Below are 62,404 nucleotides of genomic sequence, written 5' to 3'. Positions count from 1 at the left end.
TCAACATTGACAACAGTACATGCAACGTGTACATTCATGTAGCAATAATATCAATCCAAAAGCATCATGTATAAAAGTACAACACGGACATGGAGCATTTTACTGCACAATCAGTACTTTTACTCTGATACTGGCAGTAATGTTTTGAATGCAGGACGTTTACAGTAGTGGAGTATGCTCACAGTGTGGTGTTAATACTTTTACTGAAGTAAAATATCTGAATACTCCTTCCACCACTGGTTCAGATCAACTAAGAGAAAGGTGGTGTCAGAACCTGAGAGTCTCTTCTTGAAAGAGAAAGACTTTATACTTCTCAAATCATTTGATGTTTATAATTAAAGCCTTGGGTCACAGTTATTAATAGCTCAGTCTAATCAGCACTGCTGTGTTAGACAGCACTGTCCAGGTTGGACACCAAGAAAGAAGTGATAACGGTGCAACAAAGGAAGTAGTCCATGTCCCATTTACACCCCCCCCTTCCAGAAAAAATCCAACATTCCTGATGGAGAAGTCATACAATGGACAAACAAACAAATAAACATCAGGTGAGAAAGTGAGCTGGTATCCAAGACCTGAAATTGGAATTGCAAGAGGGCGTTTCTAAGTTATCTGCTGGAACTAACTGCTGTAGATCTTTCAGTGAATTCTTCCTGATGACACTTTAATTCTATAAACTTTACTCACTTTGCATTTACATTTATGCCATTTGGTAGACGCCCTTATCCAGAGTGATTCACTGACATGTTTAAGCCTCTATCAGTAAATACACCCTGAGGTGTGGAGCCAATTTCAGAACAAGAAAACTGTTTAAAAACCTTAAATGAAGAAACTACTGTACCTAGAATCAGTTCTTCTAAATCCATGTGAATCTGGGGAATGTGAGCCCATCCAAATCTCAGTAAGTCAAAAAGAAGTCAACTATCTCTTCTTCTTCTTCTTCTTCTTCCAGCTGTTCCCGTTAGGGGTCACCACAGTGGAATAATGTCCCTCCATCTCCTCCTGTCCTCCGTATCTTCTTCTGTCACACCAACCATCCTCGTCTCCTCCTCCATCACATCTCATCTCATCTCATTATATGTAGCCGCTTTATCCTGTTCTACAGGGTCGCAGGCGAGCTGGAGCCTATTCCAGCTGACTATGGGCGAAAGGCAGGGTACACCCTGGACAAGTCGCCAGGTCATCACAGGGCTGACTCCATCACATCCATAAATCTCATTTTTGCTCTTCCTCTTTTCCTTCTACCTGGCAGCTCCATCTCCAGCGTTCTTTCCCAATATACCCTGGATCTCTTCTTCGTATGTGTCCAAACTGTCTCAATCTCACCTATCTCACTTTGTCTCCAAGCCATCCTGCATGTCCTGTCCCTCTAATATTCTCATTTCTAATCCTGTCCAACTTTGTCACTCCCAATGAGAATCTCAACAGCTTCAGCTCTGCTCTCTCCAGTTCAGCCTCCTGTCTTTTTGTCAGTGCCGCTGTCTCCAAACTGTACAACATATGGTTTGTTGAGCCAATCCCAGTTGACCCTGGGTGAAAGGTGGGGCACACCCTGGACAGGTTCACAGGTTCACTCATCTATCCATCCATCAGAGTCATGGGGGAAGTCAGAGCCACTCCCAGCTGACCCCAGGTGAGAGGTGGGGCAAACCCCAGACAGGTTCACTAGGCCATAGACTAAAAATATCCTCTTGTCTAAAACTCTGTTGGGAGGTAATATAGGAAGAACAGCACAGAGACAACATAATTTTCATTGAAGTACTAATTTAAGTACTTCAGGAAGAGGTAGGTCTTTAGTCATTATTTGAAAACTAATTTGGACTAATACTTAGGTGTTCGGACATCTGGGGGAGGTTCATTCCACCACCGAGGAGCGAGAACAGAGAAGAGTTTTGATGCAGGTCTTCCTTGTTTCCAGGTCTTCCTTGCTTCCTTGGGCGGCACAGTGGTGTAGTAGTTAGCACGGTCGCCTCACAGCAAGAAGGTTCTGGGTTCGAGCTCAGCAGCTGGCGAGGGCCTTTCTGTGTGGAGTTTGCATGTTCTCCCCGTGTTTGCGTGGGTTTCCTCCAGGTGCTCCGGTTTCCCCCACAATCCAAAGACATGCAGTTAGGTTAACGTGGGGCGGCCTTGGGCTGAGGTGCCCTTGAGCGAGGTACCGAACCCCCGACTGCTCCCCGGGCACTCTGGTGTGCCTGCCCACTGCTCTGAGTGTGTGTGCTGTGTTCACTGCTTCAGATGGGTTAAATGCAGAGAATTTCACTGTGCTTGAAGTGTGCATGTGACAAATAAAGGCTTCTTCTTCTTGTTCCCTGAGAGATGGTGGGACCAGTCAAGTGGTACTGGAGGATTAGAGGGAGCATGGTGCAGTGTGGGGTGTGATAAGTGCTTTGAGGTAGGTGTGTGCTGGTCCAGTTTTGACTTTGTAGGCAAGCAGAAACCAATGTTTTAAGTCTGATGCAGCAGCTACAGGAAACCAGTGGTGAACACTTTCTCAAAATATATGAAATTCACATATAATAGAGACACCACTCTACTGACTCTTCAGTAATGTTCTCCTGTCTTGCCTGAATCCAGCCCATTCTTTCCTAAGTTTCGAATCCACTCCCCTGAGGACTCTGTCAGTCACAGATCTTCCTTGCTTATTCCAGATAGAAGTATAATTCCATGCAAATTCTGCATTCTTTCAGATTTCCCCTTCTTCCCACACTACACTGAGGATCTCATGGAATTTTGTCATAGCCCAATCAATGTCAGGTTTCAGCAATTCTACAGGTGTTCTCTCGACACCTGCTGTTTTCTGTTCTTTCATTTTGTTCACTTCCTTTACTTCCTTTACTTGGCGGGGCATATCTATTCCCCCTATTTCTTCTGGTAGTTTGATGTCTGCTGTTTGAACTGAATCTCTGGAGGTGTCTCTATTCAAGTCAAAGTCCCTTCCACACCAGGATCTGGTCTTCCCAGGCAGTCTCCTGTCCCAGTACTAACCAGCTCTTTGAGGTGTATAGGTGTGGTGCCAATCTCCACTTCTATAGCCCTCGGCCCCTCACCTATAGAGCTAGGGTTAGGGTGGGGGGCTGGTCCTCTGGTAACCGTAAGAGTTTGACTTCCCTACTCACATCTGTATTGCAGCGTGCCTTGCCAGATGGCAGTAGGTACCATTTTTATGATGGTCTTTGGTATGACCCAACTGAGTAGAACTTGTGATCTCCCAGTCAAGAGGCAGACACGCTAACCACGAGGCCAACTTGCAGTTGTCTCTATTCAGGATGCTGTCAAAGTACTCTTGCTGGCACCTGTTTTGTCTTTCTATCATTCAGAATCTTTTCATTCTTGTTATTTACTGTGAGCTTTGCCTCGGTCTCTCAATGTCAATACATTATACATTGCTGCATTTTGTTTTTCCTTTTCTGTGTCTCCTGCTTGTCATGTTTTCTTTTGGTTGATTGTTTCTCTTTCTGTCATGACATTACTCTGTAGAGTGTCCTTGGATTGGTGAAAGGTGTGATATAAATTAAACTTCTTGTTGTTGGCTTGCTGCTTTCTCAACCTCTTCTTCTATGTTTTCAGTCCATTTCCTTTCATCATTCTGAATCTACATCTTAAACTGCATGTCCTTCTCTTTGTATTCATTCTGCCATCTACTTTCCAGTCTCTCTGATTTCATATCAACTCCTACTGCTTATTCTTTTCCTTTGATCTATCAAGGTCCAAGCTTCCTGACCTACCCATGGTTTGTTTCTCTTTCTCTTGTGTCCAAGTACTGTTGTTTTAACATACACTACTTCTACGGTTGTTTCGTAAACCTTTTACATGTCTACATCCTGAAGCTTTTGCAGGTTGAACTTTTTCATCTGGTCTTTTTCATTTTTAATCTGATGATTGAGGACACTAGGTAATGGTCGCTAGTGACATCTACTGACCTCATGACTCTTGTATCTGTTACAGAGGTTCAGTATTTGCTGTTAATGAGTTTGTGGTTGATCTGGGATTTTATTTTGCCATCCAGTGACACCCTAGTTTGTTTGTGTTTATCTTTGTGCGGAAAAATTGTACTAGCAATCACCATCTTGTTGAAATCACAGAATTCTTACTCCATTATCATGATCAACTCCTAATCCATGTCTTTCCATGACATTTTCAAGGACATCTTTATTCTTTTTTACTTTTGCATCCATATCTCCAGTTATCCCTGTAATGTCGTGTCAGCGCTCCTTTTCCGCTGTTTCCCACAGCAGCTTGTAGAATTCTTGCTTGATTTCATCACCAACATCATTTTTGAGTGCATACACATGCATCACTGTTAGATTTATAAATTTTGAGTAAAATTTGACACAATATGAGGAAGAAACCTTGAGAGGAACCAGACTTAAATGGAACCCATCTTCGTCTGGGTAACACTGGATAGTGCGATTGTAAATAATTTCCCTTCGATAACTGTGTAATGTATTGTCAAAAAGTTCAATTGTGTAACCAGGAATGTATGAGCTGATGAATATAAAAGTCCCTCCTGTGTCAGGGCCTGGTCTTCCCTGGCAGTCTCCCATCCCAGTATTAACCAGGCCCTTACATTTCTATAGCCCTCAGCTATTACCTTACCTATTACAACCCCAATTCCAAAAAAGTTGGGACGCTGTGTAAACTGTAAATAAAAACAGAATGTGATGATTTGCAAATCATGGAAACCTGATATTTCATTGAAAATAGTACAAAGACAACATATCAAATGTTGAAATTTCTCAGTGGACACCATGTCCTTGAGTTCTAAAAAGAATTTCTACTTTTGATTCGCCAGACCTCAGACAGTTTTTCACTTTGCCTCAGTCCATCATAAAAGAGCTCAGGCCCAGAGAAGGGGGCGGGGTTTCTGGATATTGTTTATATCTGGTTTTAACTTGCGTTTGTGGATGCAGTAATGAAGTGTTTTCACAGACGATGGTTTTCTGAAGTGTTGCTGAGCCCATACAGTGATTTCCACTACAGACACTTGCCTGCTTTTAATGCAGTGTCTCCTGAGGGCCTGAAGATCACAGGCATCCAGTGTCAGTTTTCAGCCTTGTCTCTCGCATACAGAGATTTCTCCAGATTCTCTGAATCTTTTAATGATATTATGGACCATAGATGATGTGATCCACAAATTCTTTGCAGTTTTACATTGAGGAACATTATTCTTAAATTGTTGCACTGTTTATTCACGCAGTCTTTCACAGAGCAGTGAGCCCCGCCCCATCTTTACTTCTGAGAGACTCCACCTCTCTGGGAGGCTTTTTATATATCCAATCATCTTACTGACCTGTTGCCAATTAACCTAATTTTTTTTAGCATTATACAACTTTTTCAGTCTTTTGTTGCCCCTGTCCCAACTTTTCTGAAACATGTTACTGACATCAAATTCAAAATGAGCAAATATTTTTCAAAAAACAATAAAACTTCTCAGTTTTAACATTTGATATGTTGTCTTTGTACTATTTTCAATGAAATATAAGGTTTACATGATTTGCAAATCTTCATGTTCTGTTTTTATTTATGTTTTACACAGTGTCACGACTTTTTTGGAATTGGAGTTGTACATAGTTAGGGTTACAGTGGTGGGCGAGTGCTCTGGTAACCGCAAGAGTTTGACTCCCTACTCACATCTGTATTGCGGTGCCTCACCAGATGGCAGTAGGTACTATTTTTATGATCATCATTGGTATTGACCCGTTTAATTTTAACATTACATCTATTTTGTTGAAGTCATCAACTATTCAATGATGGAGACTTGATTGTAAAACCATTCATACTAATTGCAGTCTTAAAACCATCTTCATGGTTTCCAAGTGGTACTATCCACAGTAATCTCATGTCCATGTGGGACCATCTTCAGCAGCAGCGTGTATTTTTCAGGTGATGAGAACTCCAACCAGAAGTAGGGCAACAGCATGGATCAGGCAGCTGTGGAGAGCAGAAGGGGTCAGGATCACTCGTATCTCAGGAGTAACACGTGTTGCTCAACAGAGAGAGAGGAAAGGAGGGAGGAGTAGAACACAGTTTCTTAGGTATGCTCATTGTCATTGTAATGGTTAAAGACAATGTACATTGTGTGCCGAGTGCAAGCAAGGACTCTCTAAGACTAATGATGACATGAGACCATTCAGTGCTAACTGGAGCTTGTTTATGTTCCTACTGGAACATCCAGACAGTAAGGCATTACAATAATCCAACCAGGAGGGAACAAAAGCATGAACTAGTTTTTCCGCGTCATGTAGTGACATTAAATTTCTTATCTTAGCAATATTTCTGAGATGAAAGAAAGCTATCCGGGTGATGTTATCAATGTGAGTTTCGAATGAAAGACTGGGGTTAATAATCACTCCGAGGTCTTTTACTGCTGCACGTGAAGAAACAGAAAGGCCATCCAGAGTTACTGTGGAATCAGAAAACTTACTTCTAGCTGCATGTGGTACGAGTACAAGTACTTCAGTCTTGTCAGAGTTAAGCAGAAGGAAGTTAATAAGCATCCAGTGTCTAATGTCCTTCACACATTCCTCAATTCTATTAAGCTGGTGTCTCTCATCAGGTTTTGCAGAGACATACAACTGTGTGTCATCAGCATAACAGTGGAAACTAATACCATGCTTATGAAAAATATCACTCAAAGATAACATATATAAAGAAAAAAGCAGTGGACCCAAGACAGAACCTTGTGGAACACCAAACTTTACCTCAGTACGTCTAGAAAAGTCACCATTTATATCAACATACTGATAGCGATCAGTTAAATAAGAGCTGAACCAGAAGCAGAGGGCCGTTCCCTTAACTCCCACAACATTTTCTAGTCTATCCAGGAGAATAGAACGACACCAGGTACTGAGAGAAAGAGAGAGAGAGATATAGAGAGAGTATCATCCATGAACCTGTTGATGCCCTATGCGAATTGACAACACAGTCTAATGAGTTATATGGTAACAGTACAGTAACCTCAGCCTTTTCATAACAGTCTCAGCAGCTTCTACAATCTAAAGAATCTAAACACTTTCTGCTTTTTGAAAATACCCATTTTACTATGCCATGTTACCCCATTAAAATATCGTTCTTTATTTTTACGAGTGACTGTGAGGATGGGAGTGAGTGTATTATGAAGTAAAATAAACTAAAAAATGGCAGATTTTCCCAGAAATCTGAAGCTCAGAGTGTGTTCTGCTTGTGTATCGGAACATCAGGGAAGTGTATAAATAATGTGTAAAGTTAAAGACAAAGCTGTTATTTGGAACATAGAGCTGGAGGTCAGATGAGTGCAGCATCTGTGTGTGACTTTATGAACACTGCTGTCTCGTAGTATGCTAATTAGCCTATTAGTGAGTTTCTGGAGGTGGCACGTTATCTGCGTGTTTCACGTCACACTGCATATCGTTTTATAATTAGTGAAAATCCTAATGAGCACTGTCCTAATGAACAGGAGCATTTATGTCACGCAGTGTTGAAAAAATAACCTTTATATCAGTTCAGTTGTGAGAATTATGACTGGAAAACATTTTCTGTAGGTGTGTGTGTGTGTGTGTGTGTGTGTGTGTGTGTGTGTGTGTGTGTGTGTGTGTGTGTGCATGGCTTTGAGAACAAAGTTGTACTCATGTTAATTATGTGTTACCTAGTAACAATAAACACACACACACACACACACACACACACTGAGAGGATTAGTGCAGATCTCAAGGAACAACAAACCCACAGTAGAGAGAGCGACAGATGAGGTGAGCTATCTGTTAAAACAATTTCATATTTAATGAAGGAATGAACACAAGACAATGCTAACTTAATTCATTATAACGTGTGTGTTAGAGAAACTCTCAGTGATGTGAATGGGTTGTTTTGGATTAAAGAATTCCTGCACATGAATTACAGCCAAGTCAGTTTATTTGTATCGCGCTTCTAACGACAGACACTGTCGCAAAGCAGCTTTACAGAAAATTAAAGGCTTTAAACATCTCATTATCTGTAGCCGCTTTATCCTGTTCTACAGGGTCGCAGGCGAGCTGGAGCCTATCCCAGCTGACTACGGGCGAAAGGCGGGGTACACCCTGGACAAGTCGCCAGGTCATCACAGGGCTGACACATAGACACAGACAACCATTCACACTCACATTCACACCTACGCTCAATTTAGAGTCACCAGTTAACCTAACCTGCATGTCTTTGGACTGTGGGGGAAACCGGAGCACCCGGAGGAAACCCACGCGGACACGGGGAGAACATGGCTTTAAACATATGAACAAATAAATTTATCCCTGATGATGAAGCCTGAGGTGACAGTGTTGAGGAAAAACACCCTCACATGACACAAGGAAGAAACCTTGTCTCAAAATGGAACCCATCCCCATCTGGGTGATAACAGGTAACGTGGTTATAAATAACTCACTTCTATAACTGTGTCCTATAGAGTCACAAAGTACAACTGCGTAACCAGGAAATTCATTATAGTTTAACAGGAAGTCTGTTTTGTTGAAGTTATAAACTGTTCACTGATGGAGACTTGAGTGTAAAACTGTTTATGACACCTGCAGTCCTAAAGTTATCATGGGGATTGGAGTCCCAAACCATCGGAGTAAAACTGTAGGAGTTCAGAACGTCTTCTTAGTGTGTCTTTAGACTGTCCATATGATCACTCATAAACGATGGAAGAATTGCATCAAGGAAAACCTGAAGGCATTTGGGTTCGACTTGACCTCATGGCACAATCATATGATCACCCATCAGTGATCTAGCTGGCAACCGCATCACAGAGAAGGATGATGTCATGGAATGCTGGAAAGTACATTTCAGTACTCTTTTCAACCAGCCAAGTAACATCGATCCATCAGATCTGGATGACATCCCTCAAGAGGAGACTGCATCCCAGCAGAGGTCTTGAAAGCTGGTGGCCCAAGTCTACACGCTGAACTACTCAGATTATTAACAGCTATCTGGGAACAGGAGCAGGTGCCCCAAGACTTTAAGAACGGCACCATCATTACCCTCTTCAAGAAGAACTGTAGATTCACTTGTGGTAACTACAGATGTATCACCCTTATGGCAATTACTGGGAAACTGTTTGCTCGGGTCATACTGAACAAAATTTGGCCAGGTGTGGAAAAGTTCTTGCCAGAAGCGCAATGTGCATTTAGAGGAGGTAGATCAATGAATGACATGATGTTTGCCCTTCATCAGCTTATTGAGAAGTGTCATGAACAGCATCAAGAGCTGCACATCATATTTGTGCCAAGAAGTTTACATACCTTGGTGGGGTTATGCCAGAAGATGCTTCGTTAGACTCAGAGGTCAAACACAGAATCCCCCGTGGTGCAGCTGCATTCAAGTCCCTAAGCTCAAGTGTATGGAATCGGGAAGGACTTACCCTGTCTACTTAGCTCATTGTCTATAAAACTATTGTCCTACCATCCTTGCTGTATGGCACTGAGACTTGGCCAACTCTCTCACACCATCTCAAAAGTCTGGAAGCATTCCATCAGCGTTCTCTACACCAGATAATTAAAATCAGATGGTGGCACAAGAAGACAAACATAGAAGTGCTCAATAGAGCAAAGACCTCCACCATTGAGACCATGATTCACAGCAATCGACTCCAGTGGCTGGGACATGTATGTTGTATGGAGTACAATTGCATCCCCAAACAATTCCTATTTGGCAAGATGGCAGAAGGCAAGAGAAGCAGAAGTTGCCCAAGGAAACGATGGAAGGATTGCATCAAGAAAGACCTGAAGGCATTTGGGTTCAACTTGACCTCATGGCACAACCTCACCACAGACAGGGATGCCTGGTGCAATCAGACAAAAAGAGGCTGTGTCCACGCTGAGGAACAGCTTGAACTTAGATCTCAAAGGTGCCATCAAAGACATCAACTGAGAGACTCCGCTCATCATTTGTGACACGGACCAGAGAGAGAGAGAGAGAGAGAGAGAGAGAGAGATGGGGCCATCCTCCACAGGAGCGATGGGATGAGACTCCAGCTAGAAGTAGGGCATCAGGATGGATCAGGCAGGTCCGAGGAGCAGGAGAGGTTCAGCATCTTGCTGGTGTCTCAGGATTGACAAGTCTCTCGACAGAGAGAGAGAGAGAGAGAGAGAGAGAGAGAAACACAGGTTGCTAGATTTGTCCAGTGTCAATTAATGAGTAAGAACAGTATACATTTTGTGCTGAGTGCAGGGTCTCTGGCAAAACTAACTATGACAGCATAGCTAAAAGGGGAGAGCCAGAAGGTAACACAGTCATGAGGGAGCCCCGGGACATAAAGCAGCAGCCACTACACCGTCAACACACTCGAGTGAATGAGTGAGAGTGGGAGGGTGATATTATCCAAGGCAAGGCAAGTTTATTTCTATAGCGCATTTCATACACAGTGGCAGTTCAATGTGCTTTACAGAGGTAAAGGCAAAACAGTAAACAATAGAAAATAAAATTACATAAAATAAAGGGGGAAGAAGAGAGAAAAAAATAATAAGAATTAAACAATAGTAGAAATAAAATAATAAAATGAAGTAAAAGTTCAGTAAAAACAGCAGAATAAAATACAATAAAAGTTAAATAAAGTTTAAAACATGCAGAGACTGTAAAAGTTAAGTAAAGTTTAAAACGTAAAGATGATTATATTTATCAGTTAGCAGAAAGCATCTGAGAACAGCTTGGTCTTTAGTCTAGATTTGAAGCTGCCAACAGCAGGAGCATTTTTAATGTCCTCTGGCAGTTGGTTCCATAGCTGCACTGCATAGGAGCTAAAAGCTGCTTCACCACACTTTGTTTTAACAACAGGTTTTAATAGTAAATTTTGCTGCTGCGATCTGGTAGATCTGATTGGGTTAGGCCGCTGCAACATATCAGAGAGGTAATTGGGCCCTGTACCATTTAGAGATTTGTACACCAGCAACAATGCTTTAAAGTCAATTCTGTAGCTTACTGGAAGCCAGTGAAGGGACCTTAGAATTGGAGTAATGTGCTCTGTCCTTTTTGTTCGTGTGAGAACCCTCGCCGCTGCATTTTGAATCACCTGAAGTCGTTTGATGGTCTTTTTTGGCAGGCCTGTGAAAAGGCCATTGCAGTAATCAACCCTACTAGAGATGAAGGCATGTATTAGTTTTTCCAGATCATTTTTTGACATAAGTCCTTTTAGTTTGGAAATGTTTTTTAGGTGATAAAATGCCGATTTAGTGATTGCTTTCATGTGACTGTCAAAGTTTAGCTCGCTGTCAATGAAAACACCAAGATTTTTAACCATTTCTTTTGTTTTAATCCCCTTTGTGTCAAGAATAGTGGTAATCCTGAGTCTTTCATCTTTTTTCCCAAATAGAATTACTTCTGTTTTATCTGTGTTCAGCTGGAGAAAATTTTGTGACATCCAGTTGTTGATTTGGTCGATACACTGGTAGAGACATTCAAGGGGGGCATAATCATTAGGTGATAGAGCAAAATAAATTTGGGTGTCATCTGCATAGCAGTGATACAAAATTGAGTTGTTCTTGATAATTTGTCCAAGTGGGAGCATATAAAGGTTGAATAGTAATGGTCCAAGGATCGACCCCTGGGGGACACCATAGGTCAAGGACATTGATGTTGAGGTACAATTTCCCATGGTAACAAAGAAGCTTCTATCTTTTAAGTATGATTTTAACCAATTGATAACTTTACCAGTCAACCCAACCCAGTGTTCAAGTCGATATAGCAGTATGTTGTGATCAACAGTATCAAAAGCTGCACTGAGGTCCAGTAACACCAGGACCGATGTTTTGCCTGCATCAGTATTAAAACGTATGTCATTTATAACTTTAATCAGCGCTGTTTCAGTGCTGTGATTGGCATGAAATCCTGACTGAAAGTTATCAAAACAGCTGTTTGATATCAAGAAGGCAGTTAATTGATTGAAGACAATTTTTTCAAGGATTTTCCCGATGAATGGTAGATTTGATATTGGCCTGTAGTTGTTCAGTACTGAAGCATCCAGATTATTCTTTTTAAGTAGGGGCTTTACAACAGCTTTTTTTCAGGGACACAGGAACAGTCCCAGTCTCTAGGGATGTATTTATGAACTGAAGCACATCTGTAATTATGAGGTGAAGAACAGACTTAAAGTTGGTGGGCAGAATGTCCAATTCAGATGTTGAGGAACTGAGATTTTGTACAGTTTTTTCAAGAGTCTCGTAATCAATCAAACAAAATTCTGACATTGTGTTGAAATTGTCTGTCTGTGTCATTGGTGATTGCAGCTTTTCAGTTATTTGCAACTGAGATATATTATGAGCAATATTCTGCTGTATTTTATCAATTTTACCTTTGAAGAAGGATGCAAACTCATTGCATTTATTAACTGAGAGAAGTTCAGGTGCTAATTGTGGTGGGGGATTAGTTAGCTTCTCTACTGTTGAAAATAGCACACGGGCATTGTTCATATTCCTGTTGATGATGTTGGAGAAGAAAGACTGTCTTGCTTTACCAATTTCATAATTATATTTACAAAGCATCTCTTTATGGATTTGATAATGGATGTGAAGTTTAGATTTGCGCCATTTTCTTTCAGTCTTCCTACATTCTCTCTTTAGCAGTTTAACAGCTGGGTGTTGCTTCCATGGTGCTTTCTGCTTGTCATTGACTCTTTTGATTTTGAATGGAGCAATATCATCCATAATTTGGGTCATATTTAAATTAAAAATTTCCAGTAAGTCGTCTACATTTTGGTTGAGATCCGAGAGAGAGCTTGCTCAAAGAGAACACGTGTTGTCGTTTATGACTCTCCTACCCATAGTCGTTGAGCTGTTCTGAATGTGAGGGGACATAGAAACATCAGAGAAAACACAGAAATGATCAGATAAGGCCAGATCAACAACAGTATTAGAATCCATACATCCCAGTTTACCAGAACACTCTGTCTGAGGATCCTCCAGATCTACACCTTTATCTCATAAACACTATTAACAATAGGCTTGACTAAACAGATCTGTTTTCAGCCGAGACTTAAACACTGAGACTGTGTCTGATTCCCGAACACTACTTGGAAGGCTGTTCCATAACTGTGGGGCTTTGTAAAAGAAGGCTCCGCCCCCTGATGTAGCCTTCACTATATGAGGTACCAACAAATAGCCTGCACCATTTGATCAAAGTAGGTGTGGCGGGTCATAGAGGACCAGAAATTCGCTCAGGTACTGTGGTGCAAGACCATAGGGTGTACTTATTTTTTCCCACCTGGTTTGTGAATGTTGCTTTACTTCTTGAGAAAAATAAATGACTACATATTGAAATCTGTTGTTTTGTTGTTGTTACCTGAGGTTATTCATTTGTTTATAGAAGTTGGTGATGACTGCACACTCGTTATTTAGGCCCTGATAAATAAAAACACAGAATTGAAGGAGGGTGTACTTTCTTTCATGCAGGTATCTAATCAGCCAATTAAGTGACAGCAGCACAATGCATAAAATCATGGTCAAGAGCTTCAGTTAATGTTCACATCAGACTGGAGATAAAATCTCAGCTCTGTGACTTTCACTGTGGTATGGGTGTTGGTTTGAGCCAGATGAGTATGAGGTTTGAGTATTTCAGAAGCTGCTGATCTCCTCCTGGGGTTTTCACACACAACAGTCTCTAGAGTTTATACAGAATGGTGCAGAAAACAAAAAACACTGAGTGACTGAGCGACAGTTCTGTGGGTGGAAACAAACGCCTTGTTGATAAGAGAGGGTCAGAGGGAAATGGACAGATTGGTTTAAGCTTTTTTGCCAGGAAGGATATAGTAACTCATATAATCACTCTTTACAACCGCGGTGAGCAGAGAAGCATCTCAGCATGCAACAGCAGAAGAACACATTGGGTTCCACTCCTGCAGCCAAGAACAGCGATCTGAAGCGATCATGGGCACTGACTCACTCACACTGACCCAGATGAAGATGAGATGAAGATGAGATGAGATGCTTTTCTGCTTACCACAGTTGTAAAGAGTGATTATATGTATCACTATGTAACACTTCATTATAATGTAAAATAAAAAAATTGATGAAAATGCAGTAATATCATAAAAGTTTAAAAGAAACAACTAAAACATTACAAAAAAAAGCATGAATTAGTTGTACAATTAAAAAGCTTTTATGTTCTAAAAATGTATTTTGTGTTCAAAATTTTCAGTTTGTTATCTAATGGACATTTTGCTGTTGTTATTGTTGTTGTTGCTTATTTTACCTTATTTTCCGTTGTATATCTATAGTTCAGCATTAATGCAGTGTTACTCAAACCCCAATGGCTTTTCAGTTCCTCAGCTGTAGCTGTTCTGTAAATAACTAAAACCCAGAGCCTTCAGATTTCACACATTTACATGCTTCCTGTTTTTTTCCCCCTGGGGATTCCAGAAATAAGATTTCTTTTCAAAGACCGTGTCCCAGGTGGTGATGAGATCGAAAAGTTTAATTATAGTGAAAAACCTTTACAGGATGTGTTGTCCTGGACATGAAGACACTGCATCAGAGTGAAGAGTTTAAAGAAGAGTGTTTTCATGTCTTACATGTTTGTTTGTCCAGATGAATGTATTAATAAATCAACACACCAAAATCTTTAAGTGCAGCTTTTTGTTTGAAATCAGGAAACATCTTTATTTCATGAAGATTTGGTGCCAAACTTCTACTTCTGTTTGTCAGAATTTTGGATTCAGTTTTTTATCTCCATAGCTGTCTCCATTTTCCATAACTGTGCTGCTGAAATTATAATCATAGTTGTGTGTCATTAGCATGGAAATAAGCCAATCATAATCATGGGTGTGATTTACACTCGAAGAGAACATTAAGGAACACTTTCCTTTTTTTTTCCTCTCTGAAAAAGCTCCACTTATGGTAATAACCTATTTTCAATAGTGTCAAATTTTGTAGTCAAGTCCAACAGAACCGAACCAGAAAATCCACAATCTGAGCAGCCGTTACATTAATGATTCATTGTTGTTGTTGTTGTTGTTGTTTGTCTCCTCAGGGAGGTCATGGAGTTGAGTGAGGGACAAGAGAGAGATGACCAGGAAGCCTTGAAGAGTAAAAGCCCTGCATCCTTCATGTCCGATCTGAAGAAATTAAGCCCGAGAGTGAGCACCAGCAGCAGCGCTCGCTTCGGCGCTCTCAGCCATCACTCGTTTTTCTCCAGACACAACCCTCACCCTAACAGAGTCAGACACATCTCTGGTAAGCTTCAGTTTACTCATCAACTGCCCCTTCAAGTCCCCTTAATCCTGTTTACTCCAGACTCGGTTAAAATGGACGCCTAAAGGCAACTGTTAAAGGCTAAAGGGTAGAAGTTGAAGAACAGATGTTAAAAGTGAAGAGTTGGTGTCCAGATCTCACCTCAGGAAGATGAATTTTAGTAAGTTGACAAAATGACAAACAAAAACAACCCATTAATGGCTGCGCTTTGACCTCCAGAGGAGCAGAGACCCGTACGGGGGATACTGTACATGGAGGAGCAGCGAGTGCAGGTGGAGCAGTGGTGATGTAGAACTCGAGTCTGGTCTCAGGACCACTTTTTGAAGGTCTCTGTCTCGTCTCGGAATCGCACGCATTTTTTCTCAGTCTCGTCTCGGTCTCAGATGTAGAGGACTCTGTATTTTATTTCAAGACCAGTCGAGACCACAGCTGTGTGGATTTCACTAAACTGCCTGTGCATTGTCTGATTTATTTGTGAACATCGTTACTGTGATTGGATGTGAACTTTCCTGCTTCAAATGAAACCAATAACATGACTCGGTGCTAATTTGAAATTTTACTTCCTGTTAACAGCAGTCACCCCTCCCCCACCCCCTTCACACGCACTGGTCTGGTCCTGGTCTTGACCCGATCTCACCCTGCCTTGGCCTCAGTCTTGGTCTCGATACACTCTGGTCTCGGTCTTGACTTGGGCTCAGTTTAGGTGGTCTTGACTCCAACACTATGGAGCAGGTTGTATAGTCAGGAGAAAGATGTGTTCCTCTCACGTTACAGAGATGAAGTGCTGAGGATCTTCTGCTTGGCGTGAAGTGAAGTTCAGCATGGAAACAAAAGTCACACCAGGTTTCTACCCGGGTGTTGGGATTCTGTAGCAGAGATGAGTTCCACTTATGTTTCCTCTCCACTGTTGGGGATTAAAGTGTGTGTGTGTGTGTGTGTGTGTGTGTGTGTGTGTGTGTGTGTGTGTGTGTGTGTGTGTGTGTTCGTATCCTAAGTGCCCAAGTGTCCCAGAATGTGTTAGCATGCCTTACATTGGGCTAGTCTGTGTGTTTCTTTGTGTTAAATATCACACACACACACACACTGTTGTAGAAACCGGTCTGTTTTGGTTTAACAGGTGCTGACACAATGGATTTGTTGTTCTATGAATACACATACTCTGTGTGTGTGTGTGTGTGTGTGTGTGTGTGTGTGTGTGTGTGTGTGAGAGATACCAGCTGACCTTATTACACAAGTTTAAAAAGTGTGTTCATGTTACAGCAGTTGTCAGCTTCAGTTCAGTGTGTGACCTTTAAAAACATTATTCTCACAGCTAACACACACACACACACACACACACACAGAAGAAAGGAAGAAAGAAAAGTTTAAAAATTCAAGAAAAAGAAATATAAACTAAAAATACATAGAATATATAAAATCAATAATAAAGAAAAGTGTGTGTGTGTGTGTGTGTGTGTGTGTGTGTGAGAGAGAGCGAGAGAGAGAGCGAGAGATCTCAGTGTAATGTCACCTGATGTGTTTATAATCCCGGCTGCAGGTCTGAATGGAAGTCCGGTGTGTATTGTGAATGATGATTGGTACAGTAACACTCCCCTCTTCCCACATCCACTGATCAGGGGTCCAGTGTCCTCCGGAGCGAAACACACACCCACCTCGCTACCATATAACATCACCTACACCCGAGCTGACGGGGCCAAGCAGGGAGAAGGTGAGAGATGAACACCTCCATTAAAGCACTGATGCAGTGTTTATTTACTCTAACAGCAGGTCTGTACTGTATTAACACACTTGTCTAATACACTATTGTTTCTATAGTAACAGCTCGTTCACATGGACGTGTACGGATGGCGGACGCTCCACTACAGTCAACAGATTAAACACATGTTCTGTACTGTAATGAGATGCTTATTTAACATTTATGGAAGGAGTCTCCAGCGTCAGCAATCAATTAAACTGTGGTGTAAGAGGAATAAAACATTCAGGGATGTGCTGTTTTAGGAAAATAATCAACTTATTAACGGGAACTCTATTTCATCACACCACAGACCACACCAGTATTTATTATTTACACACTGAATTCTACTCATTTGTACACAACGATAAATAAAAACACTTCTCCGCACTGATCTTTCCAGACTTCACTGTTTATCCTCTATTTTATTCACCTTCTCTAAATCTGTGGATGATGCCATCAACACGGCCCTCCATTTTATTCTCCAGCACCTGGATTCCCCAGGAACCTATGCCAGGATCCTGTGTGTGGACTTCAGCTCTGCGTTCAATACCATCATTCCAGCTCTGCTACAGGACAAGCTGTCCCAGCTAAATGTGCCTGACCCCACCTGCAGGTGGATCACTGATTTCCTGACGGACAGGAAGCAGCAAGTGAGGTTGGGGAAGCATGTCTCCAACACTCAGACAATCAGCACCGGATTCCCCCAAGGCTGCGTTCTTTCTCTTCTGCTTTTCTCCCTGTATACAAACAGGGAAGTCGAAGGGAACTCCCGCACTAGTCGAAGGGAACTCATCCCAAAGTGCATAGAAACATATGTTTCTACGCACTTTGGGATGAGTTCCCTTCGACTAGTGCGGGAGTATGAGAGGACTTCCAGAAAACTGGCAGACATCTTAGCCAGAGAGGATCGTTCATTTTTGTCAACCTGGAATGACCATCACTGAACAGAGATAGACAGAACTGAGGATGCCTTTCGGACGAGAGGCGAAACGTCTTCAAGACTTTTCAAGCAAGTCCAGTTGCTCTCTTCTACCAACCACAGATTGCACTGAATACAAGCAGGGACTCCGGCAACTAACTATGACAGCATAAGTAAAAGGGGAGAGCCAGAAGGTAACACAGGCATGAGGGGCCCCGGGACATAAAGCAGCAGCCACTACACCGTCAACAAACTCGAGTGAGCGAGCGAGTGGGGACTGACAGCATCCATACATCCCAGTTTACCAAAACACTCTGTCTGAGGATCCTCCAGATCTACACCTTTACCTCATAAACACCATTAACACAAGGCTTGACTAAACAGATATGTTTTCAGCCGAGACTTAAACGCTGGGACTGTGTCTGATTCCCGAACATTACTTGGAAGGCTGTTCCATAACTGTGGGGCTTTGTAAGAAAAGGCTCCGCCCCCTGATGTAGCCTTCACTATACGAGGTACCAGCAGATAGCCTGCACCTTTTGATCTAAGTAGGCGTGGCGGGTCATAGAGGACCAGAAGTTCACTCAGGTACTGTGGTGTGAGACCATTCAGTGCTTTAAAGGTCAATAGTAGTACTTTATAAATCAATATGAAATTTGATTGGGAGCCAATGTAGTGTGGATAAGACAGGCGTGATGTGGTCATATTTTCTAGTTCTAGTAAGGACTCTTGCTGCGGCATTTTGAACTAACTGGAGCTTGTTTATGCACTTATTGGAACATCCAGACAGTAAGGCATTACAATAATCCAACCTGGAGGTAACGAAAGCATGGACTAGTTTTTCTGCATCATGCAATGACATTAAATTTCTTATCTTAGCAATATTTCTGAGATGAAAGAAAGCTATCCGGGTGATGTTATCAATGTGAGTTTCGAATGAAAGACTGGGGTCAATAATCACTCCGAGGTCTTTTACTGCTGCACGTGAAGAAACAGAAAGGCCATCCAGAGTTACTGTGTAATCAGAAAACTTACTTCTAGCTGCATGTGGTCCAAGTACAAGTACTTCAGTCTTGTCAGAGTTAAGCAGAAGGAAGTTAATAAGCATCCAGTGTCTAATGTCCTTAACACATTCCTCAATTCTATAAAGCTGGTGTCTCTCATCAGGTTTTGCAGAAACATACAACTGTGTGTCATCAGCATAACAGTGGAAACTAATACAATGTTTACTAATAATATCACCCAGAGGGAACATATATAGAGAAAAAAACAGTGGACCCAAGACAGAACCTTGTGGAACACCAAACTTTACCTCAGTACGTCTAGAAACATCACCATTTACATCAACATACTGATAACGATCAGTTAGATAAGACCTGAGCCAGGAGAGGGCCATTCCCTTAACTCCCACAACATTTTCTAGTCTATCCAGAAGAATGGAATGATCAATGGTATCAAATGCTGCACTAAGGTCAAGCAACACAAGTAGCGAGACACAGCCCTGATCAGACGCCAACAGTAGGTCATTTATTACTTTAACCAGAGCTGTCTCTGTGCTATGATGAGGTCTAAATCCTGACTGATACATTTGAGCATAACTGCTGTGCTACAGCTTTTTCAAGGATCTTGGAGATAAAGGGGAGGTTTGATATTGGCCGATAATTGGACAGCTGACAGGGATCAAGGTCAGGTTTTTTAATCAGGGGTTTGATAACTGCTAGTTTAAAGGATTTGGGTACATAGCCAATCGTAAGAGAAGAATTTATTATTTTTAGAAGCGGTTCAATTACTTCAGGTATTATCTATTTGAATAGACGTGTAGGTAAGGGATCTAGTACGCAAGTTGAGGCTTTTGATGCCGAGATTAATGAAAGTAATTCAGTTTCTCTAAGGGGAGTAAAACATTCTAATTGCCGATCTGATACAGTTATATTGTTAACGACAGGGTCACTTACATTGTCTGACCTTAAATTAGTAGTTTGAATTTTTTGTCGGATATTCTCAATTTTGTCATTAAAAAATTCATGAAGTCGTTGCTACTACATACTGCAGGTGTGCATGTGTCTATAGTGGACTTATTCCTGGTTAATTTTGCTACAGTATTAAATAGGAATCTAGGATTATTTTTGTTATCTTCTATTAGGGAGGAGAGATATGTTGATCTCGCAGCACTAAGAGCTTTTCTATACTTCGGGAAGCTCTCTTTCCACGCTAATCTGAACGCTACCAATTTTGTTTGATGCCATTTAAGTTCCAGTTTTCGAGTGGCCTGTTTTAATGTGCGAGTGTCATCATTATACCAGGGTGCTAATTTTTTTGTCTCTGACCATTTTCCTTTTAAGAGGAGCTACATTATTTAAAGTCTGGTGGAATGTTGACTCTAAGCATTCAGTTGCCTGATCAAGTTCTGCAGGGGCTGACAGTGACCCAATCAAAGTTGATAACTCTGGGAGATCATTGATAAAACTCCTATGACATTCTGATTAATCCCGACTGAATCTAAAATGGACACAAACACTGTTTTCAAAGGGTCTTCTGGGTTATCGAAGTGAATATTAAAATCTCCGACAACTAAAGCTTTGTCTAAGGAAATAACCAGAGGAGGATCAAAACGAAGCTGTAAAACAGAGTAGCTTGTGACATTTAAATTTAACATAAACAACAGCATAATAATAAAACATTTACTCATTAACAGATTGATGAGGTCATTCTAGGGGGTGTGGTTAAATGAATTGCTTGTCTTCTTCTCGTCCACAGCTCTGATTTCTGAAGCATGGCGAGAGGAACTGAAGGACCTGGCAACCAAAGTCAATCTTTCAGCTGCAGCTCCCAGCAAACACAAGGTAGAGGAACAGACATGACTTTAACGAGTGCATGAATTCAGTCTGTATTATCTCATTCTCATCTCATTATCTGTAGCCGCTTTATCCTGTCCTACAGGGTCGCAGGCGAGCTGGAGCCTATCCCAGCTGACTACGGGTGAAAGGTGGGGTACACCCTGGACAAGTCGCCAGGTCATCACAGGGCTGACACATAGACACAGACAACCATTCACACTCACATTCACACCTACGCTCAATTTAGAGTCACCAGTTAACCTAACCTGCATGTCTTTGGACTGTGGGGGAAACCGGAGCACCCGGAGGAAACCCACGCGGACACGGGGAGAACATGCAAACTCTGCACAGAAAGGCCCTCGCCGGCCACGGGGCTCGAACCCGGACCTTCTTGCTGTGAGGCGACAGCGCTAACCACTACACCACCGTGCCGCCCCAGTCTGTATTAATTGTCTGAAAAATAAATGAAGTAAAGCGGAGTACATTCACCAGAGTACACTTTATTAGGAACAGCCCGACATCCACCTGCTGTTTGATGCAGTTCTCGAATCAGTCAATCCCTCGACAGCATTGCATCAGTTAATGTTCAGTTAATGTTCACAATGTTCAAACATCAGAATGGGAAACACTGTGATCTCACAGTGTGACTTTCTTTCACTGTGGTATGGGTGTTGGTTTGAGCCAGATGAGTGTGAGGTTTGAGTATTTCAGAAACTGCTGATCTCCTCCTGGGGTTTTCACACACAACAGTCTCTAGAGTTTACACAGAATGGTGCAGAAAACAAAAAACACTGAGTGAGTGAGCGACAGTTCTGTGGGTGGAAACAAACGCCTTGTTGATAAGAGAGGGTCAGAGGGAAATGGACAGATTGGGTCGAGCTTTTTTTGCCAGGAAGGATATAGTAACTCATATAATCACTCTTTACAACCGTGGTGAGCAGAAAAGCATCTCAGCATGCAACAGCAGAACAGAAGAACACACTGGGTTCCACTCCTACAGCCAAGAACAGGGATCTTAGAACCAACAACAAGTTCCTATTAAAGTGGTCAGAGAGTAAGTATTTGTAAGTCCCAGACAATGACATGGAGGCAACAAAACAGGAAAATAAAAACAGCTCCAAATTCTTATAATTTTAATGTCATTTTGTGGGAAGATATGAAGGAAAAAAATAACTGCCAGAATGGAATAAATGGATTCAGTCAAAATTCCTTCTGGAGCAGATGGGATTGGGATTAAAAAAAAAAAAAATCCATCACACACCTCAGTATTAATGTTTATCCAGTCAGGTACATGGAGAGAGATGAAAGAATCTGAAGAAGGCACGTTACCATGCAGGAGAACTGATTCTCTGAAAATACTGATGGTAATGAAGTGGAATATTTTGCTCCACTGCTGTAACCTGTCATGATTTCAAGATTAATATTCCAGAGTCTCTAAGGTGCCTTGTTGTTATTATTGTTGTTGTTTTTTTTCCTTTTTATTTTGGATGGCTGGTCCACTTAGCCAAAATCATGAACTTCTCAAACATCAATCTCTGTTCTGCATGGCCTCCTCAGAAACAGAAGAGACAGGAAATGATGTTGAGGTCAATAATAACATGGTGATGTCAAACTGGTAATGGGGTTTTGGGCGTACATCATCACTCAAGGGTCTCAACAGGAGCTTAAATGCTATACATTTATTTCTACTGAAGAATCCATGGACATCCTGGGATGACCAACTTGTGGAGGTTGGAGGTTGATTTGTTCCTTCACGCTTCCCAAGCTGTTCTACTTCCACCATCTAGAGTACTATAAAGGCACAGGAATGGCAGTCGAATAGCTTCTGAAATGGAATCTTGCGATGGTGGTACCTTCTGGTCTACCTGGAGCTCATCCTTCCTGAGGACACCTCAAGAACCCGGTTGTTTTTTGGAGACTCCCATTGGGTCCAGTTGGAAATAACAAACCCAAGCAAGGTACTCAGCCATATTCCCATTGATGGAGTGTGGTATCCATGGCTATGGCTTGTCTGAACATCATGAAGCATCATTACATGTCTGTATAGCTTTATTCAACCTGCAGCAGAAGATTAATTAGGGTGAAATTGAGTCACCTTTGGTAGATGGGCTACAAAAACTGGCTGATCAAATGAGGTCTGATTGCTGTTATCTTTTGCAAGGTGAAGGACAACCATGAGCTGGTTCAACCCACCCCCCACTCTATCCACTAAAACGCTTCCTGAATCATGAGCGAGATCTTCAGACGAGAGCAGACAGTCAGTGACTCTTTCTTCTTTGTGGCTATCTCTGTCTAGCTGTCTTGCTTCTTATTTTTCGAGATTCAATCACAGTTTGACACACTTCCTTCCAGCCGACCTTAATGGGAAAAATCTTCTTCTGGTCCAGAGACTTGGGCCGCTGCCCTAATCGGTCCAACTAGAAAACGTGACTTTTTTTGAGTGCTTCATGATCACAAAAGTAATCATACAACTTACATAATAATGATTTCAGAGGTGACTCCCTCTGCAGGGGGCACTGGCCCCCCCTGCCCCCCCGGCCCCTTCCCAGAACTTCGAGAGTCACATCAGTACAGAAACATTACAGTATTGCACAGCTGAGTGCTCTGACTCCTGGGGGTCTGTTTCCCTGTGATTCCTCAGTTTCAGATGAATGTGTGTTTGTGTAGATCATCAAAGAGGAGGAGCCGATACGCAGGAAGACCCAGTACTCATCTGAAACGGGTCGAATCATTCCTCCAACATCCTGGAGAACCAAATGCCGTGACTTCCACACTGCAAACGCACGTCCAGGAACTTACAGACCTCAGGCTTCACATATACAACCAGGAACCATCAGCCTGGAGGGGCAGGAACTCAGGGTAACATCCCAGACCTACACACACCTCAACACACACGAACACGCCCGGACAGACCTGAACACACTCGAACACACCTGCACACACCTGCACATACCTAAACACACTCCCACACACCTGAGCACAATTGCACATACCTGAACACACCTGAACATACCTGAGAACACACTCAAACACACCTGAACATACCTGAACATACCTGAGAACACACTCAAACGCACCTGAACATACCTGAACATACCTGAGAACACACTCAAACACACCTGAACATACCTGAACATACCTGAGAACACACTCAAACACACCTGAACACACCTGAGAATACACTCACACACCTGAACATACCTGAACATACCTGAGAACACACTCAAACGCACCTGAACATACCTGAACATACCTGAGAACACACTCAAACGCACCTGAACACACCTGAACATACCTGAGAACACACTCAAACACACCTGAACATACCTGAGAACACACTCAAACACACCTGAACATACCTGAGAACACACTCAAACACACCTGAACATACCTGAGAACACACTCAAACACACCTGAACATACCTGAGAACACACTCAAACACACCTGAACATACCTGAGAACACACTCAAACGCACCTGAACATACCTGAACATACCTGAGAACACACTCAAACGCACCTGAACACACCTGAACATACCTGAGAACACACTCAAACACACCTGAACATACCTGAGAACACACTCAAACACACCTGAACATACCTGAGAACACACTCAAACACACCTGAACATACCTGAGAACACACTCAAACACACCTGAACACACCTGAGAACACACTCAAACACACCTGAACATACCTGAGAACACACTCAAACGCACCTGAACATACCTGAACATACCTGAGAACACACTCAAACGCACCTGAACACACCTGAACATACCTGAGAACACACTCAAACACACCTGAACATACCTGAGAACACACTCAAACACACCTGAACATACCTGAGAACACACTCAAACACACCTGAACATACCTGAGAACACACTCAAACACACCTGAACATACCTGAGAACACACTCAAACACACCTGAACATGCCTGAACATACCTGAGAACACACTCAAACACACCTGAGAACACACTCAAACACACCTGAACACACCTGAACATACCTGAGAACACACTCAAACATACCTGAACACACCTGAGAACACACTCAAACACACCTGAACATACCTGAGAACACACTCAAACACACCTGAACACACCTGAGAACACACTCAAACACACCTGAACATACCTGAGAACACACTCAAACACACCTGAACACACCTGAACATACCTGAGAACACACTCAAACACACCTGAACACACCTGAACATACCTGAGAACACACTCAAACACACCTGAACACACCTGAACATACCTGAGAACACACTCAAACGCACCTGAACATACCTGAGAACACACTCAAACACACCTGAACACACCTGAACATACCTGAGAACACACTCAAACACACCTGAACACACCTGAACATACCTGAGAACACACTCAAACACACCTGAACACACTCAAACACACCTGAACACACCTGAACATACCTGAGAACACACTCAAACGCACCTAAACATACCTGAACATACCTGAGAACACACTCAAGCACACCTGAACACACCTGAACATACCTGAGAACACACTCAAACGTACCTGAACACACCTGAACATACCTGAGAACACACTCAAACAGACCTAAACACACCTGAACATACCTGAGAACACACTCAAACAGACCTAAACATACCTGAACATACCTGAGAACACACTCAAACACACCTGAACACACCTGAGAACACACTCAAGCACACCTGAACACACCTGAATATACCTGAGAACACACTCAAACACACCTGAACACACCTGAACATACCTGAGAACACACTCAAACACACCTGAACACACCTGAGAACACACTCAAACACACCTGAACATACCTGAGAACACACTCAAACACACCTGAACACACCTGAGAACACACTCAAACACACCTGAACATACCTGAGAACACACTCAAACACACCTGAACACACCTGAACATACCTGAGAACACACTCAAACACACCTGAACACACCTGAACATACCTGAGAACACACTCAAACACACCTGAACACACCTGAACATACCTGAGAACACACTCAAACGCACCTGAACATACCTGAGAACACACTCAAACACACCTGAACACACCTGAACATACCTGAGAACACACTCAAACACACCTGAACACACTCAAACACACCTGAACACACTCAAACACACCTGAACACACCTGAACATACCTGAGAACACACTCAAACGCACCTAAACATACCTGAACATACCTGAGAACACACTCAAGCACACCTGAACACACCTGAACATACCTGAGAACACACTCAAACGTACCTGAACACACCTGAACATACCTGAGAACACACTCAAACAGACCTAAACACACCTGAACATACCTGAGAACACACTCAAACAGACCTAAACATACCTGAACATACCTGAGAACACACTCAAACACACCTGAACACACCTGAGAACACACTCAAGCACACCTGAACACACCTGAATATACCTGAGAACACACTCAAACACACTTGAACACAACTGTGAACACCTCCACACACCAGCACACACCTGAACACACCCAAAACACACACTGGAACACACCCGAATACACCAAAATACATCTGAACAATCCTGAACCTGATGATTTCTGCACACACCTGGTAAACATTTGTTCAGTTTTTCTTTTCATCACTGTATTTCTGACCAGTGAATGAAAGAGTTTTAGAACATTTTCATCCCTACACACACCTCCGGCAGGTTTTTTTTTCTTTTTGTTTTTTTAAGTAATGTGCAATATGAAACCACATCTGATTTTCAATCAAAGAATGAACTATTAGTCATGAAACAGTCTTAATTAAGTACCTGAACTGATGACCCTGAACAATTTTGATGGCTTCACATTAATATAATTAAATCTGGAAAATAATTTTGAGGTAATGTCAAAACTTTAAGCACAAAATATTAACTGACTGTGACTTTAAAACATATTCTCATCTCATCTCATTATCTGTAGCTGCTTTATCCTGTTCTACAGGGTCGCAGGCAAGCTGGATCCTATCCCAGCTGACTACGGGTGAAAGGCGGGGTTCACCCTGGACAAGTCGCCAGGTCATCACAGGGCTGACACATAGACACAGACAACCATTCACACTCACATTCACACCTACGCTCAATTTAGAGTCACCAGTTAACCTAACCTGCATGTCTTTGGACTGTGGGGGAAACCGGAGCACCCGGAGGAAACCCACGCGGACACGGGGAGAACATGCAAACTCCGCACAGAAAGGCCCTCGCCGGCCACGGGGCTCGAACCCAGGACCTTCTTGCTGTGAGGCGACAGCGCTAACCACTACACCACCGTGCCGCCCCTAAAACATATTCTAAACAAAATAAATAAAAATATCTAAAACAGATGAAAATGCAATCCTCCTACGACTTACAGCACTACAACCTCCACAAACTGAAATCCACAAAGTCCAAGATTGGCATAAATCTGAAAGAAAGAATGTCCAGGGATATAATACTGTCTAATTCTTTACTGATAATTACACATTTTATCTGCTTTTCTTCTTTTGATCACATCTAACAGCATTTGTGTGTCACTGAGCTTTTATTTCCACGTCACATCTAATCACAATTCAATTACGCTCGTCTAAAAAAAGAAATAACAAGCACTCCACAATGTTAAAATGTTACAGCTGACATTGTTTTTATTGATTTGTTGCAGCCATGTTATCTTAAAGTAAGTCCTTCAATTCCTGGAAAAACCTTCTGTCAGAATTATTGACTGCTTTCTGAAAAGTAAACAGCAATTTTCTAAGAAACATGATTTCAGTGTGAGTGCTGAAAATGTATTATTTCGTAGGTGTTGGAGCTGTTGTGTCAGATCCTGCAGACGGACTCACTGTCTCTGGTCCAGCAGTGGCTTCTTCTGGCTGGAGACCAAGGTGAGAATTCATAAAAATATATATATATATTCGATTTGATTGAGCTGCTGCGGTGTGGCAGGATAAAGAGAGAGATGAGAGTGTGTTATATGCGTGATATAACTTTGATCCTGATATCCAACATGAATGTGAACATATTAGGGGATTAGGGTTTAATCACTAATCACAGCCTGACACACGAACATGAGATAAAAACACCGGACATGCTGTAGGTCAGTCAGATTGAAAGTTAATCAGACTAAAGCCTTATTCAGATGAGCTTTTGTTTGATGTAGGAAATGTGTCCAGTCACTAGAGCACAGTAGGACTACAGTTTTAACCACTTGCTAGCATAATCACAGCTAAATCACCAGAAAGCCCTCACGGCACAACTAGTAATTCAAATAGTAAATGTGATGATGTACGAATTCCCAAATACCAGAAAAAGCCTGTGTGTTTGATTTCTTCATACTAATGGCCAGTTTTCAGCTCCATGATTTATGTAATTTGAATGTAAATGTTTTCTCATTTGATGGTAGCATAAAATTCATGCTAATTATAAACATAATTAATGTTATTCAAATGCATTTAAATACCTAAATATTTAAATTAACTTAAATTCCAATGCAATTACTGAACTTATTTGGCAACTTTAACAAACAGTATATTCATAACCTATGCTGATTAGTCATGATTTGATGTGTGTGTGTTTCAGAAAAAGAGCTGGTTCTCGGGATGCTCCAACAGGCCACGTGTGATTCTTCAGCTCGCCATCAGCAGCCACAGTTTCCCATCACGGCTCAAAGCGAACCTCAGCTTCAGACACGCCGAAAACGCCGGATGATGAGGTGAAGCTTCCCAAATCACATGATAAAGCCCATGATAAAATACCGAGACTGGGTTTATTCTACCATTTTAAATGTAATCATTATGCATATCCCAATCCCATTGTGTCACTATGGTGTTTTATTCAGACTGCACCATGGACACACTGAACAAACAGTATTAATTGTTGTGGTCTCTTTATGCTATCCAAAAGTTATTTACAGTATTTGAGGAAAGTTCCTGGTCTTCAGAGTCAGTTATGCAGCTGCTTCAGTGGATTTTCAGATTATTAAGATCACCCGAGTCCAGTTTACACTTCAGAAATTCAGAAAATTCAGAGTTATATGTTTTTTTGAGCAGAAGGTGAAGTTTGTCAATAAACTCAAACACTCACCTTTAAATGAATGCAAAAAAAATAGGGATAGAAAATAAGGACTAAAGAAGGAAATAGTTTTGGACTGTACCATAAAGGCAAGAGAGGATTTTAAAAAAATGAACGTAAAAAGACAATTATGATGATATGTGCATGAGACGATGGCAATATATTGCTGCATGAATAGAGCGAGTTGTAATTATTACATTGATCACTGGTTTAATTTGTGTGGGGCGTGTGACTCTATGTGGGTGTGAGACTCTGTGTGGGGTGTGAGTGACTCTATGTGGGTGTGAGACTCTGTGTGGGGCGTGTGAGTCTGTGTGGGGCGTGAGTGACTCTGTGTGGGGCATGTGTGACTCTGTGTGGGGTGTGTGTGACTCTGTGTGGGGCGTGAGTGACTCTGTGTGGGGCGTGTGTGACTCTGTGTGGGGCGTGTGAGACTCTGTGTGGGGCGTGTGAGTCTGTGTGGGGTGTGTGACTCTGTGTGGGGTGTGTGAGTCTGTGTGGGGTGTGTGAGTCTGTGTGGGGTGTGTGACTCTGTGTGGGGTGTGTGAGTCTGTGTGGGGTGTGTGACTCTGTGTGGGGTGTGTGAGTCTGTGTGGGGTGTGTGTGACTCTGTGTGGGGTGTGTGACTCTGTGTGGGGCGTGTGTGACTCTGTGTGGGGTGTGTGACTCTGTGTGGGGCATGTGTGACTCTGTGTGGGGTGTGTGACTCTGTGTGGGGCGTGTGACTCTGTGTGGGGTGTGTGACTCTGTGTGGGGTGTGTGAGTCTGTGTGGCGTGTGTGACTCTGTGTGGGGCGTGTGTGACTCTGTGTGGGGCGTGTGTGACTCTGTGTGGGGCGTGTGACTCTGTGTGGGGTGTGTGACTCTGTGTGGGGTGTGTGTGACTCTGTGTGGGGTGTGTGACTCTGTGTGGGGTGTGAGTGACTCTGTGTGGGGTGTGTGACTCTGTGTGGGGTGTGTGACTCTGTGTGGGGCGTGAGTGACTCTGTGTGGGGCGTGTGTGACTCTGTGTGGGGCGTGTGAGACTCTGTGTGGGGCGTGTGTGACTCTGTGTGGGGTGTGTGACTCTGTGTGGGGCGTGAGTGACTCTGTGTGGGGCGTGTGAGACTCTGTGTGGGGTGTGTGACTCTGTGTGGGGTGTGTGACTCTGTGTGGGGCGTGTGAGACTGTGTGGGGCGTGTGTGACTCTGTGTGGGGTATGTGACTCTGTGTGGGGCGTGAGTGACTCTGTGTGGGGCGTGTGAGACTCTGTGTGGGGCGTGTGAGACTCTGTGTGGGGCGTGTGAGACTCTGTGTGGGGTGTGTGACTCTGTGTGGGGTGTGTGACTCTGTGTGGGGCATGTGAGACTCTGTGTGGGGCGTGTGTGACTCTGTGTGGGGTGTGTGACTCTGTGTGGGGCGTGAGTGACTCTGTGTGGGGCGTGTGTGACTCTGTGTGGGGCGTGTGTGACTCTGTGTGGGGCGTGTGTGACTGTGTGGGGTGTGTGACTCTGTGTGGGGTGTGTGTGAGTCTGTGTGGGGTGTGAGTGACTCTGTGTGGGGTGTGAGTGACTCTGTGTGGGGTGTGAGTGACTCTGTGTGGGGCGTGAGTGACTCTGTGTGGGGCGTGAGTGACTCTGTGTGGGGCGTGTGAGACTCTGTGTGGGGCGTGTGAGTCTGTGTGGGGTGTGTGAGTCTGTGTGGGGTGTGTGAGTCTGTGTGGGGTGTGTGACTCTGTGTGGGGTGTGTGAGTCTGTGTGGGGTGTGTGACTCTGTGTGGGGTGTGTGAGTCTGTGTGGGGTGTGTGACTCTGTGTGGGGTGTGTGAGTCTGTGTGGGGTGTGTGTGACTCTGTGTGGGGTGTGTGACTCTGTGTGGGGCGTGTGTGACTCTGTGTGGGGTGTGTGACTCTGTGTGGGGCATGTGTGATTCTGTGTGGGGTGTGTGACTCTGTGTGGGGCGTGTGTGACTCTGTGTGGGGTGTGTGACTCTGTGTGGGGTGTGTGAGTCTGTGTGGGGTGTGTGACTCTGTGTGGGGCGTGTGTGACTCTGTGTGGGGCGTGTGAGACTCTGTGTGGGGCGTGTGACTCTGTGTGGGGTGTGTGACTCTGTGTGGGGCGTGAGTGACTCTGTGTGGGGCGTGTGAGACTCTGTGTGGGGCGTGTGAGACTCTGTGTGGGGTGTGTGACTCTGTGTGGGGTGTGTGACTCTGTGTGGGGCGTGTGAGACTGTGTGGGGCGTGTGTGACTCTGTGTGGGGTGTGTGACTCTGTGTGGGGCGTGAGTGACTCTGTGTGGGGCGTGTGAGACTCTGTGTGGGGCGTGTGAGACTCTGTGTGGGGCGTGTGAGACTCTGTGTGGGGTGTGTGACTCTGTGTGGGGTGTGTGACTCTGTGTGGGGTGTGTGACTCTGTGTGGGGCGTGAGTGACTCTGTGTGGGGCGTGTGTGACTCTGTGTGGGGCGTGTGTGACTCTGTGTGGGGCGTGTGTGACTGTGTGGGGTGTGTGACTCTGTGTGGGGTGTGTGTGAGTCTGTGTGGGGTGTGAGTGACTCTGTGTGGGGTGTGAGTGACTCTGTGTGGGGTGTGAGTGACTCTGTGTGGGGTGTGTGACTCTGTGTGGGGCGTGAGTGACTCTGTGTGGGGCGTGTGAGACTCTGTGTGGGGTGTGTGACACTCTGTGTGGGGCGTGTGAGACTCTGTGTGGGGCGTGTGAGACTCTGTGTGGGGCGTGTGAGACTCTGTGTGGGGTGTGTGACTCTGTGTGGGGCGTGTGTGACTGTGTGGGGTGTGTGACTCTGTGTGGGGTGTGGGTGAGTCTGTGTGGGGTGTGAGTGACTCTGTGTGGGGTGTGAGTGACTCTGTGTGGGGTGTGAGTGACTCTGTGTGGGGTGTGTGACTCTGTGTGGGGCGTGAGTGACTCTGTGTGGGGCGTGTGAGACTCTGTGTGGGGTGTGTGACACTCTGTGTGGGGCGTGTGAGACTCTGTGTGGGGCGTGTGAGACTCTGTGTGGGGTGTGTGACTCTGTGTGGGGCGTGTGTGACTGTGTGGGGTGTGTGTGACTCTGTGTGGGGTGTGTGACTCTGTGTGGGGCGTGAGTGACTCTGTGTGGGGCGTGTGTGACTCTGTGTGGGGCATGTGAGACTCTGTGTGGGGCGTGTGAGACTCTGTGTGGGGCGTGTGTGACTGTGTGGGGTGTGTGACTCTGTGTGGGGTGTGTGTGAGTCTGTGTGGGGTGTGAGTGACTCTGTGTGGGGTGTGAGTGACTCTGTGTGGGGTGTGTGACTCTGTGTGGGGTGTGTGAGACTCTGTGTGGGGCATGTGAGACTCTGTGTGGGGTGTGTGAGACTCTGTGTGGGGCGTGTGAGACTCTGTGTGGGGCGTGTGAGACTCTGTGTGGGGTGTGTGACTCTGTGTGGGGCATGTGTGACTGTGTGGGGTGTGTGTGACTCTGTGTGGGGTGTGTGACTCTGTGTGGGGCGTGAGTGACTCTGTGTGGGGCGTGTGAGACTGTGTGGGGCATGTGAGACTGTGTGGGGCGTGTGAGACTCTGTGTGGGGTGTGTGACTCTGTGTGGGGCGTGTGTGACTGTGTGGGGTGTGTGTGACTCTGTGTGGGGTGTGTGACTCTGTGTGGGGCGTGAGTGACTCTGTGTGGGGCATGTGTGACTCTGTGTGGGGCGTGTGTGACTCTGTGTGGGGCGTGTGAGACTCTGTGTGGGGCGTGTGTTACTGTGTGGGGTGTGTGACTCTGTGTGGGACATGTGTGACTCTGTGTGGGGTGTGTGTGAGTCTGTGTGGGGTGTGAGTGACTCTGTGTGGGGTGTGAGTGACTCTGTGTGGGGTGTGTGACTCTGTGTGGGGCGTGTGAGACTCTGTGTGGGGTGTGAGTGACTCTGTATGGGGTGTGAGTGACTCTGTGTGGGGTGTGAGTGACTCTGTATGGGGTGTGAGTGACTATGTGTGGGGTGTGAGTGACTCTGTGTGGGGTGTGTGACTCTGTGTGGGGTGTGTGACTCTGTGTGGGGTGTGTGAGACTTTGTGTGGGGTGTGAGTGACTCTGTATGGGGTGTGAGTGACTCTGTGTGGGGTGTGTGACTCTGTGTGGGGCGTGTGAGACTCTGTGTGGGGTGTGTGACTCTGTGTGGGGTGTGTGAGACTTTGTGTGGGGTGTGAGTGACTCTGTATGGGGTGTGAGTGACTCTGTGTGGGGTGTGTGACTCTGTGTGGGGCGTGTGAGACTCTGTGTGGGGTGTGAGTGACTCTGTATGGGGTGTGTGACTCTGTGTGGGGTGTGTGACTCTGTGTGGGGCGTGTGAGACTCTGTATGGGGTGTGAGTGACTCTGTGTGGGGTGTGTGACTCTGTGTGGGGTGTGTGTGAGTCTGTGTGGGGTGTGAGTGACTCTGTGTGGGGTGTGAGTGACTCTGTGTGGGGTGTGTGACTCTGTGTGGGGTGTGAGTGACTCTGTGTGGGGTGTGTGAGTCTGTGTGGGGTGTGTGACTCTGTGTGGGGTGTGTGAGACTTTGTGTGGGGCGTGTGTGACTTTGTGTGGGGTGTGTGACTCTGTGTGGGGCGTGTGTGACTGTGTGGGGTGTGTGACTCTGTGTGGGGTGTGAGTGACTCTGTGTGGGGTGTGTGACTCTGTGTGGGGTGTGAGTGACTCTGTGTGGGGTGTGTGACACTCTGTGTGGGGCGTGTGAGACTCTGTGTGGGGCGTGTGAGACTCTGTGTGGGGCGTGTGAGACTCTGTGTGGGGTGTGTGACTCTGTGTGGGGCGTGTGTGACTGTGTGGGGTGTGTGACTCTGTGTGGGGTGTGGGTGAGTCTGTGTGGGGTGTGAGTGACTCTGTGTGGGGTGTGAGTGACTCTGTGTGGGGTGTGTGACTCTGTGTGGGGCGTGAGTGACTCTGTGTGGGGCGTGTGAGACTCTGTGTGGGGTGTGTGACACTCTGTGTGGGGCGTGTGAGACTCTGTGTGGGGCATGTGAGACTCTGTGTGGGGCGTGTGAGACTCTGTGTGGGGTGTGTGACTCTGTGTGGGGCGTGTGTGACTGTGTGGGGTGTGTGTGACTCTGTGTGGGGTGTGTGACTCTGTGTGGGGCGTGAGTGACTCTGTGTGGGGCGTGAGTGACTCTGTGTGGGGCGTGTGTGACTCTGTGTGGGGCGTGTGAGACTCTGTGTGGGGCGTGTGAGACTCTGTGTGGGGCATGTGTGACTGTGTGGGGTGTGTGACTCTGTGTGGGGTGTGTGTGAGTCTGTGTGGGGTGTGAGTGACTCTGTGTGGGGTGTGAGTGACTCTGTGTGGGGTGTGTGACTCTGTGTGGGGTGTGTGAGACTCTGTGTGGGGCATGTGAGACTCTGTGTGGGGTGTGTGAGACTCTGTGTGGGGCGTGTGAGACTCTGTGTGGGGCGTGTGAGACTCTGTGTGGGGTGTGTGACTCTGTGTGGGGCATGTGTGACTGTGTGGGGTGTGTGTGACTCTGTGTGGGGTGTGTGACTCTGTGTGGGGCGTGAGTGACTCTGTGTGGGGCGTGTGAGACTGTGTGGGGCATGTGAGACTGTGTGGGGCGTGTGAGACTCTGTGTGGGGTGTGTGACTCTGTGTGGGGCGTGTGTGACTGTGTGGGGTGTGTGTGACTCTGTGTGGGGTGTGTGACTCTGTGTGGGGCGTGAGTGACTCTGTGTGGGGCATGTGTGACTCTGTGTGGGGCGTGTGTGACTCTGTGTGGGGCGTGTGAGACTCTGTGTGGGGCGTGTGTTACTGTGTGGGGTGTGTGACTCTGTGTGGGACATGTGTGACTCTGTGTGGGGTGTGTGACTCTGTGTGGGGTGTGTGTGAGTCTGTGTGGGGTGTGAGTGACTCTGTGTGGGGTGTGTGACTCTGTGTGGGGTGTGTGACTCTGTGTGGGGCGTGTGAGACTGTGTGGGGCATGTGTGACTGTGTGGGGTGTGTGTGACTCTGTGTGGGGTGTGTGACTCTGTGTGGGGCGTGTGTGACTCTGTGTGGGGTGTGTGACTCTGTGTGGGGCATGTGTGACTCTGTGTGGGGTGTGTGACTCTGTGTGGGGCGTGTGACTCTGTGTGGGGTGTGTGACTCTGTGTGGGGTGTGTGAGTCTGTGTGGCGTGTGTGACTCTGTGTGGGGCGTGTGTGACTCTGTGTGGGGCGTGTGTGACTCTGTGTGGGGCGTGTGACTCTGTGTGGGGTGTGTGACTCTGTGTGGGGTGTGTGTGACTCTGTGTGGGGTGTGTGACTCTGTGTGGGGGGTGTGTGACTCTGTGTGGGGTGTGTGACTCTGTGTGGGGCGTGAGTGACTCTGTGTGGGGCGTGTGTGACTCTGTGTGGGGCGTGTGAGACTCTGTGTGGGGCGTGTGTGACTCTGTGTGGGGTGTGTGACTCTGTGTGGGGCGTGAGTGACTCTGTGTGGGGCGTGTGAGACTCTGTGTGGGGTGTGTGACTCTGTGTGGGGTGTGTGACTCTGTGTGGGGCGTGTGAGACTGTGTGGGGCGTGTGTGACTCTGTGTGGGGTATGTGACTCTGTGTGGGGCGTGAGTGACTCTGTGTGGGGCGTGTGAGACTCTGTGTGGGGCGTGTGAGACTCTGTGTGGGGTGTGTGACTCTGTGTGGGGTGTGTGACTCTGTGTGGGGCATGTGAGACTCTGTGTGGGGCGTGTGTGACTCTGTGTGGGGTGTGTGACTCTGTGTGGGGCGTGAGTGACTCTGTGTGGGGCGTGTGTGACTCTGTGTGGGGCGTGTGTGACTCTGTGTGGGGCGTGTGTGACTGTGTGGGGTGTGTGACTCTGTGTGGGGTGTGTGTGAGTCTGTGTGGGGTGTGAGTGACTCTGTGTGGGGTGTGAGTGACTCTGTGTGGGGCGTGAGTGACTCTGTGTGGGGCGTGAGTGACTCTGTGTGGGGCGTGTGAGACTCTGTGTGGGGCGTGTGAGTCTGTGTGGGGTGTGTGAGTCTGTGTGGGGTGTGTGAGTCTGTGTGGGGTGTGTGACTCTGTGTGGGGTGTGTGAGTCTGTGTGGGGTGTGTGACTCTGTGTGGGGTGTGTGAGTCTGTGTGGGGTGTGTGACTCTGTGTGGGGTGTGTGAGTCTGTGTGGGGTGTGTGTGACTCTGTGTGGGGTGTGTGACTCTGTGTGGGGCGTGTGTGACTCTGTGTGGGGTGTGTGACTCTGTGTGGGGTGTGTGTGACTCTGTGTGGGGTGTGTGACTCTGTGTGGGGCGTGTGTGACTCTGTGTGGGGTGTGTGACTCTGTGTGGGGCATGTGTGATTCTGTGTGGGGTGTGTGACTCTGTGTGGGGTGTGAGTGACTCTGTGTGGGGTGTGAGTGACTCTGTGTGGGGCGTGAGTGACTCTGTGTGGGGCGTGAGTGACTCTGTGTGGGGCGTGTGAGACTCTGTGTGGGGCGTGTGAGTCTGTGTGGGGTGTGTGAGTCTGTGTGGGGTGTGTGAGTCTGTGTGGGGTGTGTGACTCTGTGTGGGGTGTGTGAGTCTGTGTGGGGTGTGTGACTCTGTGTGGGGTGTGTGAGTCTGTGTGGGGTGTGTGACTCTGTGTGGGGTGTGTGAGTCTGTGTGGGGTGTGTGTGACTCTGTGTGGGGTGTGTGACTCTGTGTGGGGCGTGTGTGACTCTGTGTGGGGTGTGTGACTCTGTGTGGGGCATGTGTGATTCTGTGTGGGGTGTGTGACTCTGTGTGGGGCGTGTGTGACTCTGTGTGGGGTGTGTGACTCTGTGTGGGGTGTGTGAGTCTGTGTGGGGTGTGTGACTCTGTGTGGGGCGTGTGTGACTCTGTGTGGGGCGTGTGAGACTCTGTGTGGGGCGTGTGACTCTGTGTGGGGTGTGTGACTCTGTGTGGGGCGTGAGTGACTCTGTGTGGGGCGTGTGAGACTCTGTGTGGGGCGTGTGAGACTCTGTGTGGGGTGTGTGACTCTGTGTGGGGTGTGTGACTCTGTGTGGGGCGTGTGAGACTGTGTGGGGCGTGTGTGACTCTGTGTGGGGTGTGTGACTCTGTGTGGGGCGTGAGTGACTCTGTGTGGGGCGTGTGAGACTCTGTGTGGGGCGTGTGAGACTCTGTGTGGGGCGTGTGAGACTCTGTGTGGGGTGTGTGACTCTGTGTGGGGTGTGTGACTCTGTGTGGGGTGTGTGACTCTGTGTGGGGCGTGAGTGACTCTGTGTGGGGCGTGTGTGACTCTGTGTGGGGCGTGTGTGACTCTGTGTGGGGCGTGTGTGACTGTGTGGGGTGTGTGACTCTGTGTGGGGTGTGTGTGAGTCTGTGTGGGGTGTGAGTGACTCTGTGTGGGGTGTGAGTGACTCTGTGTGGGGTGTGAGTGACTCTGTGTGGGGTGTGTGACTCTGTGTGGGGCGTGAGTGACTCTGTGTGGGGCGTGTGAGACTCTGTGTGGGGTGTGTGACACTCTGTGTGGGGCGTGTGAGACTCTGTGTGGGGCGTGTGAGACTCTGTGTGGGGCGTGTGAGACTCTGTGTGGGGTGTGTGACTCTGTGTGGGGCGTGTGTGACTGTGTGGGGTGTGTGACTCTGTGTGGGGTGTGGGTGAGTCTGTGTGGGGTGTGAGTGACTCTGTGTGGGGTGTGAGTGACTCTGTGTGGGGTGTGAGTGACTCTGTGTGGGGTGTGTGACTCTGTGTGGGGCGTGAGTGACTCTGTGTGGGGCGTGTGAGACTCTGTGTGGGGTGTGTGACACTCTGTGTGGGGCGTGTGAGACTCTGTGTGGGGCGTGTGAGACTCTGTGTGGGGTGTGTGACTCTGTGTGGGGCGTGTGTGACTGTGTGGGGTGTGTGTGACTCTGTGTGGGGTGTGTGACTCTGTGTGGGGCGTGAGTGACTCTGTGTGGGGCGTGTGTGACTCTGTGTGGGGCATGTGAGACTCTGTGTGGGGCGTGTGAGACTCTGTGTGGGGCGTGTGTGACTGTGTGGGGTGTGTGACTCTGTGTGGGGTGTGTGTGAGTCTGTGTGGGGTGTGAGTGACTCTGTGTGGGGTGTGAGTGACTCTGTGTGGGGTGTGTGACTCTGTGTGGGGTGTGTGAGACTCTGTGTGGGGCATGTGAGACTCTGTGTGGGGTGTGTGAGACTCTGTGTGGGGCGTGTGAGACTCTGTGTGGGGCGTGTGAGACTCTGTGTGGGGTGTGTGACTCTGTGTGGGGCATGTGTGACTGTGTGGGGTGTGTGTGACTCTGTGTGGGGTGTGTGACTCTGTGTGGGGCGTGAGTGACTCTGTGTGGGGCGTGTGAGACTGTGTGGGGCATGTGAGACTGTGTGGGGCGTGTGAGACTCTGTGTGGGGTGTGTGACTCTGTGTGGGGCGTGTGTGACTGTGTGGGGTGTGTGTGACTCTGTGTGGGGTGTGTGACTCTGTGTGGGGCGTGAGTGACTCTGTGTGGGGCATGTGTGACTCTGTGTGGGGCGTGTGTGACTCTGTGTGGGGCGTGTGAGACTCTGTGTGGGGCGTGTGTTACTGTGTGGGGTGTGTGACTCTGTGTGGGACATGTGTGACTCTGTGTGGGGTGTGTGTGAGTCTGTGTGGGGTGTGAGTGACTCTGTGTGGGGTGTGAGTGACTCTGTGTGGGGTGTGTGACTCTGTGTGGGGCGTGTGAGACTCTGTGTGGGGTGTGAGTGACTCTGTATGGGGTGTGAGTGACTCTGTGTGGGGTGTGAGTGACTCTGTATGGGGTGTGAGTGACTATGTGTGGGGTGTGAGTGACTCTGTGTGGGGTGTGTGACTCTGTGTGGGGTGTGTGACTCTGTGTGGGGTGTGTGAGACTTTGTGTGGGGTGTGAGTGACTCTGTATGGGGTGTGAGTGACTCTGTGTGGGGTGTGTGACTCTGTGTGGGGCGTGTGAGACTCTGTGTGGGGTGTGTGACTCTGTGTGGGGTGTGTGAGACTTTGTGTGGGGTGTGAGTGACTCTGTATGGGGTGTGAGTGACTCTGTGTGGGGTGTGTGACTCTGTGTGGGGCGTGTGAGACTCTGTGTGGGGTGTGAGTGACTCTGTATGGGGTGTGTGACTCTGTGTGGGGTGTGTGACTCTGTGTGGGGCGTGTGAGACTCTGTATGGGGTGTGAGTGACTCTGTGTGGGGTGTGTGACTCTGTGTGGGGTGTGTGTGAGTCTGTGTGGGGTGTGAGTGACTCTGTGTGGGGTGTGAGTGACTCTGTGTGGGGTGTGTGACTCTGTGTGGGGTGTGAGTGACTCTGTGTGGGGTGTGTGAGTCTGTGTGGGGTGTGTGACTCTGTGTGGGGTGTGTGAGACTTTGTGTGGGGCGTGTGTGACTTTGTGTGGGGTGTGTGACTCTGTGTGGGGCGTGTGTGACTGTGTGGGGTGTGTGACTCTGTGTGGGGTGTGAGTGACTCTGTGTGGGGTGTGTGACTCTGTGTGGGGTGTGAGTGACTCTGTGTGGGGTGTGTGACACTCTGTGTGGGGCGTGTGAGACTCTGTGTGGGGCGTGTGAGACTCTGTGTGGGGCGTGTGAGACTCTGTGTGGGGTGTGTGACTCTGTGTGGGGCGTGTGTGACTGTGTGGGGTGTGTGACTCTGTGTGGGGTGTGGGTGAGTCTGTGTGGGGTGTGAGTGACTCTGTGTGGGGTGTGAGTGACTCTGTGTGGGGTGTGTGACTCTGTGTGGGGCGTGAGTGACTCTGTGTGGGGCGTGTGAGACTCTGTGTGGGGTGTGTGACACTCTGTGTGGGGCGTGTGAGACTCTGTGTGGGGCATGTGAGACTCTGTGTGGGGCGTGTGAGACTCTGTGTGGGGTGTGTGACTCTGTGTGGGGCGTGTGTGACTGTGTGGGGTGTGTGTGACTCTGTGTGGGGTGTGTGACTCTGTGTGGGGCGTGAGTGACTCTGTGTGGGGCGTGAGTGACTCTGTGTGGGGCGTGTGTGACTCTGTGTGGGGCGTGTGAGACTCTGTGTGGGGCGTGTGAGACTCTGTGTGGGGCATGTGTGACTGTGTGGGGTGTGTGACTCTGTGTGGGGTGTGTGTGAGTCTGTGTGGGGTGTGAGTGACTCTGTGTGGGGTGTGAGTGACTCTGTGTGGGGTGTGTGACTCTGTGTGGGGTGTGTGAGACTCTGTGTGGGGCATGTGAGACTCTGTGTGGGGTGTGTGAGACTCTGTGTGGGGCGTGTGAGACTCTGTGTGGGGCGTGTGAGACTCTGTGTGGGGTGTGTGACTCTGTGTGGGGCATGTGTGACTGTGTGGGGTGTGTGTGACTCTGTGTGGGGTGTGTGACTCTGTGTGGGGCGTGAGTGACTCTGTGTGGGGCGTGTGAGACTGTGTGGGGCATGTGAGACTGTGTGGGGCGTGTGAGACTCTGTGTGGGGTGTGTGACTCTGTGTGGGGCGTGTGTGACTGTGTGGGGTGTGTGTGACTCTGTGTGGGGTGTGTGACTCTGTGTGGGGCGTGAGTGACTCTGTGTGGGGCATGTGTGACTCTGTGTGGGGCGTGTGTGACTCTGTGTGGGGCGTGTGAGACTCTGTGTGGGGCGTGTGTTACTGTGTGGGGTGTGTGACTCTGTGTGGGACATGTGTGACTCTGTGTGGGGTGTGTGACTCTGTGTGGGGTGTGTGTGAGTCTGTGTGGGGTGTGAGTGACTCTGTGTGGGGTGTGTGACTCTGTGTGGGGTGTGTGACTCTGTGTGGGGCGTGTGAGACTGTGTGGGGCATGTGTGACTGTGTGGGGTGTGTGTGACTCTGTGTGGGGTGTGTGACTCTGTGTGGGGCGTGTGTGACTCTGTGTGGGGTGTGTGACTCTGTGTGGGGCATGTGTGACTCTGTGTGGGGTGTGTGACTCTGTGTGGGGCGTGTGACTCTGTGTGGGGTGTGTGACTCTGTGTGGGGTGTGTGAGTCTGTGTGGCGTGTGTGACTCTGTGTGGGGCGTGTGTGACTCTGTGTGGGGCGTGTGTGACTCTGTGTGGGGCGTGTGACTCTGTGTGGGGTGTGTGACTCTGTGTGGGGTGTGTGTGACTCTGTGTGGGGTGTGTGACTCTGTGTGGGGGGTGTGTGACTCTGTGTGGGGTGTGTGACTCTGTGTGGGGCGTGAGTGACTCTGTGTGGGGCGTGTGTGACTCTGTGTGGGGCGTGTGAGACTCTGTGTGGGGCGTGTGTGACTCTGTGTGGGGTGTGTGACTCTGTGTGGGGCGTGAGTGACTCTGTGTGGGGCGTGTGAGACTCTGTGTGGGGTGTGTGACTCTGTGTGGGGTGTGTGACTCTGTGTGGGGCGTGTGAGACTGTGTGGGGCGTGTGTGACTCTGTGTGGGGTATGTGACTCTGTGTGGGGCGTGAGTGACTCTGTGTGGGGCGTGTGAGACTCTGTGTGGGGCGTGTGAGACTCTGTGTGGGGTGTGTGACTCTGTGTGGGGTGTGTGACTCTGTGTGGGGCATGTGAGACTCTGTGTGGGGCGTGTGTGACTCTGTGTGGGGTGTGTGACTCTGTGTGGGGCGTGAGTGACTCTGTGTGGGGCGTGTGTGACTCTGTGTGGGGCGTGTGTGACTCTGTGTGGGGCGTGTGTGACTGTGTGGGGTGTGTGACTCTGTGTGGGGTGTGTGTGAGTCTGTGTGGGGTGTGAGTGACTCTGTGTGGGGTGTGAGTGACTCTGTGTGGGGCGTGAGTGACTCTGTGTGGGGCGTGAGTGACTCTGTGTGGGGCGTGTGAGACTCTGTGTGGGGCGTGTGAGTCTGTGTGGGGTGTGTGAGTCTGTGTGGGGTGTGTGAGTCTGTGTGGGGTGTGTGACTCTGTGTGGGGTGTGTGAGTCTGTGTGGGGTGTGTGACTCTGTGTGGGGTGTGTGAGTCTGTGTGGGGTGTGTGACTCTGTGTGGGGTGTGTGAGTCTGTGTGGGGTGTGTGTGACTCTGTGTGGGGTGTGTGACTCTGTGTGGGGCGTGTGTGACTCTGTGTGGGGTGTGTGACTCTGTGTGGGGCATGTGTGATTCTGTGTGGGGTGTGTGACTCTGTGTGGGGCGTGTGTGACTCTGTGTGGGGTGTGTGACTCTGTGTGGGGTGTGTGAGTCTGTGTGGGGTGTGTGACTCTGTGTGGGGCGTGTGTGACTCTGTGTGGGGCGTGTGAGACTCTGTGTGGGGCGTGTGACTCTGTGTGGGGTGTGTGACTCTGTGTGGGGCGTGAGTGACTCTGTGTGGGGCGTGTGAGACTCTGTGTGGGGCGTGTGAGACTCTGTGTGGGGTGTGTGACTCTGTGTGGGGTGTGTGACTCTGTGTGGGGCGTGTGAGACTGTGTGGGGCGTGTGTGACTCTGTGTGGGGTGTGTGACTCTGTGTGGGGCGTGAGTGACTCTGTGTGGGGCGTGTGAGACTCTGTGTGGGGCGTATGAGACTCTGTGTGGGGCGTGTGAGACTCTGTGTGGGGTGTGTGACTCTGTGTGGGGTGTGTGACTCTGTGTGGGGTGTGTGACTCTGTGTGGGGCGTGAGTGACTCTGTGTGGGGCGTGTGTGACTCTGTGTGGGGCGTGTGTGATTCTGTGTGGGGCGTGTGTGACTGTCTGGGGTGTGTGTGAGTCTGTGTGGGGTGTGAGTGACTCTGTGTGGGGTGTGAGTGACTCTGTGTGGGGTGTGTGACTCTGTGTGGGGTGTGTGAGACTCTGTGTGGGGCATGTGAGACTCTGTGTGGGGTGTGTGAGACTCTGTGTGGGGCGTGTGAGACTCTGTGTGGGGCGTGTGAGACTCTGTGTGGGGTGTGTGACTCTGTGTGGGGCATGTGTGACTGTGTGGGGTGTGTGTGACTCTGTGTGGGGTGTGTGACTCTGTGTGGGGCGTGAGTGACTCTGTGTGGGGCGTGTGAGACTGTGTGGGGCATGTGAGACTGTGTGGGGCGTGTGAGACTCTGTGTGGGGTGTGTGACTCTGTGTGGGGCGTGTGTGACTGTGTGGGGTGTGTGTGACTCTGTGTGGGGTGTGTGACTCTGTGTGGGGCGTGAGTGACTCTGTGTGGGGCATGTGTGACTCTGTGTGGGGCGTGTGTGACTCTGTGTGGGGCGTGTGAGACTCTGTGTGGGGCGTGTGTTACTGTGTGGGGTGTGTGACTCTGTGTGGGACATGTGTGACTCTGTGTGGGGTGTGTGACTCTGTGTGGGGTGTGTGTGAGTCTGTGTGGGGTGTGAGTGACTCTGTGTGGGGTGTGTGACTCTGTGTGGGGTGTGTGACTCTGTGTGGGGCGTGTGAGACTGTGTGGGGCATGTGTGACTGTGTGGGGTGTGTGTGACTCTGTGTGGGGTGTGTGACTCTGTGTGGGGCGTGTGTGACTCTGTGTGGGGTGTGTGACTCTGTGTGGGGCATGTGTGACTCTGTGTGGGGTGTGTGACTCTGTGTGGGGCGTGTGACTCTGTGTGGGGTGTGTGACTCTGTGTGGGGTGTGTGAGTCTGTGTGGCGTGTGTGACTCTGTGTGGGGCGTGTGTGACTCTGTGTGGGGCGTGTGTGACTCTGTGTGGGGCGTGTGACTCTGTGTGGGGTGTGTGACTCTGTGTGGGGTGTGTGTGACTCTGTGTGGGGTGTGTGACTCTGTGTGGGGTGTGAGTGACTCTGTGTGGGGTGTGTGACTCTGTGTGGGGTGTGTGACTCTGTGTGGGGCGTGAGTGACTCTGTGTGGGGCGTGTGTGACTCTGTGTGGGGCGTGTGAGACTCTGTGTGGGGCGTGTGTGACTCTGTGTGGGGTGTGTGACTCTGTGTGGGGCGTGAGTGACTCTGTGTGGGGCGTGTGAGACTCTGTGTGGGGTGTGTGACTCTGTGTGGGGTGTGTGACTCTGTGTGGGGCGTGTGAGACTGTGTGGGGCGTGTGTGACTCTGTGTGGGGTATGTGACTCTGTGTGGGGCGTGAGTGACTCTGTGTGGGGCGTGTGAGACTCTGTGTGGGGCGTGTGAGACTCTGTGTGGGGTGTGTGACTCTGTGTGGGGTGTGTGACTCTGTGTGGGGCATGTGAGACTCTGTGTGGGGCGTGTGTGACTCTGTGTGGGGTGTGTGACTCTGTGTGGGGCGTGAGTGACTCTGTGTGGGGCGTGTGTGACTCTGTGTGGGGCGTGTGTGACTCTGTGTGGGGCGTGTGTGACTGTGTGGGGTGTGTGACTCTGTGTGGGGTGTGTGTGAGTCTGTGTGGGGTGTGAGTGACTCTGTGTGGGGTGTGAGTGACTCTGTGTGGGGCGTGAGTGACTCTGTGTGGGGCGTGAGTGACTCTGTGTGGGGCGTGTGAGACTCTGTGTGGGGCGTGTGAGTCTGTGTGGGGTGTGTGAGTCTGTGTGGGGTGTGTGAGTCTGTGTGGGGTGTGTGACTCTGTGTGGGGTGTGTGAGTCTGTGTGGGGTGTGTGACTCTGTGTGGGGTGTGTGAGTCTGTGTGGGGTGTGTGACTCTGTGTGGGGTGTGTGAGTCTGTGTGGGGTGTGTGTGACTCTGTGTGGGGTGTGTGACTCTGTGTGGGGCGTGTGTGACTCTGTGTGGGGTGTGTGACTCTGTGTGGGGCATGTGTGATTCTGTGTGGGGTGTGTGACTCTGTGTGGGGCGTGTGTGACTCTGTGTGGGGTGTGTGACTCTGTGTGGGGTGTGTGAGTCTGTGTGGGGTGTGTGACTCTGTGTGGGGCGTGTGTGACTCTGTGTGGGGCGTGTGAGACTCTGTGTGGGGCGTGTGACTCTGTGTGGGGTGTGTGACTCTGTGTGGGGCGTGAGTGACTCTGTGTGGGGCGTGTGAGACTCTGTGTGGGGCGTGTGAGACTCTGTGTGGGGTGTGTGACTCTGTGTGGGGTGTGTGACTCTGTGTGGGGCGTGTGAGACTGTGTGGGGCGTGTGTGACTCTGTGTGGGGTGTGTGACTCTGTGTGGGGCGTGAGTGACTCTGTGTGGGGCGTGTGAGACTCTGTGTGGGGCGTATGAGACTCTGTGTGGGGCGTGTGAGACTCTGTGTGGGGTGTGTGACTCTGTGTGGGGTGTGTGACTCTGTGTGGGGTGTGTGACTCTGTGTGGGGCGTGAGTGACTCTGTGTGGGGCGTGTGTGACTCTGTGTGGGGCGTGTGTGATTCTGTGTGGGGCGTGTGTGACTGTGTGGGGTGTGTGACTCTGTGTGGGGTGTGTGTGAGTCTGTGTGGGGTGTGAGTGACTCTGTGTGGGGTGTGAGTGACTCTGTGTGGGGTGTGAGTGACTCTGTGTGGGGTGTGTGACTCTGTGTGGGGCGTGAGTGACTCTGTGTGGGGCGTGTGAGACTCTGTGTGGGGTGTGTGACACTCTGTGTGGGGCGTGTGAGACTCTGTGTGGGGCGTGTGAGACTCTGTGTGGGGCGTGTGAGACTCTGTGTGGGGTGTGTGACTCTGTGTGGGGCGTGTGTGACTGTGTGGGGTGTGTGACTCTGTGTGGGGTGTGGGTGAGTCTGTGTGGGGTGTGAGTGACTCTGTGTGGGGTGTGAGTGACTCTGTGTGGGGTGTGAGTGACTCTGTGTGGGGTGTGTGACTCTGTGTGGGGCGTGAGTGACTCTGTGTGGGGCGTGTGAGACTCTGTGTGGGGTGTGTGACACTCTGTGTGGGGCGTGTGAGACTCTGTGTGGGGCGTGTGAGACTCTGTGTGGGGTGTGTGACTCTGTGTGGGGCGTGTGTGACTGTGTGGGGTGTGTGTGACTCTGTGTGGGGTGTGTGACTCTGTGTGGGGCGTGAGTGACTCTGTGTGGGGCGTGTGTGACTCTGTGTGGGGCATGTGAGACTCTGTGTGGGGCGTGTGAGACTCTGTGTGGGGCGTGTGTGACTGTGTGGGGTGTGTGACTCTGTGTGGGGTGTGTGTGAGTCTGTGTGGGGTGTGAGTGACTCTGTGTGGGGTGTGAGTGACTCTGTGTGGGGTGTGTGACTCTGTGTGGGGTGTGTGAGACTCTGTGTGGGGCATGTGAGACTCTGTGTGGGGTGTGTGAGACTCTGTGTGGGGCGTGTGTGACTGTGTGGGGTGTGTGACTCTGTGTGGGGTGTGTGTGAGTCTGTGTGGGGTGTGAGTGACTCTGTGTGGGGTGTGAGTGACTCTGTGTGGGGTGTGTGACTCTGTGTGGGGTGTGTGAGACTCTGTGTGGGGCATGTGAGACTCTGTGTGGGGTGTGTGAGACTCTGTGTGGGGCGTGTGAGACTCTGTGTGGGGCGTGTGAGACTCTGTGTGGGGTGTGTGACTCTGTGTGGGGCATGTGTGACTGTGTGGGGTGTGTGTGACTCTGTGTGGGGTGTGTGACTCTGTGTGGGGCGTGAGTGACTCTGTGTGGGGCGTGTGAGACTGTGTGGGGCATGTGAGACTGTGTGGGGCGTGTGAGACTCTGTGTGGGGTGTGTGACTCTGTGTGGGGCGTGTGTGACTGTGTGGGGTGTGTGTGACTCTGTGTGGGGTGTGTGACTCTGTGTGGGGCGTGAGTGACTCTGTGTGGGGCATGTGTGACTCTGTGTGGGGCGTGTGTGACTCTGTGTGGGGCGTGTGAGACTCTGTGTGGGGCGTGTGTTACTGTGTGGGGTGTGTGACTCTGTGTGGGACATGTGTGACTCTGTGTGGGGTGTGTGACTCTGTGTGGGGTGTGTGTGAGTCTGTGTGGGGTGTGAGTGACTCTGTGTGGGGTGTGAGTGACTCTGTGTGGGGTGTGTGACTCTGTGTGGGGCGTGTGAGACTCTGTGTGGGGTGTGAGTGACTCTGTATGGGGTGTGAGTGACTCTGTGTGGGGTGTGAGTGACTCTGTATGGGGTGTGAGTGACTCTGTGTGGGGTGTGAGTGACTCTGTGTGGGGTGTGTGACTCTGTGTGGGGTGTGTGACTCTGTGTGGGGTGTGTGAGACTTTGTGTGGGGTGTGAGTGACTCTGTATGGGGTGTGAGTGACTCTGTGTGGGGTGTGTGACTCTGTGTGGGGCGTGTGAGACTCTGTGTGGGGTGTGTGACTCTGTGTGGGGTGTGTGAGACTTTGTGTGGGGTGTGAGTGACTCTGTATGGGGTGTGAGTGACTCTGTGTGGGGTGTGTGACTCTGTGTGGGGCGTGTGAGACTCTGTGTGGGGTGTGAGTGACTCTGTATGGGGTGTGTGACTCTGTGTGGGGTGTGTGACTGTGTGGGGCGTGTGAGACTCTGTATGGGGTGTGAGTGACTCTGTGTGGGGTGTGTGACTCTGTGTGGGGTGTATGTGAGTCTGTGTGGGGTGTGTGTGACTCTGTGTGGGGTGTGAGTGACTCTGTGTGGGGTGTGTGACTCTGTGTGGGGTGTGAGTGACTCTGTGTGGGGTGTGTGAGTCTGTGTGGGGTGTGTGACTCTGTGTGGGGTGTGTGAGACTTTGTGTGGGGCGTGTGTGACTTTGTGGCCGTGTGTGACTCTGTGGCCATGTGTGACTCTGTGTGTGGGGGGGTGTCATTGCCTCCACACCTCCATCCCTTTAATCCATTACATTCCTCACATCCCTCACACCTACTACACAATCACATTTGTCTGTCACTTCCATTACTTCATCCAGTGGCGGCTGCTGGTTTTTAAAACAGGGGAAGCCCATTTTACGCATTCATCGTAAAACCTGTAGGCCGGATATCAAAGCATAGAAAGGTGTGCCCCATTAGCATAGTGAACTAGACAACCCCACCTAGTGGCAGAAAGTATTTTTGCTTGTACATTTCATGTTATAGTCTGGCTTGCCAGGCTAGTGCCTCATATCCTTAATCAAAAATATCACACATCCAAAAATCACTGGCTATTCAACGAAGAGCCTTGAACATCATACCCTGATATGCAACACAGAGTCTTTAACACAACACCCAGCTGTGCAACACATCTTTGAACATCTTCTGCAACACAGTCTGGAAATTCATAACCAGGTAGGCTATGCAACACACAGAACCTTGAATATTATACCCAGGTATAACCTATAACACAGAGCCCACCATTCTCTTAACATTACTGAACAATATACACACTTCAGATTCATGAACATGAACACTATTTATGCACAAATTCTGCCCTCCGCTCCTTTTCCAGAAAATGGTCTGTGACCCTGTCATACCAGCTGGTTGTGCTTTCCAGAGACTTCACCAATTTCTGTTAGCAGCTAGCACTGCAGATCCCAATGAGGCTCAAGCTAGCCTACAACCAGATTGAACTACAAATGAAATAAACGAGTGAATTCACGAATGATCAAACTGATAGAATGGATGAAAGTTAACGGAGCACAACGAGTAATATTTACATTTATTTACAGAGTAATGTACAGAGACATCAATGAGAAGAAACGTTTATATGAAAAGAAATTCGGACAGCACTTTGGCACACGACTACACTTTCTCGACATCCGCTGGGGACTGACTGATCATGCTTCCATGTTCCTCGCCGACGCCGAAGTACAGAGCCCACCCTCCTCATGTCTTTCAAACACTACCTCCAATAATCCTTCATCAGCCCGGCTTCTTGCCCCTCCCACTGTCTCGTTTAGTCCCAGAGAAGCCCGGCTTCCCTGGAAGTGACGATTTTGTCGATTTTAACCAATAACAACTAGCCGAAATTGGCTGTTCAGAGCCGTCTCATAGACTGCAACGGATACCCAGCTGCCAGCCATAGAGCCCATTGAAATAAGAAAGGTTACAGCCAGTGTTGCCAGATTGGGCGGTTTTAAGTGCATTTTTGCGGGTTTTGAACATATTTTGGCTGGAAAACGTCAGCAGTATCTGGCAACGCTGGTTACAGCCTGGCAGCAAAGGTGATTCTCGTAGCGAACTGCAAGTTCGTCAGACATCACTCAAATAAGTTACAGGATAGTTATGAACGTAAATACAATCTTGGGCATATATTATGTTATGCAAGTTATTGTTTTAATGAGAATTCAACATTGTAGATGCCGCAGTTTGGGGAGAGAATTTTAGGGGAAGCTCGGCTTCCCTTGTTGTCTCTGAGAAATCGCCCCTGACTCCATCACATTCCTCCATCACACCAGTTACACCATCAAATTCATCACATCCATCCATCCATCACATCCATCAATCACACACACACACACACACACACACACACACACACACACACACACACACACACACACACACTAACGGGTCTGTCTCTGTGACTGTAGTGTGTGTTCAACTGGAGCGACGGAGAAAGAGAAAGCAGTTAAAGAGAAACCAGGTAATACCGTGTGTGTGTGTGTGTGTGTGTGAGAGATTGATGGATGTGATGAATTTGATGGTGTAATTGGTGTGATGGAGGAATGTGATGAATGTGGGAGTAATGGAAGTGACGGATGAATGTGATTGTTTCGTGGGTGTGATGGATGTGATGAATGTAATGGATGGATGTGATGGATGAATGTGATGGTGTAATGGGTGTAATGGCTGAATGTGATGTATCCTCATTTCTGCAGCAGAACCTTTTCCTGGCCCTTTGGTACTCTGTCTAGAACCTGTAAAATCACCTGAAACTTAGAACTTTATAGCATGCACTGATATTCAGCTGCTTTAACAAAACTGAGCTTCAGTCAAACACTGAAGAATTTAGTAATAAATCAGGGCCAGAGTGATTAACTCCAGCTTATTCCCTTAATCTGATTGTGTGTGTGTGTGTGTGTGTGTGTGTGTGTGTGTGTGTGTGTGTTACAGAGCTGATTGGAGATGCCGAAGTCTTGCGAGTTCAAACGGACGAGAGTGAAAACTTTGATTCTGCAAGCTAACACACACACACACACACACACACACACACAATTATAAAAACACAATTCAGTAATTATAATTAGTTTTGGAAGTAGCTACACGAGGCAATAATCAGTTACTGGACACACCATAATACACTTCACCTCTAAAACTATCATCACTTCCCTTTGTTCAGGAGGACAGTGGGGTGTCTCAGTGGACTAAGTTAATGATTTGGATGAATATCACATTATGCTGACTCCATTATTGTCTTCTGTTCTCTAAAATAAAATAAAATAATCATAGTACTGTGTGTGTGTGTTAATGTCAAGGTTGCTTTAGTGTTTTATTCCTCTAATACTACAGCAATTTGCAGGCATTTATAATTTGTTTATTTATTAAAGAACTGTTTACGTTACAGTTTGCTGTAATGTCAGTGAAATTAGTTACTTCCTGTTGTCACTGTCCTGTTGTTACAGCAGCGATAAACAGTCTTTCCCTCACAAGTCTATCTGTTTGTTGGAAAACTGACTTCAGGTTCCATCTTTACCTCTGACTGTTATGATTATGTGGAGCGTCTGCTGCACGAGTCCCTGTGAACGAGCCGTTACTATAGAAACGACAACATATTATAACATTAATATAAACCTGTCATCTGCGCCTTCAGACCAATCAGCATGCAGAACTCAGCAGCAGTGTGGTGTAGGGGCGTGGTATAGACGTGTTCAGTAAACAGATGCAGGTCGAGGTGTCAGTAAGAGCAGCGCTGTGTTAATTCCACACTGCAGTGTGATGTAGAGACCCCACAGGACACGCCTCCAGGAGGGTCGTATAAAAATTTCTGAATTGGTGCAAGAAATATTTAAAGGAAGAACATTTATACACGGGACAGCACGGTGGTGTAGTGGTTAGCGCTGTCGCCTCACAGCAAGAAGGTCCGGGTTCGAGCCCCGTGGCCGGCGAGGGCCTTTCTGTGCGGAGTTTGCATGTTCTCCCCGTGTCCGCGTGGGTTTCCTCCGGGTGCTCCGGTTTCCCCCACAGTCCAAAGACATGCAGGTTAGGTTAACTGGTGACTCTAAATTGAGCGTAGGTGTGAATGTGAGTGTGAATGGTTGTCTGTGTCTATGTGTCAGCCCTGTGATGACCTGGCGACTTGTCCAGGGTGAACCCCGCCTTTCACCCGTAGTCAGCTGGGATAGGATCCAGCTCGCCTGCGACCCTGTAGAAGGATAAAGCGGCTACAGATAATGAGATGAGATGAGATGAGACATTTATACACATGCACTAGAATGTATTTTTTATTTCTGTTGATTTATTTTCCTTTTCATTTCTTTCCTGCACTGATTATTCGACACTTCTGTCAAATATATATAATATATCAAACAAATCAGGATGAAAGCAGGCAAGAAAGAAATAAAATAGCATTTGTATTTTAATGGAGAATACTACTCACACAACTAAAAACTCAGTAACACACACACACACACACACACACCACACAACACTAACACACACCACAACACTAACACACACAGCAACACACACACCACAATACTAACACACACCAAAACACTAACACACACAGCTAAACACTCAGTAACACACACACACCACAACACTAACACACACAGCTAAACACTCAGTAACACACACCACGACACTAACACACACCACAACACTAACACACACAGCTAAACACTCAGTAACACACACCACGACACTAACACACACCACAACACTAACACACACAGCTAAACACTCAGTAACACACACACACACACACACACACACACACACACACACACACACACACACCACAACACTAACACACACCACAACACTAACACACACAGCTAAACACTCAGTAACACACACACAACACACACACACACACACACACACCACAACACGAACACACCCCTCAACACTAATACACACCAAAACACTAAGACACACAGCTTAACATTCAGTAACACACACACCACAACACTAACACACACAGCTAAACACTCAGTAACACACACACACACACACACCACAACACTAACACACACTTCAAAACACTCAGTAACACACAAATCACAACACTAACACACACCACAACACTAACACACACTGCAAAACACTCAGCAACACACACACACACACACACACACACCACAACACTAATACACACTGCAAAACACTCAGCAACACACACACACACACACACACACACACACACACACACACACACACACACACACACACACACCACAACACTAACACACAGTGCAAAACACTCAGTAATACACACACCACAACACTAACACACACCACAACACTAACACACACAGCTAAACACTCAGTAACACACACACACCACAACACTAACACACACCACAGCACTAACACACAAATCACAATACTAACACACACCACAACACTAACACACACTGCAAAACACTCAGCAACACACACACACACACACACACACACACACACACACACACACACACACACACCACAACACTAACACACACTTCAAAACACTCAGCAACACACACCACAACACACACACACACTGCAAAACACTCAGCAACACACACACACACACACACACACACACACACCACAACACTAACACACACTTCAAAACACTCAGCAACACACACACACACACACACACACACACACACACACACACACACACATACACCACAACACTAACACACAGTGCAAAACACTCAGTAACACTAGCACACCAGAACACTAACACACACAGCTACACACTCAGTAACACACACACCACAACACTAACACACACAGCTAAACACTCAGTAACACACACAATGTAACACTAACACACAACAAAACCTACTGTAACACTATTGGACACTGTAACAGACTTCAATACACACAGAGTAACACACACTGCAAAACCCACTCACACAAACACACTAAAACTAGCACACACTGTAACACTCTGTAACACACATTAACACACTGCAAATCAATTTATACTACTACTACTACTAATAATAATAATAATAATAAACATTACACAAAGGATAACACAATAAACAATGAATATAAGGATTAAATAATAAAAAAATAAAAGTTACAAGCGAAACAAATTGAAATGAAGATAATTGTTTTTAAATAAAAAGCAATTTGTACAACAATTAAGACATTAAAGAACAACAAAAAGAAATAAAATGATCAATTCAGTGAAATGCAAACACACTGCGCTGAATATGCACCCCTCTATATGTGTGTGTGTGTGTGTGCACGCGCGTGTCCACACATGTGTGATGAAGGCCACAAGTTCTTATCTGACATTAACACATCTGCCAAATTCTCATTAACACACTGAATAAACCAGAGCACAGTCGGATGTAACGTGTGTGTGAGGGCAAAAGACTGAAAAACACATCATAACACACACTAACACACACACTAACACACACCATAACACACACTGCACAACACACTAACACACACTGTAACACACACTGCACAACACACTAACACACACTGTAACACACACTGCACAACACACTAACACACACCGTAGCACACACTGCACAACACACTAACACACACTGTAACACACACTGCACAACACACTAAGGGCGTATTCACACCTACGTTGTTTGGTCCGGACCAAACGACTAAACGAACCAAATTTCCCTTGGTCCGGACCTTTTGGGTTGGTCTGAATACAAACCACCGAACTCTGGTCCGGACCAAACAAGCGGACCGAGACCGAGCTGCAAGGTCGGACTCGGTCCGGACCAAAGGAACCCTGGTGCGGATCTTTTGGAGGTGTGAAAGCAGACCGGACCTAATCTGACAGTTTTGCTTTTTTGTACCTCGGGAGCTTCCATCGTTTGTCGAGCATTATGGGAAACAGAGTCTTGACACTCCACCGCAAAGTGCAAACACTGTTTCGGTTGTCAAGGGAACCTTACAACAGTCGTTCAGTCATTCAGACCAGTGGTAGGCTAGACTACAGAGTACAAAAAACGAGTAGGGGGCAAACGTGGGCCGAGGAAGAAACGCGCACCCTTGTGGATATATGGGCAGATGTCCACGTATCTGAGCTTTTGGAGAGAACACACAAAAATGCCGACGTGTTTGCTGTATTCAGTGAGAAAATGAAGGAGAAGGGGTTCACGCGCTCCCCAGAACAATGTCGGCTAAAAGTGAAGAAACTCCGTCAGACCTACATTAAAATCAGGGACATTCTTTCAAAAAGTGGCGGTACTAGCGACGCAAAAAAGAAATTCCTCTATTACGATGGATAAGGCGAATATCCCGACACATACCTCCTCCGTCTTGCGTGAAGAGCCAGAACTGTCACAACATGGTGTGCGCTCATCAGCGCTATCCTCTGTAGCCGCCTTGCCCTTTGAAGTCGTCGTTGATAAATTACTTGTACAACAGCATAGTAATCGCACAATTGTGAAAACAGTAAAAACTGGAAAAAACTTATAGCTTTGATGACATTAAAAAGAATAACAGCACGGAAAGCCTCCATGACTACTTTTGAACTTAACGCTTTGTGCGCGTGTCGTCTCTGACCAATAGCTGAACGACCTCAGGGCGCGTGGCTTTGTTGACAGATTTTGGTCCGCTTACTAAAATGTACAGTGTGAAAGCGAACCGCACCAAAATGAAAAAATAAAAAAAACATTTGGTTCAGACCAAAGCAAGTGAACTATTGAACTATCCTGGTCTGAATACACCCTAACTGTAGGAGCCATATTTAGGTTGCTGTATGACTTAGTATTTGTTGTTTCTATATGACTTAGTTTGGTAACCTCTAAAAGGAATTATGTTAGAATTACGTTAGATACTTACCTGATTGCCTTACCTGTCATGTGGTATGTAGCCACTCCCCTTGACGTGTCGGTGTGGCGCGTCACTGCAAGCTTTAATTAGTCCTTTGAATCAGGGGTAAGGTAGATGACAAGGTGGAATAGTTTTCTGACCGCAATAAGCCGAATGCATTGGAATAACCTACTAAACTAACGGAGCTTTACTTTAGTTTCCTTTTTTGATCCTTTGTTCGCAACCGTAAAGTAAACTGGAATTGTCTTAATGGAATAAACCACCATCTCATTTCATTGGACTTTATGTGAGTGTTTAACTGGATTGTGCGCCGGGAACCTCATCAACCTCACGTAGCAATATTTGTTGCAAGGAATTGCTACTTCACCGTCGGAAAACTATATATATATCGCGGATTCGTTGAATGCTTATCGTCCTTATGAACGAAGCGTTAAATGGAACTTTGAATGAATGGATAACGCAATGTAGGAAGTGCCAACGACTTCATGAATGAAGGCCCAAAGGAAAGGACTGCTAACAAGTAAGTGTTGACGAACAGTGAAATATAAACTACTGGCTTAACTGCTCTAAAAAGTTGATAAACTTAAAGGACTTTATTGATGTGAAATGTAAACCATTTGATAACACGATGACGGACAAAGAGTCAGCGACGACTAAGGAATCAGCGAAGCTTTTAAAATCCGAAATGGCCACACGCCGTGGAAAGCTAGGAGTATGCACTAGAAAAATAAATGAAATCAAGAATCTGCTTGTTGAAGATGGAAATGTTGAAAAGGTGAATGAAAATATGGAAATGCTACATGTATGTATTCAGGACTTTAATTCCATTCACAATTCGGTTCAATTACTAATGAATGAGGAAGAGAGAGCCAATGATGAAGTTGAATGGTATGAGCCCAGAGCGCAGAACTTTAATTACTTTATTAAAGAAGTTGAAATGTGGAAGAAGCAACAACAAAAATTGCAGTTCACTGTTGAGCCTGAAGACAGTGTTTTAAATGTGTCCAAGACATCTAAGACATCATCTAAGGCATCTAAGACATCATCTGCTGCTAAAATTGCTGCTGCTGAAAGGGCTGCTCTTGAGGCCCAAGCTAAAGCTTTACCAGCTCTGCAAGCCCTCCAGATGGAGGAAGCTGCTTTGAAATCCAAAAGACAGCAGACTGAGTTACAAGCACAGCTAGCTGAATCCGATGCTAAACTAAAAGCATTAAGTGAGACTGGAGAACAGGGTGATGCCATGAATGAGTACTTGGGGGCAAGCAAACAAGAACCTGCTGAACCATCAGCTCTTCCTGATGCCTCGGCCATTGAATTTGCACCACTTCCTCCTCTGGCAACTGTGCCCAAGACACCGCTGCAAAGGGCAGAACAACATGCTCACAGCAGCTCCAGGAGGAGCAGAACAACTTCCAGCCCACAGCTCGAACCCAGCTATGACACCGCTGGTGATACCACAATGACTGCAATGCTGCACAGACAAAAGGACCTCACAGAGTTAATGGTGAGACAACAAAATCTTTCTCTCTTGCCAAAAAGGGATGTGCCTGTGTTTAATGGCGATCCTTTGTCTTATCAATCATTCATTCTTGCTTTTGAACATTCAATTGAAAATAACACAAGTAATTGTCAAGACAGACTTTACTTTCTTGAGCAGTTCACTGAAGGACAGGCCAAAGATCTTGTTAGAAGTTGCATGCATATGGATGCCCGCAGAGGCTATCCTGAAGTGAAACAGCTGTTAAACAAACATTTTGGAAATGAAATGAAGATTGCAAATGCATATCTTGAAAAGGCTCTGAATTGGACATCTATAAGACCTGATGATGGGAAGGCTCTCCAAGCATATGCTCTAAGAGAATGCCACAATGTGATGCAAAATTTGGACTATCTTGATGAATTGAATGTAGCATCTAATCTAAATTTACTTGTTTCTAAACTGCCCTACAAACTTCGTGAACGGTGGCGAAATGTAGTATATGAATCTCTTCAGAAAAATAATACATGCACTAGATTCAAGCATCTTGTAGATTTCCTGGAACATCAGTCCAGTATCTTCCTCCACCCAGTGTTTGGAGATATCAAAGATCCTCCACAAAGTAGAAGCCCAGTCTTGAAGGCCAGACCTGACACGAAGGCACCTAAAAGGGGAAGCAGTTTCGTGACTACTGTAATGCCAGCTGAAGAGCAGGTAGTATCACAGCCAGCCAAGACACAGCAAACCAACCCTCACTTTGCGGTTTTGTCTTCATGTAGCTTCTGTTCAGACAAACATGAAATAACAGACTGTAAAAAGTTCAATTTAAAACCACATGACCAAAAGGTTGAATACCTGAAGAAAAATGGATACTGCTTCAGTTGTCTAAAAAAAGGACACCTCAGTAAAAATTTTAATAAGAAAATGGTCTGTCAGATTTGCAAGCGTAAGCATCCTACCTTGCTACACAACAGTGATAGTTTAGGGAGAATGCAGACTGCGTCAAACACCCCAAACCAAACAAAAAGGCCTCCTGTTAACAGTGCCCTGGTCTCTGCTGATCACGCAACAGGGGCCAGCAAGGAGTGTGCACTAGCCATTGTGCCTGTTCAGGTGAAGGCATCCAAGGGTACCAGAACCATCATGACCTATGCCTTTCTGACCCAGGCAGTACGGCCACCTTCTGCACTGAAAACATCATGCACCAGCTGAACGCCAAAGGATGCCGAATTGAAGTAGTCCTGCAGACGATGGGGCAGGAGCGACCGGTCAAAAGCTACGAGCTCACAGGACTTGAGGTAGGCAACATTGATGGAAGTGTGTACATAGAGCTGCCTAAAGTGTACACTCAATCCAAAATTCCTGTGTCAAAAGACAACTTGCTTAGTCAACATGACCTGAAAAGATGGCCTTACCTCAAAGGAGTTACATTGCAAAGCATTGATGCTAACATTGAGATCTTAATTGGAATGAACATGCCAAAGGCAATGGAGCCCTGGCGAGTAATTAACAGTCAAGAAAATGGACCATATGCAATCAAGACTCTCTTAGGATGGGTGGTCAGCGGCCCATTCAACATTTGCTCTGCTATGGAGAGATGTGGCACAGCATCAATCACAGTCATTTGTATCTCAATGGAAAACCTCAAGGACATGCTCTTTAGACAATATAACAATGATTTTCCTGAAAAGGATTATGAGGAAAAATTAGAGATGTCTGTTGAGGACAAAAAATTCATGGACATAACAACAAGGTCAGTTATGCTCAAAAATGGCCATTATCACTTACCTTTGCCCTTCTGTGATAAAGATGTAACCTTACTTGACAACAAGGAGGTGGCGGTACAGCAAGCGGTGGGTCTCTCCAGGAGATTCACAAAGGATTCTGCTTATGCAAGTGAGTACAAAGCATTCATGGAAGATGTGCTCAGGAAAGGCTACACAGAAAAGGTGCCGCCACATCAGCTGCAAAGAAATGATGGCAAGATATGGTATATACCGCATCACGGCGTATACCATAAGCAAAAGGGAAAACTTCGAGTTGTGTTTGATTGTTCTTCTTCTTACAAAGGCAAATCTCTGAACACAGAACTTCTCCAGGGTCCTGACCTGGGCCTGGGCATTCTGTTCTGAGCATTCTGCTCAGGTTCAGGCAAGAAAGAATTGCTTTAATGGCAGACATAGAAGCAATGTATTACCAAGTACGTGTTCAAGAACAGCACTGTGACTTCCTCAGATTCCTCTGGTGGCCACAGGGGGATGTCAGTCAGTCGCTCGAAGTCTACCGGATGAACGTCCATCTCTTTGGTGCTGTGTCATCACCGAGTATTGCCAATTTTGCTCTCAAACAAACAGCAGTTGACAATTCAGACCAATTCAGTCTTGAAACTACTGACACAATCAAACACAATTATTATGTCAATGACTGTCTCAAATCCGTGGCCTCTGTCAACAAGGCAATCCAGCTCAAAATGGACCTTAGGGAAGCATGCGCCCTTGGAGGATTCACCCTGAACAAGTGGGTGAGTAACAGCTGTGAAGTCCTCGCTACAATACCTGAAAGTTACAGAGCCACGCTTGTCAAACAGCTTGACCTGGACAGGGACAATCCACCACTGGAGAGAGCCTTAGGAATCCAGTGGAACATCCAGAAAGACACATTTACCTTCAAGGTAGCCATCAAGAACAGAATTCTAACAAGATGAGCCATTCTTTCTGTTGTAAGTTCTATCTATGACCCACTGGGTTTCCTTGCCCCCTTTATTCTCAAAGCCAAGCAAATCCTACAAAAGCTTTGCCTTGAAAGTGTGGATGGGATGACGCCATTCGAGAAGCACTCTCCAAGCCATGGCAAAGATGGATCACAGAACTAGAACAGCTAAACAGATTTCATGTGGACAGGTGCATAAAACCTGAGAACTTTGGCTTAACTAGGACTGCTCAGCTGCATCATTTCTGTGACGCAAGTGAGTCAGGTTATGAAATGGTGAGTTACCTCAGTCTTACAAACTGCAAAATAAATATTCATGTCACTTTTGTGCTTGCAAAATCCAGAGTAGCTCCTGTGAAACAGATGCCTATTCCAAGACTTGAACTTGCTGCTGCAACACTCGCTGTTAAAGTGGACAGGATGCTTCAGAAGGAGCTTCATATGGATCTGGAGAATTCTACATTTTGGACCGATAGTACATCAGTACTGAAATACATTTACAATCAAACAAAAAGGTTCCATACTTACGTTGCCAACAGGATTGCAGTGATCCATAGGCTCTCCCAGGTACATCAGTGGAGATATGTCAGTTCTAGGAATAATCCAGCAGATGATGCCTCCCGTGGATTGTACATTGAACCGCTCTTGAAGTCCCCTAGATGGCTCCATGGCCCTCACTTCCTTTCAAGGCAGGAATCTGAATGGCCTGATGCACCAGAGGACATCGGACACATACTCCACAGTGATCCTGAGGTAAAGAAAGTATGGAACCTTTTTGTTTGATTGTAAATGTATTTCAGTACTGATGTACTATCGGTTTACTTTCCAGTTGCGAACAAAGGATCAAAAAGGGAAACTAAAGTAAAGCTCTGTTAGTTTAGCAGGTTATTCCAATGCATTCGGCTTATTGTGCTGTGGGGTTTCATGCGAGGCCCTCTGACTCGCACATGCGTTGGACTCCTTGGTCCGTGTTTCAAGACGGGTCGGTTGGGAAGTGTACGGAACTTCCGGTGAGGTGCGAGGCAAGACGGCAGTGGTGCACTCAGCTCTCAAACGAAACCCCCTTATTTTAGTGTTAAAAGTACTTAAAGATTACCTAGATATTAATTTTAGACAAGGAACGTTTTATTTACACTATGGCTTCCAAGAAAGACCAAGCCTTGACCAAAAAAGAAAAACGACCTCAGGCAAACAACACCAAGGAGGACGTTGCTATGTTAATCAAACAAGCAATGACGACTGAGATGGAGTCATTTCAGGATATGGTTGCGTTTATGCTGAAGGAATCATTGGAAAAAGCTCTCGATCCCATTCAGAAGCATCTGGCAGAGAATGGAAACATCTTCCGGTCCTTAAAAGAACAGGCGGATATCCATGCCAAAAAGTTTGACCAAATGGCTAACATATGGGCTAGCTTGAGCAAGAACGAGAAATAGACTAGCATGTGTGCTGCAGAGGTCACAAAACTACAAAGAAAGTTTGACGACTTGGAGGACCGTTCCAGGAGGAATAATGTAAGATTGGTGGGTTTGCCAACGGGAGTTGAGGGGAATGACCCAAGAGGCTACCTTCAGAAAATGCTTCCTACTTGGATTCCACAATTTAGCTCCGACCCACTCGAGATAGAAAGAGCACATCGGATCTACTCCAATACTTCCAGACCGCAGACCATGATCTTTCGGCTGCTAAGGTACACCGATTGACAGACGATCCTAGAAGGAGCGAGGAAGGCGAAACCAACGTACAATGATGGCACCCAGCTACAGTTCTTTGCTGATTACGGCCTAGGGACGACGCAAGAACGACAGAAGTATAAAGAAATTCAAGCCAAGTTATGGCAGAAGAGGATTGATGCATATCTCATATATCCAGCGATTCTAAAAGTGAATTACAAGGGCAGGAAGATGTCGTTCAACTCTGCGGAGGAAGCCAACGAAACCCTGAAAGCATCGGTGCTGGCGGATGAAGAAGAAATGCCTGGTTCGCAGGAACAAGGGAGATAAGAACTCTGTTTTGGCTAGGCTAATCTAGCATCATGGACAAACTAGCGGTGAGCTAACTGTCTTTTGCATCTAGAAGATGTTATATTGAGTATTGTGAATAATGGTTATGCACTTACTGAATTACTTTGTTAATAATTAACCATCGCTGAGAATATTCACTTAATGTTAAGTGCATGGGGATAATTTTAGTTAGATGGGATAGCTATTTAGCCATCATAGCTACTTTTTTCCACTGAAAGAGTGTTCCCTTTTTTAAAGAATCTTATTTTCAATCCCTACTTGGAATAATCTCAGATATTCAATATTCAACAAAGATTCAAATTGAGTTTGGTTATGATTCCATACTTTTTGGTTTGGATTCGTAGGTATCCTCTCCTGTTGGAGAAATAGCCTGAGTTATTATAAGGCTACTATAAATGTTATTTGTTTTATGTGTATTTGTTATTTTAACTACATTCTTAGATATAAACTAGGGTATAGTTCAGTTAGGGGGGTTATCTGGGGTTCAGTGTTTGACATTGCTGAGTGACTCTCACGGATGGCTAAGGGCCTCTGCATGCTCTTGCGACAAGGCTTTCGCAGATAGCTTTTTGCAGACAGTTGTAATTTATCGTTGAGCAGGGAGTAATAGGCGTGCATGATGTTATTCACCGCCACAACGCAAGGGGGCGCGAAGTCGCGAAATCGCTAGGAGTAGTTGATGGGTGTGGTTAGTCGAGTGTTTATCTATGATAGATAGTGTTTACCTAGATGTCCTTATAATGACTAGAACTGGAGTCGTATAGATGTACGTACTTCCTCACTTCCTCGACCAACCGCTCTTCGTGCTGCTCCATCTTTGCTCATGTTTTTAAAAATGGCGGTCGTGAAAACAAACCAAACTGGGAAAGTAGGGAAGCGGAAGTGCGTGTACAGCGGATGTAGAGTGGACCAATCAGAGCCCTCTTGTCTGCGACGCTGTCTGTGAGGCTGTCTGCGGTGGTCACAATTTTTGGGAGGTGCGTGCAGAGCGTCTGCGAAGGGGGGGGCTTTGCAGATGCCATCTGCGACGCCATCTGCGAGGACTGCGTTGTCAGCATAAATTGGCCTTAAGTTTAAAGGGAGGAAGGGGAGAGGGGAAGGGGGAGGGGGAAGGGTTCCACCACTAACACACTTTCCCAGGGAAATATTAACACAGAGACAGAGAATCTTTCTATTATGGCATTCAATGTTAGAGGACTAAATTCTCCCTATAAACGTACTAAAATATTAGATTTCTTACGCAGGAAGAAAGTTGATATTGCATTACTTCAAGAAACACATCTGAAAATTCAAAATAGGTTGTATAAACCAGTGGTAGCTGCATCTGATGGCACTCGTACAAAAGGTGCTATGATTTTAATGAGACGTAGTATTAACCTGACAATTGAAAAACTGGCTCTGACGATGAAGGACGAGTGGCATTCTGTTGTACTTCCATTGGAGGCAAAAAGGTTGCTTTTGTAAGCCTATATGCCCCAACTACTTTCGAGGCTGATTTTTTCCCAACAGTTACTTCACAGTTGTTAAAACTTAATGATTACCAACTTTATATTGGTGCAGATATGAATGCATTTGTGGATCACAATCTTGATAAATCTTCCTCAACTATATCCAGCTCTCAAGATTCTGCTTCCAAAGCACTTAACCTCTTTATAGCTGACTTGAATTTGATGGATGTGTGGAGGGTGCACAATCCTTCAGTTAAGGACTTTACTTTCTTCTCTTCGAGACACAAAACCTTCTCAAGAATAGACTACTTTCTTGTTTCATCCAGTCTGTCACACCTGGTAGCTGTAGAGATCTTACCCAGGCATATATCAGATCAAAACCCTTTAATTTCTACTTTTCATTATGGTGGAATCAAGAATATGTTTAGTAGGTGGAGATTTAATTCTTCTCTCTTAAAAGATGAACAATTTATAGCACAATTAAAATCAGGCCTGGAGGAATTTATTAATCTTAACAAAGATAGTGTTTCAGATAAGACTGTGATTTGGGCCTCTGCCAAAGGGTTCAT

The 62,404-nt window shown here is 47.1% G+C and overlaps 1 protein-coding gene across 1 annotated transcript; it reads left to right on the top strand.

Annotated features, from left to right (window-relative positions):
• Positions 1 to 14,783: 14,783 nt before the first annotated feature.
• tbata (thymus, brain and testes associated) lies at positions 14,784 to 49,554 on the top strand. The gene is made up of 9 exons (XM_060938700.1): positions 14,784 to 14,828; positions 14,962 to 15,164; positions 16,720 to 16,890; positions 20,594 to 20,679; positions 23,341 to 23,532; positions 27,502 to 27,583; positions 28,278 to 28,410; positions 48,789 to 48,841; positions 49,312 to 49,554. Exons 2-9 carry the CDS (start codon positions 14,969 to 14,971, stop codon positions 49,380 to 49,382), a joined length of 984 nt encoding a protein of 327 aa, XP_060794683.1. The 5' UTR covers positions 14,784 to 14,828; positions 14,962 to 14,968; the 3' UTR covers positions 49,383 to 49,554.
• The last annotated feature ends 12,850 nt before the right edge of the window (positions 49,555 to 62,404 follow it).

The sequence above is a fragment of the Neoarius graeffei genome, chromosome 14 (assembly GCF_027579695.1).
Source record: "Neoarius graeffei isolate fNeoGra1 chromosome 14, fNeoGra1.pri, whole genome shotgun sequence".
Taxonomy (NCBI): Eukaryota; Metazoa; Chordata; class Actinopteri; order Siluriformes; family Ariidae; genus Neoarius; species Neoarius graeffei.
This window is presented reverse-complemented; position numbering and strand designations above follow the sequence as displayed.

Excerpts from the sequence above, each read along its gene's own strand:
- tbata (XM_060938700.1), top strand. The coding sequence starts at position 14,969 with ATGGAGTTGAGTGAGGGACAAGAGAGAGATGACCAGGAAGCCTTGAAG. Across the intron at positions 20,680-23,340 it reads CAGCTCCCAGCAAACACAAG|ATCATCAAAGAGGAGGAGCC; the intron begins GTAGAGGAACAG and ends GTGTTTGTGTAG. Across the intron at positions 48,842-49,311 it reads AGCAGTTAAAGAGAAACCAG|AGCTGATTGGAGATGCCGAA; the intron begins GTAATACCGTGT and ends TGTGTGTTACAG.